At 44.2% G+C, this 71,760-nt stretch overlaps 2 protein-coding genes across 2 annotated transcripts; one reads left to right on the plus strand and one right to left on the minus strand.

The window, feature by feature from the left end:
• The first annotated feature begins 17,441 nt into the window (after window positions 1-17,441).
• Window positions 17,442-27,384, plus strand: MPO (myeloperoxidase). Its single transcript, XM_006833637.1, has 12 exons — window positions 17,442-17,517; window positions 17,646-17,739; window positions 18,042-18,217; window positions 18,417-18,540; window positions 18,622-18,751; window positions 18,831-19,037; window positions 20,096-20,417; window positions 22,600-22,760; window positions 24,188-24,434; window positions 24,909-25,079; window positions 26,267-26,504; window positions 27,177-27,384. Exons 1-12 carry the CDS (start codon window positions 17,442-17,444, stop codon window positions 27,382-27,384), a joined length of 2,154 nt encoding a protein of 717 aa, XP_006833700.1.
• A 3,382-nt stretch (window positions 27,385-30,766) lies between these two features.
• Window positions 30,767-52,019, minus strand: LPO (lactoperoxidase). The gene is made up of 12 exons (XM_006833638.1): window positions 51,944-52,019; window positions 50,990-51,077; window positions 45,066-45,226; window positions 44,257-44,374; window positions 43,417-43,546; window positions 42,516-42,722; window positions 39,911-40,235; window positions 36,124-36,284; window positions 33,636-33,888; window positions 32,241-32,414; window positions 31,324-31,561; window positions 30,767-30,974 (listed from the first exon to the last, which is right to left on the minus strand). Exons 1-12 carry the CDS (start codon window positions 52,017-52,019, stop codon window positions 30,767-30,769), a joined length of 2,139 nt encoding a protein of 712 aa, XP_006833701.1.
• Between the last annotated feature and the right edge of the window lie 19,741 nt (window positions 52,020-71,760).

Genomic DNA, 71,760 nt, shown 5'->3' on the forward strand with positions numbered 1-71,760 from the left:
GGTATTGCTATTTAGTTGGATGATATTTTGAAAGGGATTATCTTTCTCTTAAAAACTTGTTGTTGTTAGGTGCCATTGATTCATTTTCGGCTCACAGCGACCCTATGCACAACAGAATGAAACACTGCCCAGTCCTGTGCCAACCCCACAATTGTTGTTACACTTGAGCCCATTGCTGCTATCACTGTGCCAGTCCATCTTGTTGGGGGTCTTCCTCTTTTTCTCTGACCCTCCACTTTACTAAGCCTGATGTCCTTCCCCAGAGATAGATCTTGAAATGTTCTTTTAGATGATGAATGCGACATCATTCCTGGCATAGTAAACTATATGATTTTCAGATTCACAATGGCCAATACCAGTGCATTTTAGCTCACTAATGTGTAGGATATCAATCTTTATGTGTTTCATTTCTTATTTGACAACTTCATACTTTGTACATTCCATGTTCTGAATATTAATGAATGTTTACAGCTGTTTCTTCTTATTTTGAGTTGTGACCCATCAACCAATGAAGGTCCCAAAAGCTTTACTCCATTCATGTTCATTGAACTATGGTATGTTTAAAGAAAAGTAAAAATATTGTGGTGGTGGTAAAGATAGGCAATCAAAATTTTTACTAGGTTTGTCTTCAAGGTCAAACTTTGTGGTTGATGATGTAGACTCCTGATTGCAAGGACACAAGAAGGCTATGAGGAAGCATGCTCAAAGAATCATTGTAGGGGCCCTGTGGCTGTCACTATTGGAAATTCTGTGTATTTTTGGTGTTCTTAGAATTTTATTTCCAATCAATACTTTGTGGTCATGATGAAGGGAGATGAAAGGACTGGAAGTCTTCTAGAGCAAATACTTTCTTCTGTTCATAACCATAGAGCCAAGATTAAAAGAACAAGAAGGTACTTTGCCCAGGGCATAATTTTGCCTAAATCTGTCCTATCCATCATGTCATGTTTCTTAATTCTTGTTTTTGTTAATGTTAATCTGTTCTAGGAAGGAAAGCTAGATAATCTATAAATCGGTTTCAGGAAAGTTTGGAAAAAATAATTGGATTCAGAAAATATTTAAGAGAATCATAATCTCTGTGAACAATGCCCTACAAATATCCCCAAGTGCAAGAAGCTGAATATTAAATGAATCATTGTTCTATAATGTAGTCAATGTCACCAAATTATACATGTAGTAATTGTTGAATTGGTGTATGCTCTACCATATATATTCACAGCAGCAACAACCAAAAATAACAAAAGTTTTTTAAAAAAAGACAAAACAGAAAGACTACTTTTGACCTGGAAAATAATTTCTTTAAGTTTTAGTTTCAATTCTTCTTAAAAGATAAATGGTTTATTCAGTTCCAGGGATAAAGCTGTGAAGCTACTACTTACCCTGACTGTGTCTCTTTATGCTTGGCTCAATCAAACAGTGGAAATCCAAAAGTAAGTTCCTTCTTCATTTACTTTCAAGACTTGAATTCAGACCCTGAGGGTGCTGAGGTTTTCCTATGTGGGAGAAAATCATATCATGAACACCTCAGACAGTAGAAAGTACAGGAAGTGAGGCTCCCAACAGTAGCTTATATCAATTTCCCTGGGAGTAATCCCATGTTTCCTAGAGTAGAATCATTGAAGATTAAGTTTTGTTGTTGTTTCACATTTACCAATAGTACTTGATGTCCGTCAAATTTTAAAAGGACCCGTGGCTTGGGGAAGCTGTTCAAGTAAATCTGTAACACAAGAACCAAACATAGCAAGAGTTACTCCACTCCTTTCGTATTTTACAGGAGCGCGTCCAAACAAGGAAGAATGTTATTGTTAGGTGCTGTCTTAGTTATCTAGTGCTGCTTTAATAGAAATACCACAAGTAGGTGGCTTGAACAGTCATTTACTCTCTCATAGTTTGGGAGGCTACAAGTCCAAATGCAGAGTGTTGGTGAAAGGTCCTTGTTTCCTTTTAGCTTCTATAGGCCCAGCATTCCTTGGAACTATCTGTGTGTCTTGTCATAAATCTTTCCTTGATCTAGGAGCTTCACACTGCAGCGACCCCAGATCCAAAGGATGCATTCCACTCTTGGCTCTTCTTTCACAGGTCTCTATGAGTTCTGCTTACCACTCTCTCTTTTTATATTTCAAAAGAGATTGACTCAAGTTATAACCTGTTCCTATTGCATCTGGTCTCATTAAGGTATTAGAAATGAAGATTTACAACACATAGGATAATTCGATCAGAGCTGATCCCATCATGGGGGTGATTGCATCATATTTGATGTCTTCATGGAGGTGATAACCACATCTTAATTGCTAAACCACTGAGAATCCTGGCCAAGTCAAGTTGACATAAAGCCTTAACTATTACAAGTGCTATAGAATTGGTTCAATCTCATAGCTACCATATATATATATAACATACAGAAACAAAACCCTGTCCTATACCTGCTCCACAATCATAGTATTACAACCACTGTGCCAGTCTATCTCACTGGGGTCTTTTTCACTGACCCTGTACTTTACCAAGCATGATGTTCTTCTCCAGAGACTGATCCCTCCTGATAGCATGTCCAAAGTATATGAGACAATGTCTTACCATCCTTGTTTCTAAGGCACATTTTAACTACATTTCTTCTAAGACAGATTTATTTGTTTTTTTTTTTTGGCAGTGCATGGTATGTTAAATATTATTTACCAACATCATAATTGAAAGCCATCAGTTCTTATTCAATCTTCCTTATTCATTGCAATAAGAATAAGGAAGACTAGAGACAGTTATGGAGTCCTGATGTGGTGCTGTAGAATGAACACTGGACAGCTAGTCCCAAGAGCTGTGGCTCAAACCCATCAACCACTCCTTAGAAACCCTATGCAGGATCACTATGCATTGGAACCAACTTGAGGACACTCTACAACAACAACGACAATAATGAAGAGACAGTTAATTAGGCTCTCTCCCAGCTCTGAGATGAGTATATTCTTTGAGGGACTTGCTAATGTTGCAAGTTTGCATTCAGAATAAATTCTAAGTGCTCACATAATCTCCCAGTCTTGTCTCAAATTTCTTTGATGTCCAACAACTAAGATCTTTGATTATAAAACAATTTATTTGACTGGGAGAAAATTCTTTGCAGGGCACAAACAGCAAGAGAAAGAAAGTTTTTTTGTTTTTTTTTCTTAAATGTATACTAATTGGAAAGCCCCTGGGGTAAGAATCCTAATCCCAGTCTTTGAGAGGAACCAGCATGCCTGTACAAGCTGCATTTTAGGCCAAGTTTTTAAGAGAAGAAAACCAACAAAGTTTATCTGTATTTATAACTACATATGCACAGTACCACCCACATATTATATACATATATGTTGTTGTTAAGTGTTGTCAAGCCATTTCTGACTCATAGCCATCCTGTATAAGGTTTTCAAGGAGCGGCTGGTGAATTTGAACCGCCCACCTTGCGGTTCAAACCAACTTTGTGGTCTAGTACTTATCCTACAGCATTACGCCAGGACTTTCTCTCTCTCTCTATATATATATACACACACACACACACACACACAAATACACATATGTATATATATATACACACACACAAATATGCAATACACACACACACACACATATATATATATATGGGTGGTGCTCTGGGTTAGGCATGGGTTGCTAATTGCAAGGTTAGCGATTCAAACCTACCAGCTGCTCCATGGTAGAAAACTTAGACTGTCATTTCTGTAAAGATTCACAGTCTTGGAAACTCTATTCTCTCAATGAGTCAGAATTGACTCAATGTCAGTGGGCAAAGAAAGAGAGCAAGATTTATCTCAACGACATGGCTTACACAGTTGTGGAGACTGACATGTCCCAAATTCATGAGTCAGATGTCAGGCTTGAGTGTTATCTGATTCATGTGGTTGAAAGGACTGATGAACCCAAAATTGGCATGTCTGATGATAGGCTTTGGTTCACAAGGTTGCAGAAGCTGGTGAATTCCATAACTGGTAGGTCAACTGATAGACTGCTAGGTCAAATTCCAAGAACCACAAGTTAGATAGTGACAAGCTGGGTGCAAGAGCCAGAGCAAGGGAGAGTCTTGCCAGAGCATCCATATATATGTTGGCAGCAGATCACACCACAAGGAGACTCCCCTTACATTACAGAAAGGGTATAACATGAGGAAAGGTGTGTTTTGACTCATGCCCTTTTGTAAATCTGTGACTGAAGATACAGCTCACACTAATCCAACTTGCTAATGTTGTAAGCTTGCACTCAAATAAACTCTAAGTACTCACATAATCTCTGGGAGTGCAGTAGCTCTATAGGATAAGCACTGGACTGTGAACTACATACTTAATGGTTCAAGTCCACCAGCTGCTGTGCAGGAGAAAGATGAGGTTTTCTGCTTCTGAAAAGACTTAAAGCCTCAGAAACCCATACAGGCTTACTATGAGCTAGAGCAAACTTGATGGCACTTAACAACAATAACAACAAACATGTGATCTACCGGTCTTGTCCAAACTTTCTTAGATGTCCAACAAGTAAGGACAAAGATTTTTGATTATAGAAAAATTGGAATCAGCACTAGACTACTAACCACAAGATTGTCGGTTCAAACATACCAGCCACTCCTTTGAAACTGTATGCAGGGCCACTATGAGTCAGAACTGACTCAGCAATCCATAATAACAACTATGTCTGACTAATAGCAACCCTACGCACAACTGAATGCAACACTGCCAAGTCCTGCGCCATTCTCACAATTGCTGCTACACTTGATTGAGCCTACTGATGCTGTCACTTTGCCCATTCATCTCACTGGGGGTCTTCCTCTGTTTAGCTGACCCTCCACTTTACCAAGCATGATGTCCTTTTCCAGGGACCGGTCCATCCTGATAACATGTCCGAAGCATGAGAAAGTCTCACCATTCTGGCTTCTAAGGAAATTCTGGCTGTACTTCATTCAACACATATTTGTTTGTTCTTCTGGCAGTCAATGGTACCTTTAATATTTCTTCTCCAACACCATAACTCAAATGCATCAATTCTTCTATGATCTTCCTTATTCATTGCCCAACTTTCACATGTATATGAAGCTACTGAAAATACCCTGGCTTGTGTGAGGTGTACTTTAGTCCTCAAACTGATATCTTTGCTCCTGAACACTTTAAAGACGTCTTGTGCAGTAGATTGGCCTAATGCAACACATAGTTTGATTTCTTGACTGCTGTTTCTAAGTGTTAATGGTGGATCCAAGCAAAATGAAGTCTTTGACAACTTGAATCTTTTCTCCATTTATCATTATGTTATTTAGTGGTCCTGTGTTGAGGATTTTTGTTTTCTTTACATTGAGATACAACCCATACTGAATGTTGTGGTTTTTGATCTTCATCAGTAAGTCTTTTAAGTCCACTTCACTTTCAGCAAGTAAGGGTGTATCATTTGCATGTCTCAGGCTGTAAATGAGCGTTCCTCCAATCCCAATGCCACATTCTTCTTCATATAATCCAGCTTCTTTGGTTATTTGCTCATCATACAGGTTGAATAAGTATGGTGAAATAATATAACCCTGGGTTACACCTTTCCTGATATTAAACCAGTCAGTGTCCCCTTTTCCTGTTAAAACAACTGACTATTGGTCTATGTACAGGTTCCTCATGAGCACAGTTAAGTGTTCTGGAATACTCATTCTCTGCAATGTAATCTATAGCTTGTCATAATTCACACAATCAAAAGCCTTTGCATAGTCAATAAAGCACAGGTAAACATGTTTCTGGTATCCTCTGCTCTCAGCCAAGGTCCATCTGACATTAGCAATGATATCCCTCATTCTACGTCCTTGTGTGAATCGGGCTTGAACCTCTGGCAGTATCCTGTCAATGTACATTTACAGCTGCTCTTGAGTTATCTTCAGCAAAATTTTACTTGCATGTGATATTAATGTTAGATGACAATGCTGTTTGGAATGGGCACAAATATAAACCCCTTCCAATCAGTTGGACAAGTAGCTGTCTTCTAAATGTTTTGGCATAAATGAGTGGTGCCTCCAGTGCTGCATAAGTTTGTTGAAAGATTTCAATTGTATTTCATCAATTCCCAGAGCCTTAGTCTTTGCCAGTACCTTCAGTATACCTTAGACTTCTTCCTTCAGTACCACTGGCCCTTGATCGTATGCTACCTCTTGAAATGGTTGAACATCGACCATTTCTTTTTGGTAAAGTGACTGTGTATGACTCCTGAGAAAATGAACATTGGTCCTCTAATGGATTCTCGGTGAGGTGCTGTAGGACAAGCACTGGACTGCTAATACAAGGTACCAGCCACTCTTCGGAAACCTTATGCAGGGTTGATACGTGTTGGAACCGACTGATGGCACACAGCAATGACAACAAGAAATGCAGTCACGTGTGTGCTGTTCATTTCATTTTCACGTTGGTCACATACAAACTTCTGTTTCATCTCCTCAGTTAGACAGGCTCATATTCCTCCAGTACCTAGCACCTAGTCCTGTACCTAGCATTTGGCATACTGTAGACACTTACTAAATAGTTGCTGACTGACAACTTTCATCTCCTCTTCTCCACACTTTCAGTATCAAGTAGAGGTGGTGCAGCCACATTAGGACACCCAGAGGACCCAGCACAACCTCTAGAACCAGAACATTGTCAGCCTAGACTCTATTGCTTTGATGAGAAGATCTGGGACGACAAGCCACCTAGTGTACCGGGATTCTATGGCAGAATAAAATGGCACATGCCCCACATAAAGCAATGCTAAATTATGGCAAGTAATTTTGTTGTTGACTTGCTATAAACTGTGACTCCCAGCTGACTAGGGATCAAAGAGGAAAGAGACCCTAAGGTCGCCTGTAATCTCTTCCTAATGAAAAATGTCTGCCAACATCTTTGTAATCTTCCTGCAATGACCCAAAAAAGTGTGGAGAAAAAAGTCAAATAAAATGTTGTCTGAGATATTCAGTAACAGATTGGCAGCTCTTTGGCAAGTCACTGCTCTCCTGGGTCCATTTCTTCATCTGTAAAATGATCAGATTGGACAAGGTGCTTTTTCTAGCTTGAAATCTGATGATATATTTCACAATAGAGTACCTTGCCCTCGACTCAAGCTGATTTTACCCTACAAATGGAAATGTGAGTAGGACTTAATTCTAATATAGAGTCAAGAGTAAAATGAACAAACTTGGCCACCAGAATTTTAAAGTCAAATAATCAATATGATTCTAAATAGAAGACAAACATATGAGAGCACATGGAACCTGAACCTGAATCATGTAAAAGAGCTGCCCACCCCACCCCACTTTTTTTTTTTTATGACGGACAATTTACAAGATATAAAAAAAGTTAAAAAAAATAAGAATGGGAATTTAAAATAATTTTTTTAGGAAATAGCAAGATTAGTAGGCATAAGATACCTTCAATTTCATTCAAATTATTCTATAGCAAGAGAATTTATAATATATAATTTATAATTATAATAGCAAGAGAATTTCTCAGTGGTCATATTAATGTACAATGTTGTTGTTGTTAAGTGCCATCTAGGTGGTTCTGACTCATAGAGACCCTGTATAGGGTTTCCAAGGAGCAGCTGGTGGGTTTGAATTGCCTACCTTCTGTTTAACGTCTAGTGCTTATCCTACAGTGCCAACCCAGAACACCTAGAATACATGTACAATTGTAGTTAGGTGTCCTGAGTTAGTCCTGACTAATAGCGACCTTATGCACAACAGGCCAAAACACTGCTTGTACCAATCTCACAATTGTTACTACTCTTGAACGCATTTCTGCTGACGCTGTGCCAACCTATCTCATTGGGGGTCTTCCTCTATCTCTGACCCTCCGCTTTACCAAGCATGATGTCCTTCTCTAGGGACTGGGCCCTCCAGATTACATGTTCAAAGTATGAGAGATGAAGTCTGGGCATCCTGGCTTCTAAGGAGCATTCCTGATGTACTTCTTCCAACATAGATTTATTTGTTCTTCTGGCAGTCTGTGGTAAAACACAGGTAAACATCTTTCTGGTATTTTCTGCTTTCAGTCAAGATCCATCTGATTCAGCAATGATACCCCTCATTCTTTATCCTTGTCTGCATTGGGCTTGAACCTCTGGCAATTCCCTGTCAATGTACTGTTGCAGCTGCTTTTGAATTATCTTTAGCAGAATTTTACTTGTATGAGAGATTAATATCATTAAATGATTTCTGAAAACTGTTGTGTATAGGCACAAATATAGATCTCTTCCAATTATTTGGCCAGGTAACGGTCTTTAAAATTTCTTGGTGTAGATTAGTGAGTACCTCCAGTACTGCATCCGTTTGTTGAAAGATTTCAATTTGTATTCCATCAATTTCTGGGGCCTTGTCCTTTCCAGAACTTTCAGTACACCTTAGACTTCTTCCTTCAATATCATTGGCTCTTGATCATATGCTACCACTTGGAATGGTTGAAAATTGACCATTTCTTTTTGGTACAGTGGCTCTGTGTATTCCTTCCATCTTTTAATTTATTTGTGTGTGTGCTTTCTGCATCATTCAATATTGTGCCAGCACCTTGTTCTTTTCCAATGGCTTCAGTGTACCTTAGACTTCTTTCTGCAGTACCATCAGCCCTTGGTCATATGGTACCTTTTGAAATGGTTGAACATCAATCATTTCTTTTTGGTACAGTGACTCTGTATATACATTTTATCTTCTTCTGATACTTTTTGTGTCAATTGATAGTTTGCCCATAGAATCCTTCAATATTGCAAGTCAAAGCTGGAATATTTTCTCAGTTCTTTCAGCTTGAGAAATGCTGAGACTGTTCTTCCCTATTGATTTTCTAACTCCAGGCCTTTGCATATTTCACTATAATACTTGACTTTGTCTTCTCTAGTTGTCCTTTGAAATTCTCTGTTCAGTTCTTTTACCTCCTCATTTCTTCCAATTGCTTTAACAAGTTTCAGAGGATCTTCTGACATCCATTTTGATCTTTTCTTTCTTTCTTATCTTCTTAATTATTTCCTATATGATGCTCTTTATGTCATCCCATAACTTTTCTGGTCTTTAGTCATTAATGTATAATGCATCAAATCTGTTCTTAAGATAATCTCTAAATTCAGTGGGATATGTTCAGGTCTTATTTTGGCTCTTGTGGACTTGTTTTAATTTTTATCAGCTTCAGCCTGAACTTGCATATGAGCATTTGATGGTCTGTTCCACAGTCTTTCCCTCGCCTTGTTTTAGCTGGTGTGGAGCTCTGTCACTCTCTTCCCATGTTTCTTCCCACAGATGTAGTCAGTTTGATTTCTGTGTATTCCATCTGGTGAGGTCCATGTGTATAGTGAACATTTATGTTGTTTAAGATAGATATTTGCAACGAAGATGTCATTGGTCTTGCAAAATTCTGTCTTGCATTCTCTAGCATAATTTCTCTCACCAGTGCCATATTATTCAACTACTAATCCTTCCTCTTAAGGAGTCCTGGTGTGGCACTGTGGGTTAATGCACCAGACTGCGAAGCCGTTTGAACTGCAAAGTTGGTGGTTCAAGCTCACCAGCTGCTCCTTGGAAACCCTATACAGGGTTGCTATAGGTCAGTACCAACTTAATGGCATATAACAACAACAGTCCTTCCTCTTTGTTTCCAACCTTTGCATTCTAATCACCAATAATTATCAATACATTTTGATTGCATGTTTGATCAATTTCGGACAGAAAAAGTTGGTAGAATTCTTCATTTTATCATCATTGGCTTTAGTTGTTGGTGCATAAATTTGAATAATATTATACAGGGTCCCCATGAGTCAGAACCAACTCAATGGCACTTAACAATCATAAATCTTTATGGAAGCAGAAAGACTCAATCTTTCTCTCAAGGTGTGGCTGGTGGGATTGAACTGCTGACCCTGTAGTTAGCAGCCATTGCTTATCTTACAGCACCATCAGAGCTCCTAACCACAAGGTAGGATTTGCAATATATATATTTGGGAGACACAATTCAATCCATAACACACTATCTATAAAAATAAATTCCAGGTGGATTAGAGACTTAAATGTAAAAAAAAAACCCACACACCACAAAACCGTAAGTATTACGTATAAGAAGAATACATAAAATCCATTACCATAGAGTCAATTTAGACTCATAACAACCTTGTTTTTAAGACTGTAAATCTTTATGGGAGCAGGCAACCTCATCTTTCTCTCTGAAGAATATGTAGGAAAATATATTTATTATCTTGAAGGGAAAATCCTTTTAAACAAGTCCCCAAAGCAAAATATATGAAGACTGATTGATCAATTTTGTTAAGTGTTATCGAGTAGGTTCTGACTCATTGCAACTCTGTATAGTGTTTCTGGGGAGCACTGGTAGGTTTGAACTAATGACCTTTCAGTTAACTGTCCAATGCTTATCTTACAGTGCCACACCAGGATCCTAAAATAAAGCTACCATAAAAATTGTAAATGAAAAGTGACAGATTGGTTAGAAAGAATATTTGCAACACCTATAATAGCTGAATAACCTCTTATGCATGCCAAAGCTGGACAGTGAATAAGGAAGACCGTAGAAGAATTGATGCTTTTGAGTTATGGTGTTAGAGGAGAATATTGAAAGTACCATGGGCTCTTAAAAGAACCAATAGATCCGTTTTGGAAGAAGTACAACCAGAGTGCTCCTTGGAGGCCAAACTTTGTCTTTCATACTTCAGACATATTGTCAGGAGAGACCAGTCACTGGAGAAGAATATCTATCATGTTTGGTAGGTGGAGGGTCAGAGAAAAAGAGGAAGGCCCCCAACGAGATGGATTGGCCAAGTGGCAGCATCGATGGACTCAAGGGGCAACAGTAGTGATGTTGGCCCAAACAGTGAGGTGTTTCGTTCTGCTGTGCATAGGTACCAACACGATGGCACCTAACAACAACAAATAATAGCTGAAAGAATACTATTTATTCAGAATATATAAACAAGTATTGTTGCTAAGTGCTGTTGAATCTGTTCTGACTCATAGTGATCCTATACAGGGTTTCCAAGGAGTGCATGTGCGTTTAAACGGCCAACCTTGTGGTCCAAACCCACTTTTTGGTCCAGTGCTTTATCCTACAGTGCCACACCAGGACTCCTAAATAAGCGTTACAAATCAGTTTAAAAAAAGATCCAATAGAAAATGGTCAAAAGCCAAACCCAGGGAATTTACAGAAGAGGTAATACAATAAAAAGATGTTGTACCTCACTCATTTTCTGTCTTTTTTGCATTTTTTAGTATTTTATTTTTAAACTTTTTATTGTGAATTGAGTCATCATTTACAAAGCAGATCATCAGTTTTACATTCAACAAATTGTATTTGTTCATTACAATATTTGTAATGCCCTCAGTGTACCATCAGTTAACAGTATTTATCTCTATTCACTTTTGCATTTCTCCCTAAGTCTCGGCTACCTTCATCTTTCCTCTGACTATCTCTCTCTTGCATATAGCCTGCCTCTTCACCCATATTAACATATGCATACCCTCTAGACTGTGAATAATTCCTCTGTATCTGATGTGGCGCTGTGGGCTAATGTGTCCGACTACAAAGTCATTTGAACTGCAAGGTCGGTGGTTCAAGCTTACCAGCTGCTCCTTGGAAACCCTATATAGGGTTGCTATGGGTTGGAATCGACTCAACGGCAGTTAACAACAACAACCCAGTAACTAGAATCCTGGTGTGGTGCTGTGGGTTAATGCACCAGATTGCAAAGCCAGTTTGAGCTGCAAGGTCAGCGGTTCAAGTTCACCAGCTGCTCCTTGGAAACTCTATACAAGGTCGCTTTGGGTCGGAACCAATTGGATGGCACTTAACAACAACAACACCCAGTAACTATTATAGAATGTTCTTTTAACAAGAATTTTTTTCCTTATCCAACAATGGTCTCATACAATGTTTCTCTTTTTGTGATTGACCAACTTTATTCAGCATAAAGTCCTCCAGGTTCATCCATATTATGAGGTGTTTTGCAGATTCATTGTTATTCTTCAAGGTTGTGTACTATTCCATTGTATATATATGCCAAAGTTTGTTTAACCATTATTCTGTTGACAGGTATTTAGGCTGTCTCCATCTTTTTGAGGTGTCTCTTGTAGACAGCCAATTGAAGGGGTTACTGCTTTCTTATCTATTCTGTTCTGTCTCTTGACTGGTACATTTAATCCATTTACATTCAGTGTAATTATTGATAGATATGAGTGATTCTACCATTCATCTGTCGGTCTGTCATACTGTGGTAGCTTACATGTTGCTGTGATGCTGGAAACTAGGTCACCGGTGTTTTGAATGCTGGCCGAGTCACCCATAGTGGACAGGTTTCAGCAGAACTTCTAAACTAAGACATATTAGGAAGAAGGAGAGGCAGGATACTTGCAGACATTTAGCCACTGAAAACCTTGTGAATAGCAGTGGAAAACTGCCAGATAGCAGTAGAATATTGAGTATTAAAATATCATGAATAGCACCAGAATATTGGCAGATATAATGCCGGAAGATTTTCTTAACTTTTACAATGCTACTCAACACAAATTCGAAAACCATGATTTGAAACTAACAGTTAGTCTATGAAAAACCTACTATATGCAGATGATACAACTTTGCTTATTGAAGGCAAAGAGGACTTAAAATACTTACTGATGAGCTCAAAGACCACAGTCTTCAGTATATATGATGGTCAGATTAAAAATGCCTAGTACAAGTCCTTTCAGCTCATTAATGCCTAGGATATCAATGTTTATGTGTTCCATTTCACTTTGGCAACTTCCAGTTTCCTACATTTATACTTTGTATATTCCATGTTCTGATTATTAAGGGATGTTTGCAGCAGTTTCTTCTTATTTTGAGTTGTGCCCCATCAGCAAATGGAAGTGCTGCAGGCTTTACTCCATTCGCATCATCATGGCAAATTTTACTCTAAGGAGGCAGCCCTTCACCAGTCTTCCATATCATCTTCATATTGCAGGTTGTTAATGAGTCTTCCTCGTTCCTGATGCCATATTCTTCCTCATCTTCCGGCACTCTGAGCATAAGGAAAAAGAAGGAATCACACTTCTCCCATCGCCTATGTGAATCTGCTCTGCCGGACCACCTTTTGTCACCAAAGCTACTTGCAAAAGCTTAAAATGGTGGCACTGTGTCTGGCTGACCATTGCCTTGTCCATGTCCCTCTCTTGCCAACCCTGCTCAGCTTCTCCTCCCAGCAAGCACTCAGTCCCCTTCTCTAACCTTTCCTCTGAAGTTCAGGAATCCAGATTGTCATCTGTGTCTATTTCATTTGGTCTCTCATATCTTTATTGTAGAAGATCTGTGTAGAGCGTCTGCCTCGTCTGCCATCTTTCTGGAAGTCCCCCCTCAGCCTCACTCTTAATCAGAGAAATTAATATTAAACCAACAATGTGACTCTGTTTCTTGCCCATGAGATTTTTATAAAGTTTAGAGGACAGTTCGGCAAAATCTTTTTAAAGTAAAAAAAAAAAAAAAAAAAGCACAAACCCTGTGACCCACTTCATCTTTACATAAGGAGGCATTGCTAGTTCTGTTTTTATATTGTGGCAAATGTATATGAAACAAAATCTTTTCTTTCTTTCTGCATTTTTTTACATGTACAATTCAGTGACATGCTGTTCAGCCATGACCTTCACTCATCTCCAGATCTTTCCCAACACACTTAACAGACGTTCAATATCCCCTAAGCAACAAGTGCCTTCCGGCCTATGCCAGTAACCACTATTAAACTTTGGTTTTCTATACACTTGCTTATTCTAGAGATTCCATTTAAGTGGAGTTATATAATCTTTATCCTTTTGTAATTGACTTCTTTTCCTTTGCATGTTTTGCTGCATTAAAAAAAAAAGTTTTATTGTGAATTATGAGAGAGTTTACATGGGAGAACATTAGTTTCACAGTCATCCTATCGTGTATCATTTACAATCCTCTCCATGCATCATCAAACAACCAAAGGGTATACCCCGCAAGCCTGCCCCTCTGTGGTCAGCACACAACCCCTACTGCTTTGTTTTCAATTGTGGAATTTTGGAGGTGGCCACCTGCTGGAGGGATAGCTCAATGGTTCAACGTAGGAATGCTATATAATATTTAAAAAGACACTGCTAGTCCTCTACAAAGGTCCTTATTGTTTTATTAAGTGTGTCGAGTTGGTTCTGACCCATACCGACCTTATATAGAGTTTCCGATGAGTGGCTAGTGAGTTTGAACTGTTAACCTTGCAGTTCAAACCGACCTTGCAGTCACCTTTTTATCCTATAGCACCATACCAGGACTAGGTCATGCAAATAGTTTGCTCTTGACTACTAATTAAAGGTTGGCAGTTCAAATTACTCATCAGTCCCATGTAACAAAGGTCTGGCAATCTGCTTCCATAAAGACTACAGCCAAGAAAACCCTATGGAGCAGTTCTGCTCTGCAACACATGGGGACACCATGAGTCACAACAGATTCAACGACAATGGATGGGTTAGTGCTCTATTTAGTTCATGAGTAGATTCTCCAAAACACATTATTGTGAAAGAACATTGGAGAACAATATGTGTTGTGTGATATCATTTATGAAAAATAAAGGGAAAAAAAGTATCACATATTTTCTGTGGATTCATATGTATGATTGAATATATAAAGCAAAAGGTTTGGAAAGATGGACACAACAAATGATAACAGGGCTTACGTCTAAGGAATGTTATGTACCGTGGAGTCGGTTCCGACTCATAGTGACCCTGTACAGGGTTTCCAAGGCTGTAAATCTTCACAGGCATAGAAAGCCTCGAGGTTTATATCTAAGGGACTGGAATTGAGGATGGTGCTATACCTTAATTTAAAGGGAGCTTTATTTCATTTGTAATTTTAAAAATGTAACGTAGAATTTATCCAGCTATTGCTTGTATAATTCAAAGTTAGCCTTCGAAATTTTAAGAAGAGAAATAAGGTTTTAGGGCTGGGTGCAATTGGTTTGTGTGAGGCGTCACTGTCCGATCCCCTCCCCAGATTCTATAGGATGCAAGGTCACCTCTCTCCAAGTGCACACGCAGGAAATCTAGCTGTAATCCTAACTGAACTGTGTCCTAAACAGCATTAAGAAAGAACAAGCTGTTTTGCAATCAGTAGCAGAGAGGGCCAGTTATCCCACAGGATATCCACAGTTGGATTTCACCCTGGGGCTAGAGATGTTTCAGTAAGGCAAGTGGGGACAAGGGAGGGTTATGTGTGTGTATGTGTGTGTGTGTGTTTGAGGGTATGTGTGTGGAGTCCTTCAAATGACTATACCAAACCAAACCAAACCCACTGCCATCAAATTGATTCCAACCCATAGATAGCTTTCTCCGAAGAAGCAGCTAGTGGGTTTGAACTGCCGGCCTTTCAGTTAGCAGCCCACTGTCACCCACAGTGTCACTTTGAGATGTTTTAGTACTTGTTTGGTTTTAGCAGTGTCTTCTAGAGACTGCTGCCAGGATGGGGAGTTGGAGGGTAACTTGTGGGACAAGGCTTGCTTGGAGTATCTCATCTGAGAGCCACAGTCCCCTTCTGATTCACAAAAAGTCACTGTCTGTGGTCATGCACAGTAAGCCATTGGCACAGCAAGGCTGGAAGGGTGGTCTCCTCTTTCATGTGGCCCTGGGCTGCACCAGTTGATGAGATCCCTGGACATACTGGGAAGATATGCCAGGTGTTAGACTATGACAGCGTGGCTAGACCACGACAGCAAGTGGGAGTCAAGGTTGGCACATGTCCAGTCTCTTGAGCACCCAGGAAGGTGGACAAACAGTCCTATGTCATAGGGTACTTTCCCATCTGAGAATGAAAGCCCTTCTGACAGCCTTACTCAGGGAGAAGCTTCCCCCTCTTCTATTTCAGAATGCTCCTAAAGTTTAACCCAAATCCTCCCAACCACACTGATCTTGTCCCTGAGAGGCCCTGGCCTCCATCACCCAGCTGGCCACTAAGGACAAACAGCATTGTTCTCTTCCATTTCCTGAAACCCAGGAGCAGATGGCAGACATGTGAGAATCGCTCATAACCCAAAGATAAGAAGGAAAGAAGAGTGAGTGTGTGTTGGGGTACAGGAAGAGAAGTAGAGGAAGTAAACTTGGTCCTGAGCCTCTAGTCCCCAGGATTTTCCTTCCTGTAAGGCCCAACGGTCTCTAGCCAGATTTCCTGACAGTTTAGCCCTTACAGGAGCCTTGGTGTCATAGTAGGTTAAGTGTTGGGCTAATTGTAAGGTCAGCAGTTCAAACCCACCAGCTGCTCCATGGGAGAAAGACAAGACTGTTTGTGCTCATAAAGATTTACAGTCTCAGAAACTCAATGGAATAGTTCTGCTTTGTCCTGTACAGTTGACTTGATGGCAGTGAGTTTGGTTTGCTTTTCAGCCCTTGACAAAACTGGGAGCTGCCCACTGGGGTTGGTTCCAGGGATAGGTTACTATTGGGATGGTCCCCTGAGGTTGATTGGGTCATCATCTCTCTAGATCATCACCCTATTGCCCCCTCTCCCTGCCCCTAGGATTCACTCCATTCTCCATCATTCCTTAGACTGACTTTTTTTTTTGCCTAATATATTACATTGTTTTCTTTCTTTCTTTTCTTTTCCTTTCTCTCACTCTCTCTCCTCTCTCTCTCTCTCTTTCTTTCTTCCAAATGTTTTATTGTGAATTATGTGATAGTTTACATGGGAGAACATTATTTTTACATTCATCCTATCATATATCATTTCATTGCCATGGCTACAATTCCCTCCATGCATCATCAACCAACCAAAGGGTATACACTACAACCCTGCCCCCTGCTCATCAGCACACAGCCCCTCTTCCTCTCTGCGTCTAAAGTCCCCAGCTGCTCCATCTCTCCACGTCTCTGCTTAGGCTGACTTTTGTTCATTCCAAATGTACCCAGAATTTGGAGGAGTTACTTGTCTGTACATCCTGGTTACAGCACTGGTCTAAGCAAACAAATACTGGGTAGCTGAGGAACCCTGGATTGGAGGTGCTGGTAACAACTCTGGTTCCTCCTTTCCTGCCCACATTAGGGGCCCCTCATTGCATACCCTGACCCCAGTTGTTGTGGCTGTTAGGTGCCATTGAGTACATTTTCCACACATAGCAATCCCAACTGACAGTAAAACTGTCCTATAGGGTTTTTGGGAGGAGAAGTCAGCCTCCCAGGGCCAGCCTACCTCTGCCCCACCCCTCCCTCCAACTTGGAGGACATAAAAGCGCAAACTCAGTGTGAGATAGGTGAGCTGTGGAGGTGGGGTCCTTGGGTCTGGGTCTTAGCAGTTGGGTGTGGGCTGTGGTTTCTCACTCAAGGAGGCCTAGACTGGGTGGGATGAGATGGGGCTAGGTATGAAGGTGGGAGGGAGTGGTCCAGGAGAAGAAAGATGGTGGGGCTCCCAAATGCACTGTGGGCTCGGGGGAACTGACTAGGCTGGGGTCTTGTTACAGAGATGAAGCTGATCTTGGCCCTGGTTGGACTCCTGGCCACTCAGGCCATGTTCCCACCCTCTGAGGGCACCATTCCAGGTAACAGCCCATAAAGGAGGGAAAAGAGTGTTGGGGTGGTTTTGACTACTCACCTCCAGTCAGATCTCCCTGGTTCTGGGGACTGGATGGGAGGCTTAGAACCCTGCTGATTTCATGATTCTGGGCAGCTGTCCCAGGGGAGGTGGAAACCGCAATGGTGCTGACCAGCATGGAAGAGGCCAAGCAACTGGTGGACAAGGCTTACAAAGAGCGGCGGGAAAGGTGGGGGAGCCGGTACAGGGTCTTTCAGAACAGGCGCAGGCGGGGAGGAGTTTGGGAGGCTAGGTTTGCTGGGGTGAGGTGAGGCTGAGCTGGATGGTGAGATCCTTTATCAGTCTGTCTGTGTCTGTGAATCCTTGTGTTTCTGGTGGTTGTGTTTCAAAACCACCCCTCCCATGGCCTTGCCTCTGTCTGGATTGACACTCAACTGTAGTCTATGTTGTCTTGTGTGGCCACCCCCTGGGTTAGGCTTGCTGGATGCATGTGTAACCTTCTCCAGCCCCCACTTTCCCTTTTCTGGGCAGCATCAAACAGCGCCTTCGCAGTGGCTCAGCTAGCCCCATGGAACTCCTGTCATACTTCAAGCAGCCCGTGGCAGCGACCAGGACAGCTGTGAGGGCCGCAGACTATCTGCACGTGGCCCTAGGCCTGCTGGAGGAGAAGCTTCGGCCAGTGCGGCAACGGCCCTTCAATGTTACCGGTACCCATTCCCACCCCAGCCCCCGGCTCTGCTAGTAACCCAACCACTTCCCACCAACACCCCCACTCCTCCCTTTGGGAAGTCTTAGGGGCTTACTAGTATCCCCTCCAAGTTCTCAGACTGGACCCAGGGTGTCCTAAGTTCCCAACCTCACTCAGCCTCGTGGCTCAGCTTTCACACCTTCCTCCCTGGCTGGCAGACATGCTAACGCCCTTCCAGCTGAACCTGCTCTCAAAGTCCAGTGGCTGTGCCTACCAGGACGTGGGGGTGACGTGCCCAGACAGAGACAAGTACCGGACCATCACTGGGAAGTGCAACAACAGGTGCGGCTTCTTGGGGAGGAGCCAGGGCCCAGGGTCGGGCCAAGGCGCCACCTGGTGTTCACACCCCTGTCCTTCCCGCAGACGGAGCCCCACATTGGGGGCCTCCAACCGGGCCTTTGCTCGCTGGCTGCCTGCCGAGTATGAAGATGGTTTCTCACTGCCTTACGGCTGGACACCCGGGGTCAAGCGCAACGGTTTCCCTGTGCCCTTGGTGAGCACTAGCGGGCTCGAGGCCAGTCCCCAGGCCATCAGAGGTCCAGGCTGTCGCCAGACTCTCGGTCCCCCTACAGGCTCGCGCAGTCTCCAACGCAATCGTGCGCTTCCCCACCGAGCAGCTGACCCCGGACCAGGAGCGCTCGCTCATGTTCATGCAATGGGGTCAGCTGCTGGACCACGACCTCGACTTCACCCCTGAACCTGCCGCCAGGGTCTCCTTCATCACTGGCCTCAACTGTGAGACCAGCTGCCTGCAGCAGCCACCCTGTTTCCCACTCAAGGTGATGGTTCTTCCCGAGCCTTCAGGGTAGGGAGGAGGGATGATACTCCAGAAGTGCCCAGGTTTCCTTTTCCCAGCCCCTAATGGGTAAGGCTAACCCTGCCCACCCACCCACCCTTCTCGAGTTTAGAGGAGTTCAGAGTAGATAGTGTTCAGCCAGGGGCTCCCATTCTGCTCCTGCCTCGCCCAGGCATGTTTTTAATTGGCTCTTTGTTAGACTGGGAGAAAGTCCTGGGGTGGGGGCCCTTCACAGGATCCTTCAAACCTCGGGAGTGTAGGAGTCCCTTTGTTCGGCCCTGTTTTCCCCTTGGAGGGGTGCCGTCTCCCCCTACCACCCCTTCTCCCCCTTACTCAGAGCAGAGTCCAAGGATGTGCTGGATGGGTGGGAGTAGGGTGGTTGGTCTGAAACATATACTGAGAAGGGGTGGCAGTGGCAGTGGTGATAGTGTGCGGTGGAGTGGGTTCCGACTCATAGTGACCCTGTACAGGGTTTCCGAGGCTGCAAATCTTTACGGGAGCGGAAAGCCTCATCTTTCTCCTGCGGAACAGCTGGTAGCTTCAAACTGCTGACCTTCAGGTTATCAGAGCTCCTTAGAAGGGGTGGTGGTGGCTATGAAACACAGGAGGAAAGGAAGGAGGGAGAGGAAGAAAGAGGGGAGCGACAGGGATGAGACTGGGAGAGACAGGAAGAAGAAGGAAGCAGAGAGACTGAAAAACCAAGAGGAGAAAGGCAAGTGATGAGGCAGAATGAGATTGTGAAGAGATAGGGAAGAGGGAGAGAAGGAGAGAGGGAAAGAAGTTTAGTGTGGAGGAAGGATGCTCAGAGGTACCTTGCTTAGTGATGATGTGGGGACATAGGAGTGACCTTCCAACAGCACGAAGGGGCCAAATAATCTTGGGGGACTCCTGCTTTGGTGTCTGAGTCACCCTCTCCCTTTTTGGACCTCAGGGCTGCTTTCCAGATTGAATTAGGGCCTTCAGGAGGATGGGCAGGGGAAGAACTACCCTTGCCACTGTCCCCGCCCTTGGTGAACAGCTGGGTCTCTCTCTGTGCCACAGATCCCACCCAATGACCCCCGTATCAAGAACCAACGTGACTGCATCCCCTTTTTCCGCTCCTGCCCAGCTTGCACTGGGGGCAACATCACCATCCGCAACCAGATCAATGCGCTCACCTCCTTCGTGGATGCCAGCATGGTGTATGGTAGCGAGGATCCCTTAGCCAGGGACCTCCGAAACCTGACTAACCAGCAGCTGGGGCTGCTGAAGGTCAATGACCGCTTCACGGACAACGGCAGGGCTCTGCTGCCCTTCGACAACCTGCACGATGACCCCTGCCTCCTTACCAACCGCTCTGTGCGCATCCCTTGCTTCCTGGCAGGTCAGTCAGTGGTGGGATGGCTCAGGGGCTGTGCTGTGTTGGAGTTACAACCTGCCTGCTTGTGAGAGTTTGTGCATTTGCATTTAGAGAAATTCCATCCTCACCAACTTCATGCTATTAATCAGTTGCCTTGGTAAATAGTTGGATGGAGCCAGAAAGGCCAAAAATAAAAATAAAATCCGAAGATGGACGCATAGGCATGGTGAGAAGACTCTTCCCATCTGTTCACCCTTTTTCAGTCTTTGTTTTCTTCCCTGGACTCTGGAGGAGAGGAGAGTGGAGTCCCTCAGGGACAGGGAGCTAGAGGGACAGTGAGCAATGTAACACCATTACTCTCTAGAAGTGAGCTATCCAATAGAGTAGCCACTAGCCCCATGTAACTATTTAAATTTCAATTAAGTTCAATTAAGCTAAATTAAACATTCACTTCCTCAGTTGTACCAGTCACATTTCAAGTACTCAATAGCTTCATATGGCTAATCAAAACCAAACCAAAGCCCCTGCTGTTGAGTGGATTCAAACTCATAGTGGTCCTTAGGATAGAGTAGAACTGATCCATAGGGCTTCCAAGACTGTAAACCTTTGCTACATCTTTCTCTCAAGAAGGAGCTGGTGGGGTCAAATGGCATACCTTTTGGATAGCGGCTAAGTACTTTTAACCACTGAGACTTTCATATGGCCAGTGGCTGCCATATTGGGCAGCACAGATGTAGAACATTTTCCTCATTGCAGGAAGTTCTGTTGGATAGCGCTGCTCAGATTGATTAGGAGCTCTGAGGTGCAGTGGGTTAAGTGTTGGGCTTCAGAACCCACAAGCCGCTCATCAGGAGGAAGACATGGAGAAAGGAAGTCTGCTCCTGTTAAGATTTACTGCTTTGGAAACCCTAGGGAGCCGTTCTGCTTTGTGTTATTGGATCGTTATGAGTTGAACTCCGTGTCAGTGGCTTTTGGTTTTGGTCCATATTGAAGAACCTTAATAAGAAAGGATGGAATTTTCAGTTAAAAAACAAAAGCAAGTATCCTCCAGATGAGGTTGGGATGGTACTAGTGGTCACGCCAGAAATTTTCCAATATTTTAAAATGTAAGTTTAGTAGATGCTCTTTGCTCTGGCTACCCTGCCCCTCAGCCAGGTGGAGAGAATCAAGTGCCCATGGGGAGGAATAGCAAGGACAGCACCAGTGTGGGCTTCCTGGGAAGGGACTGGCCTCCTCTGGTCTGCTTTCATCCTGGTGAAGAGCTGAACATCCCAGGCCTGACTCCTTGTGACTTCTGTATGCTCATGGGTGGAGAAGCTGGTCAGGCATGAACCCAGATCTTTTTGAAGTGAGCCTGGCCCTAGGCCTCTGGTCCCTACTCTGGAGGCCTAGAGGGATCAGGGTCTCCTTCAGTTCTCTTGAACAGGACCTTGGGTGTGGACTCCAAAAGTCCTATACCCTAGTTTCCCCACCACCCAAAGCAGGCTGTACAACCAGCATGTAGTTAAGGTAAAGATGGCAACTCGGATCAGATGACCGTGGTTTTCTCGAGTCCTGTATTGAAGTTTATCCAGTTTTAGGAGAAAGTGCTGTGATCCATTAACTCTATCTGACATGGAAATTGGGAGTGCCAACATGCATGCTGTGTTTTGACCTTCACCACAGTCAACCAATGAATCTCCTATTTTGTACCAGGCACTCACTGTGTTGGAGTCCTGGTGTGGCACTGTGGGTTAATGTGCCAGACTGCAAAGTTGTTTGAACTGCAAGGTCGGCGGTTCAAACTCACCAACCGCTCCTCGGAAACCCTATACGGGGTCACTATGGGTCGGAATCGACTCAACAGTGCTTAACAACAACAACAACAACTCACTGTGTTAAGCCCTTCATGTCTATGAGTATGTGTGTGCTGGGAAGGAGTTCAGATACAGAAAGGTAGAAGCCGTGGTCCTTGTCCTCAAGGGTCTCCCAGTCTCATAGATGGGAAGGGGGTAAGTCACGTGTTAGATGTGATGACTACCAAATGAGCATTTCCAACAGCAGTGAGCCTAAGCAGAAGAAGCTATTATGACAGACTGGGACATCAGGGACCACCTCCTATAGAAGCCTGGCGTGGGAAGATGGAGAGAGAAGAGGGGTGGGGGCACTGTAGGCCATGGCCTGGGATGGAGGTCTTAGAAATCATGGTGGCTTTTGTTTTACCAAGGGGACACTCGCTCAAGTGAGATGCCTGAGCTCACCTCCATGCACACCCTCCTTGTGCGGGAGCATAACCGGCTGGCCACACAGCTCAGGCGTCTGAACCCCCGCTGGGATGGAGAGCGGCTTTACCAGGAAGCCCGGAAGATTGTCGGTGCCATGGTCCAGGTAGGCAGTCCTGAGTGTCTGTGATGCTGGAGAGGGGTGGCAAGAGGAGGGAGGACTGGACAAACTTGAAATGCAAACCTGCCTCTGTAGCTTCCTAGCTATGTGACCTTGGGCAAGTTACTTAAACCTCTTAAGCCTCAGTTTCTTCATCCAGGATGGTGTAAGGGATAAAGGACACACAAATGAAAACACCTGGCAGGTATTAGGTATCTAACTAAGGTTACTTTTCTTTCCTCCTCTTCTTCTCAAGGGTTCCTGCCACATAGTAGCTGTTCAGTAAATGCTTCTTCCTTCCTCAATTTCAGAGTCACCCTTGTGTTCCTTCATCCCCTTTCCTCTTTTTGACTTTGCCCTGGCCAGTGAGCGGGAATTGTCTCGTTTATCCTGAAACCGTGCTCCTGGCTGCTTTCTCAGCAACCCTGCTGTCCCCCAGATGCAAACACACACAGACACATGCACACCTATCTAGTACCCCTTGACTCTGAAGGGAGAGTTGCAGGCGCTAAGGGTGAGTTTTTGACTTGTGCTAAGGACTTACGTGCGATTCATTTAAGCTTCACAGAAAATTCTAGAATGCCAGAATCTAGAGTGATGCTGTTTTACAGCTTCCCTTTTCATTGGGGTAGACTGTTTCCCTCCACTTCCACAAACATATATTGAGCCCTATTGTGAACCCTTCAGGAACTTACCTGCTAAGAGGAGAAGTGAGACATCAGTTATTGCAAAGATAAAGCCTTTTGTTATTTAATCCAAGGCGATGGGAACGAGCAATAGTGAAGCACTAACCAAAAAGTCAGTGGTTTGAACTCACCAGTGGCTTTATGGCAGAAAAGACCTAGTGATTTCTCCCTAAAGATTACCAAACACCAAAAATCAAACCCAATGTCACTGACTTGATTCCAGCTCACAACAACCCTATAGGAAAGAGTAGAATTGCCTTGTAGGATTTCTAGGGTGTGACCCTGTAGGATAAGCGCTTGACCATAAGGTTGGTTTGAACTGCAAGGTTGGAAACCCTATAAAGCGTCTCTATGAGTCGAAACTAACGCAATGGTATTTAACAACAGAACAACAATGATCTTTATGGAAGCAGACTGCCTTGTCTTTCTCCCACAGAGCAGCTGGTAGATTCAAACCATTGACCTTTGGGTTAACAGTCAAGCCGTTAACCACCACACCACCAGGGCTCCTTCCTATAAAGATTACAACCTAGGAAGTAGCATACAAAAATAACGACAAGGCAATGGACAATATAATGATCCTTAATTTACATTTGAAGAACTGGGGCTCAGAGAGGTTAATAACTGGCCCTAAGACACACAGCATTTTTCACATAGCAAGCAGTAGAACTCTTTTTTTATATACCACATGGTACCACTCTGTTAGACAAGGTGAATAGAGAGGCCAATCTGAAATCTTTCCTTTAGATCATCACTTACCGGGACTATTTGCCCCTGGTGTTGGGGCCAGAGGCCTTGAGGAAATACCTACCCAAATACCGCAGCTACAATGACTCGGTGGACCCACGCATCGCCAACGTCTTCACCAATGCCTTCCGCTATGGCCACACCCTCATCCAACCCTTCATGTTCCGCCTGGACAATCAGTACCGGCCCATTAGCCGTGTCCCACTTAGTGAAGTCTTTTTTGCCACCTGGAGGGTGGTACTGGAAGGTGAGGCTGGCCTGGGCCTAGAAAATGGACTGGCATCTGAGGGTGGGCAGGGAGAATAGTGGGGAGACATTCTCTTTTCTTAACATTTTCAAGGATCTGATCTGAATCTGACTTTCTAGTCACCATTCACCTGACTTTGCTTTCTAATTAGTGAGGAAGGCCTCTTTGAGAGTGGAGATAGAGATGGCTCTTACAGGGAATTGGTTCCTTCCTATGTATTGCTGTTCTTCATGAGAATAACAGATGTGCTGAGTGTAAACCAACCTTCAGGTCTAAAAGGTCTAGTTTCCTGAGATCTTATTCCCTTGGCTCATGTGAAGGTGAGCTGTGAAGACCTGCCTTCTCAGCACCAGGAGCTACATGTGTCCAGCCCTCTTCTCTTCTCTCACCCCTGTCCTGGGCTTGTCCCTGACTCCAACCTGATCTCGGATACTGAACCAGGTCCTTCCACAACCTCGTTCTTTTTGCCTCCAGGTGGCATAGACCCCATCCTCCGGGGTCTCATGGCCACCCCTGCCAAGTTGAATCGCCAGAACCAAATTGTGGTGGATGAGATTCGGGAGCGGTTGTTCAAGCAGGTCATGAGGATTGGACTGGACCTGCCGGCTCTGAACATGCAACGCAGCCGGGACCATGGTCTCGCAGGTAAGGGGCTGTAGGAGTACCCTCACCCCACCTTTCAGCAGCCAAACAGGAAAAGAGAGAGGTGCTAAAGCTTGCCCACTGGGCTCCCAGATCCACTCTAGGGACCCTGCCCTCCTCAGTGCTCCCAGCTGCTCCAAAGTTTCTTCTTACCCCACTGCCTTGTTCTTAGGAAGTAGTGTGAGGTCAGACCCCAACTTCTCCCTGGATCCATTGGCTCAGCTCCTCCTGGCCTGTACTGAATTGCTGTTACCCTCAAACTTGGAACATCATGACAGTTATCACAACAAGTCCCTTCTCAGTCCAAAAATCTGTCTCCATAATTTTCTTTAGCTTCATTTTATATGAAGTCTAAGAAGATATTATTTTCACCTCCATTTTGCTCATGAGGAAACTGAGATTTGGAAAAATTTCCAACTTATCCAGGTTTTCCCAGTCAATCAGTGGCAGAGCTAGGATTTGAACCCAGATCAGCTTGATTCCCAAACCTGTGCTGCCTTATGGGACAGCCTGTGTGGTGGAGCTTCTAGGCACACTTCATCTCAGATCAGACTGAGTTGCTATTGGGTAGCTCCAGAGGGTAGTGTCTATTCCTGGACCTGGGAAGAATTAGGACAAATCCTGGTGTGGTGTTGTAGGATCAGCATTGGACTGCTAACCAGATCAGCAGTTCAAACCCACCAGTCACTCCTTGGAAGCAAGCTCCCTCTTGTTTACAGGGTCACTATGAGTCGACGGCACTTCGCAATAACAACAAGGGTTTGTCTTATAGTAGGAGGGCAAGAGGGAGACAGATTGGGTCTTGATTTGAGCCAGGGGGTCAGGGTTCCTTAGGAGCATATAGTCAGGGACTAGCCTTTCTGTGTTCTTCTTCCTCATGTACTCCCATAATTGGCCTTGTTGTTAAGTGTCGTGGAGTCGGTTCCAACCCTAGCAACCCTACATAGGGTTTCCAAGGAGCGGCTGGTGGATTTGAACCACTGACCTTGCAGTTCAAACTTACTTTGCAGTCCAATGCACCAACCTGCAGCACCACACCAGGACTCCTATAATTGACCTTAGTGTGTTGGAAAGGTAGACTTTCTGAGTTTATGACATGTATTCCTGTGGATCTCCCAGCTATTCCCAGTGACCTCCCATCTTACAGAAAAGGGACATACCCACAGCCACCTCCCTCATTTCCTACACAGGATACAATGCCTGGAGGCGCTTCTGTGGACTCACACAGCCAAAAACGGTGGGCGAGCTGGGCACTGTGATGAAGAACCTGGCCCTGGCACGGAAGCTGATGGCCCAGTACGGCACACCCAACAACATCGACATCTGGATGGGTGGCGTGGCAGAGCCCCTGCTGCCCAATGGCCGGGTGGGTCCACTCCTTGCCTGCCTAATAGGGACCCAGTTCAGGAAGCTCCGGGATGGTGATAGGTAAGGAAGTGACTCAGGCTTGCTGTGTGTCTGTCTGTGGGCATATTCCTAGACCTCTCAGGAATGCCAGTATCTTCCTCCTGTCAAATGAAGAGGCTGGAAGGAATCTGTCATTTCCCAGTGTATTTCAAGGCCATCCCCAAAGTGCCTTGAGTCTGTTGGGGCTGCAGCAAGGAGGGTCCTGGGTCACTGGAGATGAGGGGAGAGTAACAGAGGTGATGTCACCCTTGACACGGATGTGTCGATTACTACTGAGAAGTCTGATCCTTTCTTTCCCATAACTTGCCCCAGTACCATCTCCCCATGACCTTGACATCTGTCCTGTCCTTCTCACCTAGCCTGTTGTGCCTTGGGAAACTTAGGGAAAGTTTCCCTCTCTAAATGGACCAACTATAACCCCCCCCCCCCAAATTCTCTCCCCTTCCTTCTCCCCACTGGATCCGGCCTCTCACAGGGACATAGGACTTGGTGAGCCAGTATATGCCACCAGTATTACTGGTGCTGAAGACTGCTGGGGTGGGGTCAAGGAGGCAGCTGTGCTTTACTTTGCACTGGGAATGGGGCTCCACTTGCTTGAAGGCCCCTGGCTGACAGGGAGCAGCTCAAGCCAGCTGACGCCCACCAAGCCCCGATTGTATCCTCATGCACAATGCCTGCCGTATTTCTGTGTAGGTTTTGGTGGGAGAACAAGGGTGTGTTTAGCACACAGCAGCGGCGGGCCCTGGCCAAGATCTCCCTACCTCGTATCATCTGCGACAACACAGGCATCACCACTGTGTCCAAGAACAACATCTTCATGTCTAACACGTTCCCCCGGGACTTTGTCAACTGCAGTACGCTCCCTGCATTGGATCTGACCTCCTGGAGGGACAAGGCCTAAGGGCTGGGTCAGGGGATGCAGCATGCAGAGTGAGCATGCTTGGTTGGCCAGCTGGGACCACAGAGCTCTTTCTTCCCCAAGGCAGAGCTCATCCCTGTTCTAGATGTCAGCCAAGAAGAATCTGTGACCAGACATGCGTTCATGTGTGAGTGTGTGTAAAGTACATAAATTGGCATTTCCCATGTGTTGTCTATGAACCTGGTAGATTTTTGTGTACTGTCTATGTGCGTATCATATGTGCTGGCTGTTTATGTGATTATTATGTATATGGAAGGCGCCAGAGTGGATTGGTGAAGGGTGCAAGTTCAGGCACCAGACTGCCTGGGTTCAAATCCTGGCTTTTCAGTTTGCTAGCTGTGTGACCTCTGGCAAATTATTCAACCTCATTAAACCTGGGTTTTCTTTCTTCTAAACTATAACTATTATAGCTCTTTAGGGCTTGTTTGCACCTCTAGTTCTTCACTTAGGAGTTCCTGGGTGGTACAGTTAGTTCATGTGTTTGGTTGCTAACTGAAAGGTTGGTGACTTGAGTCCACCCAGATGAACCTCAGAAGGAAGGCCTGATGAGGATCTGATCCTTAGAAAACAGCCCGTGAAGACCCTATGGAGCAATTCTACTCTGACATACATGGGGTGGCCATGAAGTGGGGTCAACTTCATGGCAACTGGTTAGGATTTGACTTATTGATCCTCTATTATGTGTCAGGCACTGTGCTTAACACAGGACACATAGAGAGGTGAGAATGACATCGTTTTGTGCTCTCCTGGGACTTACACCCTGACCATGTCCTGGCCATGAGAAGTAGCAGATGACTCCTGGGAAATGATCCATTAACATTTGGTCTGATGGTAGTCAACTTAGGGGTCCAGGAGAGCTGGACATAGTCCACAATGTCCCCTTTCTCCCTTACCCTGCTATCTTGCTTATCCACAGGAGCTTGTCTAGAGAGGAACTGGGGCCCAGCAGCAATTCCTTGTTACTTGTTTGGACCTGATGTTTATGACAATAAAGCATTGCTGATGAGGATCTCTTTGTGTCTGTGTTGGGACAGGAACCTCACAGGAGGCTCCCTCTGGACGCTGACCCTGGATCTAGTGTGATTTGGTTCATAGATGGAGGATTGTTGGTTTCTAGACTCCCACGGGCCAGGTCAGGCTGAGGAGACACCCATACCACCCTGGAGAATAGGAACTGTAGTCACTGAGGCCTTAGGTAGGTTCAGTCACTGCTCTGACAAACATTTGCTACATGCTCATTCCATGTCAGGCCTTGTGTCCTGTGCTGAGGAGACAAAATGCTGTCCTGCCTTCAAGACATTCACAGTCTAGTGGGAGAGAAGACAGGTGTGGTGAGCAGGCAGGCCCTCCCCAGGTGACAGGGCATCTCTGGATCCTGTATCCCTTCAACCTGGCACAGTGTCTCAGGGCCTTCAAGGCACCAGACTCCTGCTCACATTGGCTTCTCATGGCTGGGTCCCCAGAACAAGGACAATGATGGCCCAGGAGAGGGACAGGTTAGCACTGAAGGAGGGACAGGAGTGTCATTTTCTAACAGTCTTGCCTGGAGCTTGAGTCTGATTCTTTCCCTCCCTCTTCCATGCTGCCAGGAGCCTGAAGGTGTGCCTAGTAATAGGGTGTAAAGTACCTGCACCTGCCCTAGATACCCTTAGAAACTCACCGTGGTGAGAAGCAGAATAAATGTTATCCACCCATGCTCACAAGGAGCTCTGGTAGCATAATGGTTATGAATTGGGCTGTGAACCTCAAGGTCAGCAGTTCGAAACTACCAGCTGTTCTGCGGGAGAAAGATGAGGCTTTCTGCTCCCATAAAGATTTACAGCCTCGGAAACCCTGTTCAGGGTCGCTATGAGTCGGAACTGACTTGATGGCACTTAACAACAACAACCCATGCTCACAGGTATTAGGGGACTCATTTGAGGCTGTGGAGACATGAGTGCTAGAACAGGGGCTATAACCCAGGTCTGCTGACCCTTTGACACGTCCCACAAGATGACTAATTGTTTTCAACCCATGCCCCCACCAGTCAGGATGTGACGGCCTAAGCCTGGCTGAGCTTATCCAGAGGGTCATTTTACATGTTCATTTTACAATACCTATGAATATGTATTGGACATCAGCATAAGGAATACCATGGAGCTACTCCTTCAGAAAGGAGTCCGGGTGGTGATTAGCTGCTAACTCAAAGGTCAACAGTTTGAACCCACCAGCCAGCCTTTCCATGGAAGAAAGATGTGACAGCTGACTTCAGTAAAGATTGGCGATGGTGGCGGTGTGCTGTCAACTTAGTTCTGATGCATTCAGCCCTGCACGGGGTTTCTGAGGCTGGAAATCTTAACTGGAGCAGAAAACCTCATTTTTTTTTCCTGGGTTGCTGCAGGTGGTTTGGAACTGATGGCCTTGTGGTTTGCAACCAATTCATAATCCCTTGTGCTCCCAGGGCTCCTTCATAAAGGTAACATCCTTAGAAACAATATGGCCAGTTCTACGCTGTCCTTAGTGTCACTGAGTTGCAATCAACTCATTGGCATTGGGTTGGTCTTGATGTTCTTAGTCCCTTCAGAGGCCTTGGAGACCCCAAGGAGTACCCTAGAAGAAAATGGCACTTTCCAAGAAGGAAAATTAATTTTGGCTGTAGTGGAATGCAGGCTAGGTAGGTTTTCCTTTTTATTTTATCTCTTGATACCACCACCTGTATCTGACCCAATGATTACAGCAGCGCTCTCTTGCTACTCCAAGGCCACTACCTCTTTTCTTAGGCTCCCCTTCTTTTGACAACTTTTTGAGATCCCATCAAACCATGGTTTCTTAGGTAAGGCACACCTGGACTGGAAACATCTAGTTACTTATTTGGTGAGGATTCCAAAGCCTGGCTTTGGGAAGGGAGCGCTGTCATTGTCAGCATCTTTATTCAATCAACAAATGTTTACTGAGCGCTTACTATGTGTGTGCTGAGAACCATACTGGGGGACACGGGGGATATTTAGAAGCAGGCAGATGTCCTTGCCTCAAGGAGCTTACAATCTAGTTTGAGAGGCTCAGGGGACAGAAGAGGTCACATCTGGCTAAACTGGAAGGGCATCTCAGAGGTCTAAGTCTTTCCAGAAAGAGGGATTTTCACAGGCAATGAAGATGGGAACGGAAGCAGTGAGAGCAAACTGAACAAAGTAGAATGGCTGAGGCGGCTGCACCTAGGCAGAGAGAGGCCACTTTCTGGTGCAGTAGGGAGCCCCAGCTGAAAAGAAGGGCTGACGCATTCTTAGAATGTGGAACTCAAGGGACCAGGTTATTGAACTTGCCTAAAAAAGCATCAAGGACCAGCTACAGGGGCTTTGCCATGTGGGAGGCTCCAGTGCGCAGGCCCCTACTTTCCCACTGAGGCCCAGGGTGAAAGGTCCAGCTTATCAATGACGGAACAATCCACAAAGCCTTGGGGATAGCTGTTGGCCTGGAATGGGTTCAGGGGGACTTTGGTGATGTGGGTATTGTCACAGACGAGGCGTGAGAAGGATACTTTCCGAAGAGCATCCCTCTGTTCCTTGGTGAAGACCCCAGGGTTCTCCCACCAGAACCTGCAGAGATAGAGCAGAGTTTCTCAAAATGGTCCAGTGGCAGCTCATCCCCGACCTGCCAAAGGGGAGGAAGTGTCCCTCCGAGGGCCTCTGGATGCCCTAGTGCTGATTCTACAGAGGGTGACTTAAATTTCACCCTGGTGATTACCAACCAGTAGAGATCCCTTCACCCCAATCTTGTGAGGGCAGAGGGTAAGGCTCACCAAGGGGATGATGAGGAGACTAGTAAGGAATGAGGTCATGGGGAACAGGAGAAAGCCCCACCTAGGCTGAGGTCTGGAGTTAGCCCTTATGTCGGATAATAATTGGGATGCTCCGTCCAGCCCTCCCTCGCCAAAGTTACATATACCTGTCTCCATCTCGGATCTGTTGGAACTGCTTCCCCAAGAGGCAGGCCAGGAGAGGCCCCACCCGGCCTCCCTCTACCATGGGCTCTGCAATGGCCCCCATCCAGAAGTCGATGTTATCAGGAGTTCCATAGAGATCCAGTAATTTCTTAGCCAGCATCTCATTCTTCAACACAGTGTTCAGCTCCTCCATTGTCTTGGGCTGGGAGAGATCACAGAAGCTTCTCCAGGAGTTGTACGCTACAATGGGGAGGCCAAGGCTGTGTCACCCCACAGGTTTCCTGCCCACATCCTTCTTGGAGACATAACTATTCCAGCTTCATCAGCCCTAGAAAGTCTGGGTTCCCAGCCTTTTGGGATGAAGGAAGCAGTGATCCACTGTTTATACCTTCCTTTGGTATTTTGGTCTCTAGAGGTTAGATTATGTGGGAGCTAACTACGGGTCCAGGCATGAGTCTAAGCCCAGGACAAATATTCTCAATGGAAAAGCAGATATCAAGTAACTTCCCAGGGTTGTATAACTAGTAAATGGCACAGCTGGGCTTTGAACTCAGGCAGTCAGGCCCAATTACTATGTTAAATTGCATTTCTTGGGCACAAAAGAAAGGTCTAACAGTCATTAATTTCTATTCTTTCTCCTTTTACTCATCTTATTTCTGCTTTGAAACTGGTTTTACAAACTAGTTGTCAATTGCTTTTTCTTTTGAGGCATTCCAAGATAGTACCAGGTATGCTCTCTTGTCTGCACTCAAGAGAAAGGAAGATTCTATTTCATAGCTAAGCAAACCAAGTTTTAAAAATGGTCTTCCTGCCCTCTGTTTTAGAATTTAGATCCTCAAGATTACAGCAGACAGAGTCCCCAGAAGCCCCCAAAGTAGCTAAAGGCTCCCCAGGACCAGGGTGGTCCTGGGCTACTCACCAGGCAGGCCATGGTCCCGGCCCCGTTGTATGTTGATGGCGGCCAGGTCATGGCCATGAATTTTTTGAGGTGGCCGGAATAGTTTGTTGCGTAGTTCTCCTGTCATCATTTTATTCTGATCCATCAACTTGGACTTCTTGGCCAATAGGCCCCGTACCAGAGGATCAATTCCACCTGTAAGGTAGCGCCAGAGGTCAATATGTGGGTGGGACATCGTCTGTTGCCCCCTCTTCCCACCAGACATCTTCTCTCAAGTGAAAACAGGGTCAACTGAACTTGTCAGGCTGGTATCTGGAAGAGAAGAGTATATTGTAACCCAATGTGGGCAGACCAACTCTCTGGAAGGGATATTCATGGAATGATGTCATGAATACAAGTTTTGGGATTTTCTTCAAGATGTGGTTCATGGTGTTGGCTCCTTCTTCCATGTGTTCTTCTGAGGAACATTGTCATCTGAGGGAGAGGTGGTATAAATCTTTAGGAATGGCCTTGACTTGTCAGGCCTTAAATAAAGCAGTTCTCAACTCAGTCTTGTTGTTGTTGTTAAGTGCCGTCGAGTCGGTTCCAACCCATAGTGACCCTGAATGGGGTTTCCAAGGCTGTAAGTCTTTACAGGAGCAGAAAGCCTCTTTCGCCCGCGGAGCAGCTGGTAGTTTCGAACTGCTGACCTTGCAGTTCGCAGCCTGATTTGTAACCACTATGCTACCAGAGCTCCTCAGCTCAGGCTAGTTGGAGCAAAAAAAGAATTAGGTCCAACCTCTGACACCTAATGGAGATGGAAGGCCTTAGATGAGACCAGAAAACTATGCTCGTGTTTGCCAACCACATGAATTCTTTTTACAAGGGTTACAGAAATTTAGGGCAGAGAAAGGAGGTAGGGACATCCTAGGCACATTAGAAGCCAGAAAGAGGAAGGAAATAACTAATTTATACTAACTACTTTCTGTGTCAGGAACCTTGTAGGGTGTGCTATACATGTATCTCATTGAATTATTTCAGATATCCTAGTGAGAAAGGAAAGGAGCCCTGGTGGTTCCATGGGCTAAGCAGTGGGCTGCTAACCAAAAGGTTGGTGGTTCAAATTCACCAGCTGCTCTTTGGGACACAGATGAGGTAGTCTGCTTCTGTAAAGATTTATAGCCTTGGAAACTCTATGGGCGGTTGTACTCTGTTCTATAGAATGAGTCAGAATTGACTGGAAGGTTTTTTGGTTTAGTGAGATAGGTACCATTATCATCCCCATTTTATAGATGAGGAAGCTGAGGCTCAGGGATATTAACTCACTTGCCTAAGGGCACACAGAAAATGCTTGGAGTGAGTTCTAAGCCAGGTTTCCTGACAAGCAGGTTGGAGAGTGGGAATGCTGGGTGACAGCACTTATCTGACTGGACTTACCATCTCTGACCATCCTCCAGGTATTGAAGAAGAGGGTATGCAGGGGTAGCTCAGGCTCCAGACCCCAAGGCTGATAGTTCTCATCGAGGCGGGACACAGTGGAGGGAATCTCTAAGTGGCCAAAGCGGAAGGCAAAGGTGAAGACATTGGAGATTCGGGGATCCACAGATTCGCTGTAGCCTCGGTATGGAGAGATCTGCTTCTGCATTTCCTCTCCTAGCACAATGGGCAGGTAGTCCCTAAAGGTGACAATCTGGAGGGAAAGCCATGGGGAAATGGAGTGAGAATTGGTAAAGCTCTGCAGAGGGAAGGTGGTGAGGAACTGTGGTTTACAGGGACCAACAGTCAAAACCAAGGATGGCGAGTAGAGAGCACATGTATCTAATCCCTCTTCATATGGTCAGGTGAGGCAGGCATCGCTAATTGATCATGACATTCTTTCTGCTGATCTCATGATTTGTCTCAACATGGGGGTTATCTGGATTTAGTGGCGGAGATGCACTGCACTGAATCTGCCATCTTTTCTCTTATTTTATGACTTGCATGCCAAAGTGGCAGTCCTTATGTGTCACTTTAACTTACTGATTATCATATTATTACATTTTAGGGTTACTTTTTCGCTACAGTTATCAAACAGGAGAATAGACACATAGATTGATGAAAGAGAATAGATAACCCCAAAGTAGATCCACACCAATATGCCCAATTAAGTTTTGACAGAGGAGCAAAAACAATTCAATGAAGGAGGGATAACCTTTTTAATAGGTGGTACTAAGGCAATTGGGCATTCAGAGACAAAAACAAAACACAAAAACCCCAAAGAACCTAGACCTAAACCTCACACTTTATACAAAGATTAATTTTAAGTATAAACCATAAAATTATCAAACTTCCAGAAAATATTTGGGATCTAGGGCTAAACAAAGAGATCTGAGACTCAATGCCAATAGCAAAATCTTTCCACATGGCCCAGCAACTGCACTCTGAGCAGAGGAATAAAAACTTATTTTCATGAAGAAACGTGTACACAAATGGTCTAGCAGCTTGTTCACAATAGCCCAGACCTGGAAGCCACCTGGTTAAATAAACCACCAACAGAAAGAAATAAACTACTAGTATATGCAATGGCATGGATGAACCTCAAGAAAATGATGCTGAATGAAGAAAAAAATCTCAAAAGATTGCATGCTGCATGCTTTCATTTATTTAGTATTCATAAAATATTTGCAAAAGCAAAGCAGTGCTGCTTTATAATACATGCAGTCACCATGATTTGGAATTGTATCCTGGTTTTAGAGATGGGCAACACGTTACCGGTTGTCAGGGATTAGAGATGAGGAGTGGTGTTGAATGTGATTCAAAGAGCTGCATGAAGGAGCCTTGGGGTGATGGTTTAATTAAGTACCTTTACTGTGGCCATGGTTACATGAAATTTCATGTGATCAAATTGCATAGATCTATACACAGAGTCCTGGTGTGGCGCGGTGGGTTAATGTTCCAGACTGCGAAGCCATTTGAACTGCAAGGTCAGTGGTTCAAGCTCACCTCACCAGCTGCTCCTCGGAAACCTTATATAGGGTCGCTATGGGTCGGAACCGACTCAACAGCACTTAACAACAACAACATACGCATAGAGGCACAAATGATTGTATTTGTAACTGGTCAGATCTGACTAAATTCTATGGTTTGTTTCAATGTTAATTTCCTGGTTTCATCTTATACTATAGGTATGCAAGATGTTATCATTGAGGAAGCCTGGGTTATGGGTACAGAGACCTCCCTATACATTTTTTAAACCTTTTATTGTGATCTGGGTGAAGGTTTACAAGCAGATCATCAGTTTTACATTCAACATTTCATACATTTTTTGTTTCACCTCATAAATTTCAATCTCCTCAGTGTTAGAGCATTTATTCTGCATTTTCCCTGTGTTTCCTGTTTCTATTCCTCCTTCTTTCCTAACCTTTCTGAACTTTGTCCTATACATTTTTTGCACCTTCCTTTGACATTATCAAAGAAAATGCTTTTAAAATATGTATATGGTTAATATTAATAGATGAGCATTTTCAAATCTCTTCTAGTCAACCAGACAATCAACAACATGACATGTGGTTCAGGTGTCAAGAATTATAAAGGATAACAAAGGAAGAGAATTAAGCCAAAATACCCACTATGCCACAGTTTCAGGAGTGATGGATCCCCCCGGTCCCAATGAAGGGACTCGGACAAGCACACCAAGTGACCAACCTGTTAATGCCTATCTGGTGTTCTGAATCCAGGGATTGATTTGTGGAGAGCAAAACTAAAGAAAAGAGAGAAGGTAAGGATGAAAAGAATCAGACAATGGGATGGAAGCAGCCGAGGACAGAAGGGGGAAATGGAGGTGTGGCAAACAGAGGAAGTAATGGATGTGTGACAATGAGCAAAGTGTTGAGTCAGAGAGGAGCCAGCTAGCTGGGCAGAGTGCGAGGCAGTGCTCCATCCTTACCTGCAGGAAGGCTCCCAGGATTTTCCGGGCTTCCTGGTAGAGTATGTCTCCATCCCAATGAGGGTTGAGTCTCTTTAGTTCTCTGGCCAGGCGGTTGTGCTCTCGGAGGAAGAGGGTGTGGGAAGTAGCTAACAGAATCTGTTCTGAGGCTCGGGAATCTCCTAGAAGACAGAAGTCAGGAAGGTGCTCAAAAGTACAAGGAATGATGGTGCCCCAGGGGCCTTCTCCTAACCACCGCCTTCTAGTTAATTTAGAGGAAGTCCTGGGAAGCAGTAGATGGGGTGTACTACCCTTTCTAGCTGTGTGACCTTAAACAAGTTATTTAACAATTATTAGCCGTACTGAGCTAATCTGTAAAAAGGGGGATCATGAAATTTATCTCTCAGGATTGTAGAAACAGTAAAATATTAATAAACACAAATTTACTAACTATAATCCCAACTGCCTTCTGAGAAAAAAACAGAACAAACAAATACTGTAGACCATCAAGTCGATTCTGACTTATTGCAATCCTATAGGACTGAACAGAACCACCCCATAGGGTTTCCTAGGCTGATAGGTTCTTTAATCCTTAATTGTTGCACTCCAAGTCTCCATTAAAAAACAAATAAAGGCTCTTAATTTTGTTGAGCAATTTTGAAGGTTTTGGAAATGCAGGCTTGAGGGCTGGCTCCTAGGTGGGGGTGAATTCCTCTGTAGAACAGAGAGAAAAATTTAGAGCTGGGAAACTATCTCGGAGGGAAGGGGATAGAAGGGGACAGAAGCAAGGATGGCAGAGGGAGACCACTGAAATGTTGGAGGACCATATGTTTCATGGCTACTTCTCCCTGTTTTTCTAATTGGCAGGAAAGTCTAATACCACTAAAGCTTGGACTTAGTGGACATTTTTATGAACAATGGGCAAGGACTCAGTTTGGTGTGAAGCATGTGTGGGCACAAAGTCCAAGACATCTCCTGAGAGATTCTGGACTATGGGCCAACTTTCAGTTACGCCATTTTCTGTCCTTGTTTGTTTTTGATGAGGAAAGGTCTCTGAAACCAAGGACCGAGAAGACATCAGCCCTTGAAATGAACAGAATTGGGAGAACTCTAGTGGTTTACCATATGGAGTGGGGACTTTGTACGTAGTTTATAAAATGCCCTAAAATTTTTTTTGTTGTTAAGTCCCACCGAATTGGTTTCAACTCATAGTGATCCTATGCACAACAGAATGAAACACTGCCTAGTCCTGCACCCTCACTACCATTGCTATGCTTGAGTGCCAATCCATCTCATGGTGGTGGTGGTGGTGGGGAAACCTTCCTCTTTTTCGCTGACCTTCATCTCTACCAAGCATGATGTTTTTCTCCAGGGGCTGGTCCCTCCTGAAATCATGTCTGAAGTATGAGGGATGAAATCTCACCAACATGGCTTCTTAGGAGCTCTCTGCTTGTTCTTCCAACAAAGAGTTGTTTGTTCTTCTGTCAGTCCATGGCACCTCTAACTGTCTTCTCTAACACTGTAACTCAAAGGCATCAATTCTCCTACAGTCGTCCTTATTCACTGTCCAACTTTTACATGCATATGAGGCTACTGAAAATACCATGGCTTGGGTCAGGTGCACCTTAGTCCTCAAACTGGTATCTTTGCTTTTCAACACTATTAAGTGGTCTTGTGTAGCAGATTTACTTAATGCAATATGTTGTTACATATCTTGACTGCTGCTTCCATGAGTGTTGATAGTGGATCCAAGTAAAATGAAATCTTTGACAGCTCCAGTCTTTTCTCTATTTAATATAATGTTAATTATTAGTCTAGTTGTGAAGATTTTTGCTTTCTTTACCTTGAGATGCAACCCATACTGAAGGCTGTATTGTTTGATCTTCATCAGTAAGTGTTTTAAGTCCTCTTTGCTTTCAGCAAGCAAGGTTGTATCATCTGCATATTGCAGGTTATTAATGACTCTACTTCCAGTCCTGATACCATAATTCTTCATATAATCCAGTTTCTCAGAGGATTTGCTCAGCATACAGATTGAATAAATGTGGTGAAAAAAACCCTGTATAACGTTTTTGAGGCTTTAAATTTTCAAGGGAGCAGAAAACCTGATCTTTCTCCTGTGGAATGGCTGGCGGGCTCAAACCACAGACCTTGTGGTTCTCAGACTAGTGCTTATCAAATGGAGCCACCATGCTCCCTTGTACGTGTGTGTCACAGCAACCATTAAAAAACATGTTGTAGAAGAATATTTTATGACATAGGATATGTTAAATCATACTATAAATACTCTATAACACATGCTATAGAGTATTATTTATAGTATGATTTCAATTATGTGAAAAATGGAGAATTAAATGAAGGCGCTTCATAAAGTTTGTCGAAAAATGGAATTAAAAGATAATGGATGGTTGTTTAAATGATTGTATATTCCTAAGTGTTTTTGTGTACATTCAAAAACAAAACAAAAGAAATAGAAGCAAACACTTTTGAACGATGATGCATGGAAGAGATTGTAATCATTACAATGAAATGAAATATGATAGGATGAGTATAAAACCAATGTTCTCCCATGTAAACTCAATTCACAATAAAAAATTTAAAAACAAAACAAACAAACAAAAAAAGATAACGGAATTTCCCCACAAACTTTGTGAAGTTCCCTCGTGTCTACAAAAGAAAAAAAAAATATATTGTTATGGATTGGATTGTGTCCGCCCCCCCCGCCCCAAAATGTGTTGTAAATCCTAACTCCTAAACCTGTGGTTGGAAGCTTGGTAGCTCCACACGATAAACACTGTGCTCTGAACTGCATGCTCAGTGGTTTGAGCCCACTAGTTGCTCCATGGGAGAATGGTGAAGTTTTCTGCTCCTGAAAAGATTGTAAAGCTTCAGAAAGCCTATACAGGTCACTCTGAGTGTGGGTGAACTGGATGGCATTTAACAACAACATACTTGTGGTTGCAATCCCATTTGGGACTAGGATTTTCTTTGTCATGTTAATGAGGCTATATTGGTGCAGGTGGTGGTGGTTACGTGCCGTGGAGTCGGTTCCGACTCATAGCGATCCTGTACAGGGTTTCCGAGGCTGTAAATCTTTACGGGAGCAGAAAGCCTCATCTTTCTCCTGTGGAACAGCTGGTAGTTTCGAACTGCTGACCTTGAGGTTCGCAGCCCGATTCATAACCACTACGCTACCAGGAGTACCTTTTAAGTCATTCACCTTTGAGATTAGGCACAGAGAAGCAAGCAGAGATTGGAGAAGACAGATTACACGCCATGTGAAGATCAACAAGGAACCAAGGAAGAGAAACTGAAAAGAGGCAGGAACCTTCCCCCAGAGCAGACAGAAAGAATCTTTTCCCTAGACTTGGAACCCTGAGTTTGGACTTCTAGTCTCCTGACTTATGAGAAGATAAATTTCTGTTTATTAATACCACCTACTTGTGGTAGATCTGTTATAGCAACACTCAATAACTATGTTATTATCCGTGGGCAGTGGAATTGTCTGTAGTTTTTATTATATATTTTTAGTGCTTTTCTGGACCTCCCCCACCCCCTATCTATTTATTTGTTTTACAGTGAATACAATGTTCTTAAATTCTGTATTCATCTGGGCTCTTCTGCCAATCCTGGACCAGTGCCAGGGGGAGTGGTGACTTGGTGGGCATTTTTCCAGAGAGATGATGAGAAACAGCAATGGCAAAGGCTCCCTGGAAGATGCCTTATGTAGTTTGTGGTCTCACTCTGTTCTCAGTCCCCAGGGAAATCCCCATGTTCCTGGGCCCCTCTGTTCCCAATCAAGACTCACCCGCCAGGAAGCAGGGCACTCTGGCAGTGGTGTTGATGACTTCGCAGGGGGTTGGCTTCTTGCTGTCAAAGGGTAGGTAGGGCAGCCCATGGTCCGAGAACTCCTGGTTGACAGCCAAGAGGCCCAGAGGGCTGCTGAGGTTGAGAAGACGTCTGGCCAGACTCCACTCCGACCCATACACAAAGCTGGCATCCAGGAAGGAGGTGGGAGCATTGATCTGCTCTCGGGTCAGGGACTTGTAGGGTGAAGTGGGGCAGACGAACCCGGCTCGGAAGAATGACATGCACTTCCCTTGAGTCTTCACCTTGGGGTCTTTGGGTGGGAACTGCAGAGATTGGGCAGTGGATGACTTGGCAGAAATGGCACAGCCCAGGCCTGGGGATCTCTCTCCTGCTGAATCTGCACACAGCTGGCAAAGATGCTGATGGCATCTACCTGAGACCCTGGTACTAGACGCTGACACCATATACCTCCTGCTGACACCACACATCTTGTGCCCACAAACCCCTGAAGTTCATGACATCTCACTATATGTAAGAGAGCTAAAGGGGATCATTTGGTGTTTCACAGCTTGGGCTCCAGGTTTAGAGAAGCTGGACAAGAGATGAAAAAGTATTTGCTAATCATTACTACGTGGAGCTATAGGATAAGCATTGGACTGCAAGGTTGGTGCTTCAAACTCACCAGCTGCTCCTTGGAAACACTATACAGGGTTGCTATGAGTCTGAACCAACTCCATGGCACTTAACAGCAACAATAATAAATACCATGTATTTATTTTGAACCTACCATGTCAAACATTATGCAAGAATTACCTCACTTTGGTCATTACAAAACCCTGCAAAGTAGACAACTCAGTCCCATTTTACAGGTGAGAAAACTGAGTCTCAGAAAGGTTGAGTAACTTGCCCAGGGCTTATGAACTGGACAGATAAGATGTAGGATTCAGATCCAGCCAGATTGACCTCACTCTGCACTCAATGTTCTTTCTACCACAGCACATAGCCTTGACTTGTCTGAGTGAATAAATGGCTCTGTAACTGTAAAATCCATGAATAATAAGAAAAGGTGGTTGTTGTTAAGTACTACTGAGTCAGGGTTTCTGAGGCTATAAATCTTTACATGAGCAGAAAGCCTTATCTTTCTCACATGGAGTGACTGGTAGATTTGAACGGCAGATCTTGTGATTAGCAGTCCAGTGCTTATCCTACAAAGGTGCACCATTGCAAATTCCTCTCCCTTCCGGCTAGAAATTCCCCCAAATTCCTGCTGGCTTACTCTAACTCATCCATCACGTTTCAGCTCTTTCTGGGAACAGCCTTCCCAGACTTCAGGATGACTTAGAGCATCTTTTCACAAACTTTATTGTGTGTGACACCAATCATGTAGGTTCTGTTTACAAATGTCTGGGTGAGGCTTGCGATTTTGCATTTTTAATAAGCCCCCAGCTATTGCCAAAGCTACGGAGCCTCACAGACTTAGATAACTCTCCCTAGAGTGACCTGATTTTTGTCATTGGTGGTTTACTTGTTCCTTTCTCACATTGGTCCTTCATCCTGGGGCTGAAACACCTTTGAATTCTCAGTGCTTATACAAGGTCTTATATGAGGTTAACTCACTAGGTGAAGTTGGTTTAGACCTCCTCACGGCCAAGAAAGGAGCTCTGGTAGCGTAGTGATTATGAATCGGGCTGTGAACCTTAAGGTCAGCAGTTCAAAACAACCAGCTGTTCCGTGGGAGAAAGATGAGGCTTTCTGCTCCTGTAAAGATTTACAGCCTCGGAAACCCTGTACAGGGTCGCTGTAAGTCAGAACCGACTCCATGGCACATAACAACAACAACATACAAGGTCTCTAGGAGTCAGACCGGACTCGACAGTACTTACCAAGAACAACAGTGCATTGTTAGCCACAAATAAAAGTAATGTCTTTTTACTGGGGAAAAAAAGGATGAATGAACAAATGGACACCCTAGGCTTGGGAAACTGTCAATCCAGAATTTGAGATCTACTAAGAGATCCCAAGATGTCAGCTTGAGGACTAAGGTACACCTGACACAAGCCATGGTATTTTCAATAACCTCATATGCATGCAAAAGCTGGACAGTGAATAAGGAAGACCATAGAATAATTGATGCTTTTGAGTTATGATGTTGGAGAAGAATATTGAAAGTGCCATGGGCTGTCAAAAGAATCAACAAATGTGTGTTGGAAGAAGTGCGGCCAGAGTGCTCCTTGGAGGCCAGGATGGCCAAACTTCCTCTCATACTTCAGACATATTGTCAGGAGGGACCAGTCGCTGGAAATGGATATCATGTTTGGTAAGGTGGAGGGTCAGAGAAAAAGAGGAAGACCTCCAGCGAGATGGACTGGCAAAGTGGCAGCATCAATGGGCTCAAGCGTGGCAACAGTAGTAAGGTTGGCCCAGGGCCAGGCAGGCAGTGTTTTGTTCTGTTGTGCATAGGGTCGCTATGAGTCAATATCAACTCAATGACACCTGAAAACAACAACAACAAGAGATCCCAGGTGACAGGTGGAGTAAGTCTGCTACATCAGGGTGGGCAAAAGAGGTATGTCCAAGGTACTCACCTAGCCAAGGGGACCTACCATGATAGGGAAACAGTTGTCCTCCTGGATACAGTATTTGTCACACTGGGTTTTGGAGTACTCACTACTCCCCAACTCAGTGTCAGGGGCAAAGTCCAAGTCATGATCCACAATTTGACCCCACTGCATGAAGAGCAGGGATGTGTTTGGGTCCAGAACACCCTCCTCATTCAAATAGCCAAAAATCTGATTGGATACCTCGCGGGCCTATAAATGAAGAGACAAGGGGAGGTTTGGAGGCAAAGGTGCTTTGAGGATTCAAATCCAACTATAGTTTTCGAGTAACGATTATATAGCAGGTACATTTAATCACCATAATAAGCCTGTGAGGTGGGTGATGAAGAATAAGAAGGTGAAGTCAGCTTTTCCCGCTCCTGCTGTTTCGAAGGGACAGAGGTAGGATAGAGCCAATTCTATATAGCTTCCAGGACCAGCTCTCTTTCCACTATCGGGAGGGAAAACAAAGGCAGGCTTCCTTTGAAACAAGCGCCAAAGAGGTACCAGGTGTATGGGGGCTTGAGTTGGGGTTGCCAACTTAAGATGAGGCCAACAGATAGGACCTCCAGGCAAACAACAGCTGATGCACTCCGGGGCCTGGGGCAGTCTAAGCGCAAGCAGGATGGGGCTAGGAGGCCATCTGCCTGGGGGACCTCAGGGTATCCAGCCTGCCAGAAGCTGGGTCGCGACCACCACGTGTCTGGACTCTAGATTCTGGATTCTGCTGCCCTCTGGTGGCATTTGGGGGGAGCAGTGCTAGAGAGCAGGTCCAAATCTCTTTCCAGAAGCTCCATAGACCGTCCGCCTGCCCTCTTTCCGTGTGTATTTGGGGGGTACATTCCCTCCCCTGTGGCTCCCGTCCTTCATCCACATACTAGAGGGCTCACCCACACCCCGCCCTCACCAGTGGGAGAGAGAAACCGTTCCGTGTCTTCCCTGGCGTCCACCCAAAGGGGAGGGAGAGCCCGTCCTCGTACTCGGCCGGCAGCCAGCGCGCCAGCGCCCTGTTTGCGGCTCCCAGCGCGGGATTCCTCCTGAAACCGAGCAAGACCTGTCCTCAGGCTCTGCTGGCCCGCCCAGGGGTTGCTTCTCCGCGGAGCCCCGACCTGCCCTGGGAGGCCCGAGGAATCTCTGTCCCAAGAAAGTGAACATAGAGGAGGTGCCTCTCAAATGTGGACTTTTTGAGTTACCCCCCCACCCATGGGGGAAAGGTGCTGTTTTCTGTGGGATACAGTGGTCTCACGGACTATAGTTGTTGTTGTTTTGTTGTTAAGTGTCATCGAGAAGGTTCCAACTCATAGTGACTCTGTATAAGGTTTCTGAGGCTGTAAATCTTTACGGGAGCAGAAAGCCTCATCTTTCTTTCACGGAGTAGCTAGTGGGCTCAAACCACCAACATTGTGGTTAGCAGCTCACTGTTTATCCTGTAGAACTCCCCAAGAGATACAGTGGAGACGTGGAATCTTTAGATTGTGGGGAAGTTGGGGGAACAAATTCTAAAGGGTCCCAAAATCAGGAGGGCAAGGCAGTAGGGATTCTGCCTGGCATAACCAAGTGGCAAAGCACCTGACTGGACCCCTCAGATGAGGGTGAACAGGTGAGCTAGGCTAGGCCAGGCTGGACAGGTGAGCTGGGCTGGTGCAAGTGGACTGGGATGGGCAGGTGGGCTGGGCCGGTCGGTACATGTGGTGTTGCCGGTGATTCTGGGAAGGTGTACCCCTTCCCTCCACTGCTGCCCACTCACCTGTTATTACAGTCGCCCGTAATGGAACGATAAGGACTGTTCTTGTCACATGTCACCACAGGGAAAGAGACAGCACAGCCCACTTCATGGAAGAGGAAATCCAAGCCTTGGCTGAGGTCTGAAACAGAAGGGTCCCCAAAGGAGCTAAGTTAGTTCTCCGGTCTCTGTTCTGCAGAGGGGACAGGAAATTGAAACCCAGTGCCTTACATTGGTTCAGGCTCATGTTACCCAGAATATGTTGGAAAGTTCATCTCCTGCAACATAATCCTAGTAAATCTCCCTGACAAAAGTGGCTTAAATGTTCCTTCCCCTGTCAGAACTGGTGGCACTGTGGTTTGGGACAGATATCCTGTGTTTATTGCCTTTAGCACTTCTTCTGTGCAGAGCCCTTACATACTACAGTATACAAAGAACACTGATGTCCCCTCATTAGGCATTTGCAAGGTGACCTTGCTGGGTCTGACTTCCTGCCTCTGCAGAAAGAGTGTTGGACCAGATGTGCCTTAAGCTGCTCCTCACATAGTCGAGCTGCAATTCTAAGAAGGTAGAGACAGAGAATGTAGCTTTGGGTGGTCTCTGCTCTCTCCTGCAGGTTCCTGTATTGGCCAAAGCAATTTGTGCTTGTCTACTAACCTAGTTTGGAGGCTTGAACACACCCAGAAGTGATGCAGAAGAAAGGTCTGGTGATCTACTTCCATAAAGTAGAAATCGCTGAAGAGCAATGACTTTTTGTTTGGTTGGCTGTTTTTTGCTCTCTTCCTTGGGGACATGACCCCTTCTTGCCATCAGCGGGTAGTAGGTTTCCTTACCTGTGACATTGGTCAAGGTTGAGTTCTGTCTCAGTCTCTTTAAGGACTCCTCCCATACCTGCCCTTTGCGAATGGCCGAACGAGTCTGGCCTTTGGCATGCTTGAGGTATTCTATGAGCTGTCTGGTGGTGGGACGCTGGGAGCTCATGGAAGTCTTCAGCCTGGAGTGGAGAGCAATGGGAAGGCATGACGGGACCCCCAGGCTCTGATTCAGTAGAAGGGAGCTGGTGTGAAGGAGGGCGTTTATAGGAGGTGCCATGGAGGGGTATGGACAACATGTCGGGGGAAAAAAAGCACTTCTCATGTTCTCTAAGTCTTTCTCCATTTTGGTTTCATACTTCTGGAAAATCTCTTGTGGCTTTCAGCTTGGTTAGACATGGTCCCGAGGGAAGGCAGTGGATGGATGTGAGTGGCTCTTGAGCCTGAATCACAGAGTTGCAGCTGGGCTGGCTGTGTCAGAATCAACTGGGGCAACTTTAAAAACACACAGTTCCCAAGAACTACTGAGTCAGATGTGGGGAATCCCTGGCACAAGCTGCCATCTCCTCATGTCTTCTGGGCTGATATTTAAAGGAGTAAGATGCTTACGAGACTCCTGCCCACGAAACCATCCTAAACTGCCTCTGGGCTGAGAGTCAGTGTGGCATTTGTTTAGATGTGGCACAGATAGGAGCTAGATATGAGATCTAGACCTTTTCTTTCTTTATTTCTCACATATAAAATGAGAAGCTGAAACCCTTCTATTAAGATGTTTGTGACAACACAGAAATGACAGAGGGCAAGGTGCTGTCAGGAAAAGTCCCTCCATGTGAGCTTTCTGCCTCCTCATTGTGTCTGCTTCCTCATGTCTGAGATAAGGGGGTTTATGGGTTAAGTGTTTGGCTTCTAACTGACAGATTGATGGTTCAAGCTAATTAGCTGCTCCGTTGGAGTAAGATGTGGCAGTGGACTTCCATAAAAGATTTAGAGTTTTGGAAAGCCCATGGGTCAGTTCTAGTCTGTTCTATTTGGTCTCTGTGAATTACAATCAACTTACCAGCAGTGGGTTTGGGTATGTAGTACAGTGTTTGTATGCAACTACTAACTGAAACCCAGCTGCACCACAGAAGAAAGTCCTGGTGATCTGCTACTCTACAGATTGTTGTTGTTAAGTGCAGTGGAGTCAGTTCTGACTCTTAGTGACCCCATGTAGAGTTTCTGAGCAGTGGTTAGTGGGTTTGAACTGCTGACCTTGTGGCTAACATTCCAGCACTTATCCTACAGTGCTACACCAGGACTCCTCCATAAGATTACAGCTTTGGAAACCCTTTGGGGGCAGATCTCTGCAACATGTGGGGTGGCCATGGGACAGGATCAATAGGTTTGGTTTTTTATGAGATGATTTCTGAGGTGTTCTATGGTTCTAAGACTGAAATATTGGAAGTGGCTTGAATTTTCACAGAAGACAATCCTGCTTTTTGGGTACAATTCACTGGTTTTAACAACCAACCTGTTACTCCAGGCCAGGTCAAGAATTCTATATTTAAAGGGTGAGGTGTTTCTGCTTCGGGGGCTACGTGGGTGAACAGGGTGGGCACAAGGAGACTCTTAGAGGGTCAGACTCTATTCACAAGCCCACCACCTCCTAGGCCCCACCTCGATGAAAAAGAACCCCCAAGAACAAACCATTTTGCTCTTTTGTTGCTTTAGCAAGAGACAGCATGGTCTAGTAGTTCAGACTGCTTCGCCGTGCAGTATGGTAACCATGAGTCATAGGCGAATGTTTAAATGGAAATTCACTAAAGTGAAATTAAATTTCTGTTTATCTGGAAATGTCCTAATTTCACAGGACATTAAAGCAAAAGAAATTGTAAAAACCAGCTCAACCTTACAAAAACTACTTATGGGAGTTCTTTGGAAGGAGAACCAACAACAGCAGACAACAGCCAGAGATTCAAATACACTACACTATCACCCTAAGTCGGAGTTTAACCAGACATAGAAGTATCCAAAGTAAAACAAGCCTACAAGACTGAACATAGGGAGCCAGAGTTACCAGTTTGCAACAACAACAAAACCACAGAGTACACAGAAGGACTAATGTAGTTATAGAACTTCCAAATGAAGAGGAAATCAAGTAGATGTCAAGAAAAATTAAATATATAAAAATAAAACTAACTGTAACCCTAAAGCTAGATCAAATCCTACTCGTAGCCCTAGCCCACCCTGTGCCCCTAACACTAACCCTTGTCCTTAGCAGAACCCTAACACTACGCAAAACCCTACACCTAGCCTAGACCTAACCATAGTCCTAACCCTAGCTCTTTTCTCCTATCTCCTCACCCTACAAAAAGAAAAAGACATGAGTAATCTGCATTGCTCATTCCAAAAAAAATTTTTTTCCAGACAGGTCAGGTTGAAACTTCGTAGTTAACCTTTTATACTGTAGCGTTGGCAGTCATTTCTAAAGTTGAATTAATTGCCATTATTAATAAATTAGGTTATTTTCTACTGTTCTGTTTCCTAGCTTTTTATTTTGAAAAAATTGTACACATTCAGGAAGGTTGAAAGAGTAAGATAATAAACACCTGCATGCCCTTCACCTAGACTAATTATTAATATTTTGTATATTTTAGATAAAAGAGGGAAAAACTCACCTCTAATCTTGCCATTCTAAACAGTCAATATTAACGCCCTGTGTACAGTTTACATCTTTTTCATTGAACAGGTTTCTTATTTGATTAAAATTATTGTACTTGGGTATAATTTACAATTGAGGGGGAAAAAAACCTGACAGACAAGGGGTGGGAGAAATGCACAGATTGACATGAACAAAAGAAAGTAAGCAAAAAAGAAAAAAAGCCTTTAGAAAAATTCTGCACACTTTTTCACTAACAACGCCATTCCAGAAATTTGTCCCAAGAAAAAATTGCCCTGAAAGATGGCATCAGACACGTGCATGAGTGTGAGACATGCAGAAAATGAAAAATTCAGTTCCTCCATGGCATTGCAAGTGCTTAGTAACTACATGTGGTGCACGGCTACTGTATTGGACAGCTCAGATACCATCAGAGAGAGTTTGGTCCTAGAAACAGGCTCAGTTTTGAACCCTGTATCTACAAGGATTGACTTAATTTATATGACCCTGGGTGACCTGCTTCTCACTTAAGAACTGGAGATCGTAGTATTACTTATATCAGAGACTTAAAGTGTAAACTTGGGAACAGACTGGCTGGGTTTGGCTCCGCCACTTTAAATAAGTTACTCAACCCCAGGTTCCTTATCATTAAATGAGGATAATGAGCGCAATCTTAGATTGCATCATGGCATTTGATCTTTTTTTTTTTTAACACCTAAAAACAAAACAAAACTAAAAACAAAGCTGTTTTGAATGGTTTGATCTCCCACCCACCTCCATGTGACCCCAATCCCTATACCTATGGATGTAATCCTGTTTGGAAATAGGGGATTCTTTTTTATGTTAATGAGGCCACATCAGTGTCAGATGTCCTAAATTTGTTCTCTTCTGAGATATAAAACAGCAAACACTGATTAGACACTGAAATAAGCTCAAATGGGCACTGGAGTGGCTATCAGTGCCATGTCAAGTTCATCCAGGATCTGAGAGGTGTCAGGGCTACAGAAGCTGAGATAGGGGTCTCCCCCGATTCCAGCTGGCAGAGGGAGCGCCTTCTTCTAGAACTGGTACCCTGAATTTAGACGGCTAGCCTCCTGTGAGGACTAAGGTCGCCTGACCCAAGCCATGGTATTTTTAATCATCTCATATACATGTGAAAATTGGACAGTGAATAAGGAAGACTATAGAAGAACTGATGCCTTTGAACTATGGTGCTGGAGAATATTAAAAGTACCATAAACTGCCAGAAGAACAAACCAATCTGTGTTGTTAGAAGTACACCCAGAATGCTCCTTAGAAGCCAGGATGGTGAGACTTTGTCTCTCATACTTTGGGTATGTTATCAGGAGGAACCTGTCCCTAGAGAAGGACATCATGCTTGGTAAAGTGGAGGGTCAGCAAAAAAGATGAAGACCCCCAGTGGGATGGGTTGACACAGTGGCAACAGAAATGAGCTCAGAAGTAACAAAAATTAGGATGGTGCACGGGGTTGCTATGAATTGAAACTAACTCGACAGCACCTAAGAGCAACAGACTGTGAGAAAGGAAGTTTCTGCTTCCCACCGTGGTGTTTCTGTGGCAGCAGCTCTAGAAAGCTAAGACAGACTTCAGAGCATTGATGGAGGGACGGTAGCAGACAGTTCCACACACCCCGAACACAGGAAGGTAGCTGGGTTTCCCCAAAGCTCAGCCTGCAAGATCCCCTGAGGGGATTCTAGCTTCCCTCCTTTCTCTGACTTAGGCTCTTTGGGGTTCCCCACCTGAACACTGACTCACCAGGGACTTACCTTCTTTGTAACAAGGATGGGCTCCGCTGGAGCAAGCAGGTCTCTGAGACATTTTGTCCATCCTCATTGCCTCCACCCTTGTCCAAGCCACCGTCCCCTGACCTGGACCACTGCAGTGACCGCCTACTGAACTCCTTGCCTCCTCTCTGTCTCCCTCCCAGCCATTCTCCACACAAATGTTAGGTGATTATTTTAGAATAAAAATCAAACCATACCATTGCCCCGGATAAAGTTCCTCAAGGACTTACCCTGAGCCTCGGGACAACCTCTGTCCCACAGTCCTCCTCTGTTTCTGAAACACCTCAGTGCTTTCTTGCAGTGGGCCTTTGCCTTTGCAGTTTCAGTGCCTGGAATGAACCTCCTCTCCCCGGTGCTGCCTCCTTCACCTCCACAAGCTTCCCTAACTTCTTATTTTCTTCATTGCCCTTAGCTCCAGTGGCTGGACTATTTGCTTGTGTACTTGTATAACAGAATATTTAAATGTGGCTGCCTATGTAGTCCCTAAGTCTAAGAACTAGACAGTGAGCACAAGTACCCCCACAGTCCATTGCAGGTGCCAATCCTCATCCTTGCAAAGGAGGTAGATGAACATCAATTTTGTGCCTTTTATTCATCCTCCGGTAGCATAGTGGTTACAAATAGGGCTGTGAACCTCAGGGTCAGCAGTTCGAAACTACCAGCTATTCCGTGGGAGAAAGATGAGGCTTTCTGCTCCCGTAAAGATTTACAGCCTCGGAAACCCTGTACAGGGTTGCTATGAGTCAGAACCAACTCCATGGCACATAACAACAACAACAACCACCTTGGGACTAGGAAAGGACTGAAGTGAAGGAGGGAGAGAGGATTTTCACTTGGAGATAATTGCTGAAATCTTGGTTCTTCTCCCCTGGCTCCCCTTGGGTCCCCCCATTCACATTCATGTCAATGAGAACAACCTAGCGTCTTGGAGTCTTTGTTGGAGTTTGAAAACCGAAAAAGCCCATTGCCCTCAAGCTGATTCCTACTCATAGCAACCCTGTAGGACAGGATAGAACTGCACCATAGGTTAGCACTTGGCTGTTAACCAAAAAGTCGGAGCTTCAAACCCACCAGCCGCTCCATGAAAGATATAGCAATCTGTTTCCATAAAGCTTGCAGTTCTCCTCTGTCCTTTAGGGCCACTATGAGGTGGAGCCAACCCCACAGTGGTGAGTTTTATTGACTCTGTGAATAAGGTCACTTGTTGAATGAATGAACACCATCTACTGAGTGGCTTTCTGAGACTCTGGAATGCACCACCCGAGGAAGCATTCAGCCACATGGAAGTTCTTGCAGAATTAGAGATGATATCCTCTTAAGGTAACCAACAGCATTTTAGGAGTTGTGGGTTATCAGTCTTACTTGCCACATATTTGAGGGGGTGTGGAAAGACAAGTTTTATAATTGCTTTAGATCACTGGCCTGTCAGGGCTGGCCTAGCAGTGCTTGAGGTGAGCAGGAAGCCTGTGAGGGAGGGAGGTGTGTGTGTGTATTTCACGTACCTGGTTCGGGAATCCAGGAAGGCCTTGTTGACTTGGACTTTGGCCTGATTCACAGCATCAGAGATGGCAGTGGCAATAGTGGTCTGTGCTTGGAATGGAGAAGCAAGGGGCAGGGTATCAGACCCCACATTTTGAGATGCCCTGTGCCCTGTCTTCCTCTTCCTCCCACCCCTCAAACCTGAGAAGGCAGAAGATCAAGGCTAGGAAACTTCCACAAAAGTTCCAGTACTCTAGAGGAAAAAAGTGCAGAATGGGGAGAATCTTCTCTATTGATAAGATGTCAACATTCCTACTCAGGTTCCCACTCCTGGTGATGGGACTAAGTGTGACCACACAGGTTGGCTCAGCAGCTGAGCTGAAGGGTTTTTGCTAGCTTCTGGTGGGATGGGCTGGTAGATGCATAGGTGAGTCCATCAGAGAGCTTAACTGGTGACCAGAACCCAGAAGTATGTACATAAAGGCATGGTGTCAGAGTAGAGATGGGATAGGTACATGCTCTGAGTAGGAAGAATGTAGTGGATTGAATAGTGTTCTTCAAAACATAATGTTCATCCAGAACCTCAGAATGTAGTTGTATTTGGAAGTAGAGTCTTTGTAGATGTACTTACTGGATGAGGTCATACTGGATTAGGATAGGTCCTAACCCAATGCCTGGTGTCTTCATAAGACGAGGAGAGGACACACAGAAGAGACATACAGAGAAGGCATGTGAAGGCAGAGGCAAGGATTCGAGTGATACAGCTTTAAGCCAAGGAACACCAAGTGTTGCTAGGAGACACCAGAAGCTAGGTCGAGGCAAAGATGGATTCTCCCTTAGAGCCTTCAGAGACAGGACGATCCTGCTGATACCTAAATTTTGGATTCCTGGCCTCCTGAGTCGTGAGAGAATACATTTCTATTGTTTAAAGCCCTCCAGTTTGTGTTCATCTGTTACAGCAGCTAGGAGGTACTTACCACTTGTGGGAGACACTGCAGCCTGGAGCAAAGTCAGAGATGCCAGGAGGGCAGGGAAATGGAGAAGGACCCTCATAGCTGAAATGAGACCAGGGTTGTATTTGTGAGCCTCTCCAAAGCTCCAGTGGAAAGGATTGGATTATAGAACGGGGATAGTAAAGCAGAGAAAGCCCAGGAAATACATTGGGATAGAAAAGGGGCTGTGTTGTATACAGCTCTGGTAATGTAGTGGTTACGAGTTGGGCTGCTAACCTCAAGGTCAGCAGTTCAAAACTACCAACTGTTCCATGGTAGAAAGATGAGGTTTTCTGCTCCAGGAAAGATTTACAGCCTTAGAAACCCTATGCAGGGTCATTATGAGTCAGAGCCAACTCCACAGCACATACCACCAATCACTATGTTATATCCTGGAAGAGATGGAAGCAATAGTGGTTGAAGGGGAGAAACCCAGACTGTGGAGCTAGACAGCACTGCCTTGGAACGCTGCACCTGTCTAACTAGCTCCCTGACCTTGCACACACTACTTAACCTCTCCGGGCCACTCACCTGCTGAGTGAGGGGACTTGGATCAAGTGATCCAGGATTCCTGATTCTACTCTGACAGCCTGTGATTCTTGAAACCCTGTACCTGCTTAGTCATAGTTTTGAGAAATGTTGTCACCAAGCTTGGAACTTGTCTTTGGAATCTCCTCCCTCCTTCCACTCAGGATAATTTTGCTCTCCGAAAGCTAACTTGCTCTGGCCCAGCACCAGGGGCATGTGCTGCTTGAGAAACAGACTTTTGGAAACTTGATGCAGGGTTTCACTTCCCCTCCAAGAACCTATCTGATGGGAGAGCGTGAACTAAAGCTGTGACAAGCTCAGAGTGCCCCTGAGCCCATAGCAGCATCCAGGGCTGCCTGGAGAGATTCCTGCTGTTAGATTAGCCCTTCATTAGTAGTTCATTTGGGCCCAAATCATCCTGACTAAAATTCATGAAGCTTTGTGTTCTGATGAGGGGCTTTGGGAAGCTGGAACTGGTGGAGTAGGCACAAATATATTTTGAGGAGATTCTAAAGTTCCTTCTGCCATCTTTACCCAAAGATCTCCCTGAGAGAAATTATAGTCTTGGAGCTTTGTCTAAGAGACTGTTGGTCAGTCCTTTAGACTCTCTTCAAATAATCTCTCCTTGGGTGGTTGTTGTTAAGTGTTAAGTGCTGTTAAGTCGGTTCAGTCTCATTGGAACCCTGTATAGGGTTCCCAAGGAAAGCTGGTGGGTTTGAAGTACCGGCCATTGGGTTAGCAGTCCAGTGCTTATCCTTTAGCACCACACTAGGACTCACCCCTGGGGTTGTTGTTGTTGTTGTTGTTAAGTGCCATCGAGTCGGGTCCGACCTATAGCGACCCTGTACAGGGTTTCTGAGGATGTAAATCACCCCTGGGGTTAGACCAGACCAAAGATGAGAGGAGCTGACCTGCTCAGCTAACTGAAAGATGGGAGGTTCAAGTCCACCCAGAGATACCTCAAAAGAAAGAGCTGGTGATCTACTTCCAAAACTCAGTTCAGCTACTGAAAGACTGTCAGTCTGCATTTCCCCAGCGGCTCGTGAAAGAAAGACCTGGCAACCTACTCCATAAAATAACAGCCAAGAAAACACATTGAGCACAGTTCTACTGGTACACACATGGAGTTGCCATGAATCAGAACTGACTTGATGGGAATGGGTTTATTTATTTGGGGGGTGGGGGTGGGGGAGGCAAGTTGTCTGGTCTGTGTGGAGGAAGGGCATGGGGAGGAAAGCAGAGCCATGCAAACACGGGCTCATGCCACCGGAAAAGGGTGTTCATAAAAGATCCTGGAGGGATACTGTCTGCAGCACCAGGCAAGCAGGACAGAGAGCAGAGCATGGGGTTTCATGGAGGCCAGTACGAAGCTTCCGCGATGGTTGGACACTTACCTACCTTCTTTTCATAGTCAGTGCAAAAACCATTTCCCAAACACTTGCCCAAACTTGAAGCATGAGCTACTGGAAATTGAGACCCCTGGCTTAGGGAATGCCTAATACCACCACAAGGAGCTCTGGTGGCACAGCGGGTTAAGCGATCAGAATGCTGGTTGTAAGCGATCAGAATGCTGGTTTAACCCCACCAGATGATCCACAGGAGAAAGACGAGGCTGTCTCCTCCCATAAAGATTTAGTCTTGGAAACCCTATGGAATCGTTCTGCTCTGTCTATTAGGCCACTGATGGACAGAGTTGGAATTGACTCTGCAGCGGTGGGCAGGGAACACCACCAAATTTTCACCATAATAGAGAGGTCACAGGACATCACACCACCCTCCAGAACATCACACAAAGCTTGATTGCGTTGCTCTCTTCTTCCCACTTGTGGTGAGGCCTTGGACACATCGTATGTCTTCTCTAGGCCTCAGTTTCCCTAAGAGTCTATAATTCTGTGACTCAGTTTGCAGGCACACACACACATACATACGCACACGTCTTCTTGCCTCACAGTGAATGCAAATATGTTCTCTCACACTCAGCAGGGCTGAGCGTGCAGCCACATCTGGAACCAGAAAATGCTCAATGAAGACCCAGTTCAAACCCAGTTCTAAGATTTCTGAGAAGTCTTTAGGGAATGCTGTCATCAACTTTACAGAAACCAGGAAAGCTAAAGTTATGTCTTACCTGCCTAGTGTCCTGTGGCAGACAGGGGAGTTGTTCTGCCCGGAAGAGCTGGCTTTTTATACCTTCTGGCAAGAAGTTATTTCTGGGAAAGGCCCAAAAGGAAAAATTTGAGGGGCTGGTGTGGCTTGGAGGAGACACTCAGGTTCAGCAGGAAACACCCAGTGACTTCAGGCAGATGCATAAGGACACTATAGGATGACTGTGATTGGTCGATGCCATTTCAGTGAGCTATTCCCTGTCTTCCTGCTTTCCAGATTGAACACACAGTCCTGCCCTCATCAGGGAAGGCAAAACTCCACATTCAGGTTCAGACCATACCTGTCTCTCATACACCTCTGAATGTTGTTGTTGTTAAGTTCCGACTCATAGCCACTCTACACAGGATTTTCGAGGAACAGCTGGTGGGTTTGAACCACCAACTTTGCGGTTAGCAGTCCAGTGCTAATTTCACAAAGCTATACCAGGACTCTGAATAGAACTTAAAATTAGGAGTCCATTCATGGGCTCACTGCCCTCAGATCCCACTTACCTTTCATCCAATCCATTCTGGAATCCTATGGATTCATCTTTTGAACTGAAAGTGATTCGAAAATATTTATTTTCCTCATCAAATTTCAAAGTCCTGACTTTGTGTGTATGTGTGTGTAGGGGGGTGCCACCAGAAAGATGGGAAGGGCCCTGGATTTGGCAGCAGACTGGTTCTAGTCTTGCCTCCGTCACTAACTTCAGCCACTAAGGGCATGCCCCTGAGCAAGTCACCTCACCTTCTTCAGATACCAACATTTTTTCTGGTTGTAAAATCAATTGTTGGTTTAGAAGATTAGTGTGATTCTATGACCTCATACCTTCCATAGGTGGCCCATGAGAAACACAAAACAAAACAGTATTCTGATAATTATTGACTAAAAGCTCAAGTATAATTTTGCATACTATTCCTAACTCAGAGATTTTGAAAACTTCAAGTTCATTAGACCTATAAAGTCAGGATGTTTCAGAGAAAACAAAAGTTTATGAAAATGTGTTTTACAGACAGTTCAAAATTAAGTCTCTTTAGGAAATTACAGTTTGAGTTGGAAATGTTCTGGGGGACTTTCAGAAAGACACCAACCAAAACCCCAACCCTTTAGTTTACCTTAGACAAAGAGCTGTTCCTTTTCATAGCCGACGGCGTAGAACTAAAAACTGCTTCTCTTTTAATAAGCCAGGCAACTGAGCTAGGTCTGTTAAAAGAAGGTAGCTAGCTGTTCAGGAACCGTGAGTGAGGTACTTAGGCTCCTCTCATTTTCCTTGAAATACATTTCAGCTCCATAGCCAAGCATTGTTTTTCTTTGTCTGATGTTTCCCTGAACTTTGGAGCATGATTTTCACGGTTTTTGCCTCAGGATTTTAAGCTTTATGAATGCATAAAGATTTATCATTAGATGGATCTTGGCCTAGTTTGTTCCAAATGATTTTAAGATGGAACTTCCTTTGAGAAGACCCTATGTGTTAACACTGTCTTCATATGTGTGGTAACCCGTGAAATCCTGGAATCAGGGTAACAGCAAAATGCAGGGTTTCCTCCTGGGTCTTCGTCATACTCTGACAGGAAGTGGTAGGTCCTGGGTCTGACCTTTTTATGAAACTCAGCTCCGGCCTGGCATGGTTGTTCCTTTGATCATGGCATGAAACGTACCTGGAGGTAGCCACTTTAGAGATCATTGTCTGATGGCTAATTTGTATTTTTAGGGCTTTGCTGACATCTTTTCAAGGGGATTCCTGGTGCGACACTGTAGGATAAGCACTACATTGTTAACTACAAAGTTGGTGGTTCAAACCTACCAGCAACTCCTGGAAACTCTATACAGGGTTGTTGAATTGGAACCGACTGAATGGCACTTAAGGACAACAACATCTCAGTCCAGGCAATTCTGCTTAGCACAGTTAGATGTCTTCTCACTGTTGTTGTTGTTAAATACCATCGAGTCAGTTCCAACTCATAGCAACCCTGTATTGGATTTCTGAGGAGTGGTCTGTGAGCTTGAACCACCGGCCTTGCGGTTCAAACCTACCTTGTAGTCCAGTGCATTAACTCACAGCGCCACACAAGAACTCCATCTCCCCATTGTTGTTGTTGTTGTTAAGTGCCGTCGAGTCGATGTTAACCCATAGTGACCTTGTATAGGGTCTCCAAGGAGTAGCTGGTGAGCTTGAACCACCAACCTTGGAGTTCAAACGACTTTGCAGTTTGACGCATTGGCCAACAGGACTCTGCCTCCCCATTAGGGAATGGCAAATTGACTTAGGAAATGGAGACTGTAAGACAGAAAGTCCAATGGGAAGTTAAAGAGGACAACAGCTTCTCATATGTCATTGCAGTTTCCAAGATACTTTATCAACAGAAGCAGCAGCAGGGAGTACATGACAAAGAGAAGATTCTTTGCTTGCTCATAGGCACATGTGCATACACACACACACTCCAGGAATTCACAGTTTATCAATGATTATGACTTGGGACATAGTCGGCCCTCCTCCATTTCCTTCCAGAAGTAGAATGTTGCATGCTGCATATGGCTGGCTGATCATGGCCAGTGACAGAGTGACCACTGAGTATGAAGTGATTGGGTCTCTCACAGTGGACCATGGTCACCCAGACATCCTTACCTTTTCAGGTGCCATCCTCCTGGGAAGCTAGCCATCCTTTCCTTAGCTATCTATGTTCACCCACCTCCCTCTGCCTTGGCTGCCACCCACAATGGGTAGGTTATGACTTTCTTTTCCTGGCTGAAAATCAGTTCCTCTAGTTGGGTGCCCAGAATCCACACAAACAGACTTCTCATTCAGAGGATGGCTCCATATGCCAGTGTTTACCTTCTTTGGGACTAACCCACTTTTTCTACTGCAGAGGAGGGAGGAACCAGGGTGCTCTGGGTTAAGTCACCCCTGCCCTCTGGAGGGGCGTAAAGAGGACAAACTTCTCTGAATGGCGTCCTGGAGCAGCACAGACCCTGGGAAGGGATGGGGATATTCTGAGATTTGTAGAATAAATACATAAATGTTTTGGATGGTCTGTATGTTTCCTTCAGCAGATAGGAGGAACTTTCATTGTGTTCTCCAAGTATTTTTTAGTGGAAGCATTTATTAGGTGCTTGGGAGCTTCTGAGATGGAAATAGCATAAAGATTCTGAGTGGAGTTCCTAGGTGGTGTGAATGGTTAATGTGCTGGAAGGTTAAGAGATTCGAGTCCAGCCTTGGAAGGAAGTCCTGGTAATTTACTTTCCAAAAATCCGCCATTGAAAACCCTATGGGTCCTCTCGGACACACCTGGCATTGGTTTGGCCTTATTTTTTGTCTGAGCGGCAAACTGGCTGTCAATGAGTTTTCTCTAATTGGTGAAAGCAGGTTGGACTGATGGACCAACCGGATCTTGTTCAGGGCCTCCTAGGGAATCCTTCTGTGGTGGGCAGAGTGCATCCCTCCTTCTCATTAAATGAAAATCCCTTTCTTGGGTCATTTCCCATCATGGTCCCTCCCTTTTTCCTTCCCCTTTCTTTCTCCTCCTCACTCATTGAACACCTTGTGTTATACTTGCTGCTTTTTCCCCTTTCTTACTCCCTATCGTCTCTCATCCGAATTAGTTTGCCAATAATGAGTTTTGATACATTTGCTTCAAACAAACAAAAAAATATCAGATCTGCTTCTTGCCTTGGTAGAGCAAGATAGGGGTAAAGATGGAAAAAATTGACAGGTCTTAGAGTTCAGTAAAGACAATTTGTCCTGAAATAACCAGCAGTAGAAATGAGGAGGTGATCTAACTATCATGTAAGTTACAAATTACCAGGATTTTAAGCAAAACATACAATTTTGTGTGATTATTATGTGAGAAGTGCTGAAGAAGTATGTGCTGTAGTAAATCCATAGATAAGATTATCATTCCAAGAAAATGTCCATGTTCCTCAACCAAGCAGACGTGTGCACATGTGCTCTCACAGATAGACCATTAAGCAGCAATTGGAAATATAAGGAGCACTGGATTGAAATTCAGCAAGCCAGGTTCTAATCCCCTTGCTACTTACTAGCTGTGTGATCTTGAGAAAGTCTTTATTGTTTTTAGGTCTCAGATTTTTGTTGTTGTTGTTGTTGTTGTATCTGTAAAGAGAAGTGGGCTGTTTAGGATTCTGTTATGAATCATCAGATCTAGTAGGTTCTGGTACTGTTTCATTTGACAGTCTTGTACCAACTTTGTGTCTCTGGTTCTCTTTACACAAAAAGGGCACCAGAGTCCTATGTTATTACTGTTAGGACCGGGTGGGATAGTGTAGGGTGAGAGAGCTACCCCAAAGGCCATTTTTCTTAGTTCCCAGAGACAGCCAGAAACAAAACAATGAGAGGCATCTTGTTGAGAAAGGGGAAGCAGAAATCTTCTGGAGATGTGATCATTCTCTTTGTGACTCAAGATGGAAACTAGGGAGTCATTCTGGGTGATTTTCCTCAGTGACATTTCCTCCATTTGTCTCTCATAAAACTCATACATCTGGTTCTGCCCTGAATCACCTCAGTTCCGCTCTAACCCCATACCTTTCTCACAAGTCTCCCTGGTATTTCCCAAATTTCTCATTATGGGGTTCCCCTACCAACAGAATAAAGTGTCAGCCAGGGCCCTACTGTCTGTCCTTATCCCACATCCCTTGTCTACTCAAAGTCTTCATGCCAACCAAATTCACCTGCTCAATTTTTCCAACATGCCATGAGCATTTCTGCTTCTATGCCTGATTCTTCCTGCTTCCTTATCAGGCCAATGTCTGGCTCATCTCAATGACGTCTTCCCTGTCTACCAAGCTCCAGAAAGCATTTTACACACTGGTTCTCTCTTTCTCCCTCTTGCTTTTTCGATGATTTATTTATGCCTGTTTCTTGTTGCTCAAATTAGACCATAAATGCCTCAAGAACTGTAGATGATATTGAGTGATACGTTGAGTGATCAGTAACCTTTGTTTGGATGATAAAGTTGATGATACTGGTGTACAGATTACCTTGGCTTAACTCAATCTTTCAAGTCCAAATTACTTTATTTATTTATTTTTAAATTTTTTAAATTGTGAATTGAGTTAAAGTTTACAGGGCAGATCAACAGTTTTACATTCAACAAATCATATACTTTGTTTCATTACAATGATTATAATCCCCTCTATGTATCATCAGTTAACAGTATTTCTCTCTATTCATTTTAGCTCTTTTTGTTTTTTTTAAACACTCAGACATAAAAATTTACACCACCAAAGGGCACATTCTGCAAGTCTGCCTCCTGGACACCAGCTCTCAGTCTCTCTCTTCCCATGAATCTAGAGTCCTCAGCTGCTCCCTCTCTCCATGTTCCCGTCTCTGCCTCCATCTCTGGTGTCGTTGCTTCTCCAGACAGGGTCCTGTATTCCACTTGTGCTCATCCTGTTTAATGGTCCTAGGGTCCTCTGTCTCTGGACTGCAAGGTTAACTACTCCCCCATTCTGCCACAGAACCTCTACCCTTATAACTGCGACAGTCACAATTGGTCATGATAACAATTATTCACTATTGAATCCTAAGAATCCTATCCCCATCTTTTTTTTTTTTAAAGTTTTTATTGTGAATTGTGTGATAGTTTACATGGGAGAACATCAGCTTTACACTCATCCTATTGTCACCTCCATGCATCATCATTCAATAGCATTTGCTTCCATTCCCTCTGGAGTTTTTTTTTTTTTTTTTTAAAGTGTGGGGAGAGGGAGGTACACCAAAGCACTCAGGAATATATAACCATTCAAACAACCAAAGGATACACCCCACAAGCCTGTCCCCTGGCCGTTAGCACACAGTCTCTTTCCCTCTGAGCTCTGTTTTTATCAGACCCATATAGACAAGATGAAAAGTTAATTTAGTTTTGAACCTTCTAATATGCTCCAGTCAAGAAACCAAATGATGTATTGCATTAGGCAAATCTGCTGCACAAGAACTTTTTTTAAAGTGTTGAAGAGCAAAGATGTCAGCTTGAGAACTAAGGTGTGCCTGACCCAAGCCATGGTATTTTCAATAACCTCCTATGCATGTGAAAGTTAGACAGTGAATAAGGAAGACCGTAGAATTGATGCTTTTGAGTTATGGTATTGGAGAAGAATATTGAAAGCTCCATGGGCTGCCAAAGGAACCAACAGATCTGTGTTGGAAGAAGTGCAGCCAGAGTGCTCCTTGGAGGCCAGGATGGCCAAACTTTGTCTCTCATACTTCAGACATATTGTCAGGAGGGACCAGTTGTTTAGTAACGTGCAGTTGTTTAGTAACGTGCAGGGTCAGAGAAAAAGAGGAAGACCCCCAGTGAGATGGAGTGGCATGGCAACAATTGTGAGGTTGGCCCAGGATCGGGAAGTGTTTCATTTTGTTGTGCAGAGGGTCGCTATGGGTCGGTACTGACTCGATGGCACCTAACAACAACAACAACAACAATGTGCTCCAGCCAGAGCTGTCTTTATACTTGATTACCATGATGCTTACAATCATTAAAAGCATGTGCTGTTTTCCTGACTGCCAATGTTGGTAGCTGCTGATTTTGTCAAACGTTGTGTTGTTTTAGCTACAATCTTGTGACAACTAGTATTTGTGAACCTAGCTCAGTAACTTCTTTGAGAATGAAGTAGTAATTAAGGGAAAAAAGGGAGAATAATCAAAAACAGTTTCTGCTAAGTTACTAATGATGTTATAACTAATAATGTCATTCAATGTAGAAAGATTTTTAAAAACAATTTAGTATTCATATCATCCAAGAAATATTAAATTTAAGCAACTTACAGCTATATTTATCACATACTGTTCTATGATTAGAGTCATGGTGTGGCACTGTGGGTTAATGTGCCAGACTGCAAAGCCGTTTGAACTGCAAGGTCAGTGGTTCAAGCTCATGAGCCACTCCTCAGAAACCCCATATAGGGTCGCTATGGGTTGGAACCTACTCGATGGCACTTAACAACAACAACAACATTCTATGATTGGACAAACATTGGACTTCTAACCACATGGTTGTGGTTCAAGTTCACCAGCAGCTCCTGGGAAATCCTACAGAGTTGCTCTAAATCGGAACCAACTTGACGGTACTCACCACCACCCACATTCTATGATTGGAGAGCACAGTAGTTTTGTAGGATAAACACTGGACTACGAACCACAAGCTGAAGGTTCAAGCCTACCAGCTGCTCCTCGGGAACCCTCACAGAGGTGTTATAAGTCTGATCCAACTGGACAGCACTTAACAATAACAACATTCTGTGATTGAGGAGCACGGTGGCTCTGTAGGACAAACACTGGACACCTAACCACAAGGTCAGCGGTTTTAATCCACCAGCCACTCCGTGGGAGAAAGAGGAGGCTTTCTGCTCCCACAATGATTTACAACCTCAGAAACCCCATACCAGTTGCTCTGAGCTGGAGTCAACTTGATGGCGCCTAGCATCAACATTCTAAGATCAGAATTAATAATAAACATTACTAAAAAGGAGGAAAGGTAATTTATGAAAATCAATACCTGTCTTTATCTGGAGACTAAAAAGTGGGACACATGCTAGGGATAGTCAATGTGCACGGGGTGATTTTTATACTTCAGCCAGTTTCAAAATGAGAAAGTTGGAGCTAGAGAATGCCCCGGATATGACCATTCCTATGACCTCTTGGCAGGGTGTTGTAATATGGGGCCAGCCTTTTCACACCTGGAGGATTTCCTGAGGAAGATTAAATTCTCCCTGCCTCCATCTGATGAATATTACCTACCTGGTTCCCTACAGCTCCTGCAGGCTCCTCTAATCTCCTCTCCTCCTCATTCCTAGAACTCAGGGCAGGTCCCATCCAATGCAAGGCTGTCCAGGATTTGAGCATCAGTCTGCTCTCTGAGACCCAGAGCTTTTGAATTTTCTCTTTAACTGATTGTATAAAAAGCTTTTCAATTTAAAAACATGCACAATCTGTGCATACAGCAACATTCATCGCAGCGCTGTCCACGATTCCACAAAGGTGGAAACAGTCCAAGTTTTCATTCATCAACAGATGAATGGACAAATAAAGTGTGGTACATATGTACAATCAAATATTGTTGTTGTTGTTGTTAAATGCCATCAAGTTGGTTCCAACTCATAGAGATCCTGTATTGGGTTTCCCAGGAGCGGTTGGTGGCTTTGAACCACTGATCTTGCAGTTCAAACTGACCCTACAGTCCAGTGCACAGTCCTGCAGCACCACACCAGGAATCCTACAATGGAATATTACTCAGCCATAAAGAGAAACCAAGTCCTGGCCCATGCTACAACATGGATGAAACTTGAAAGCATTATGCAGAGTGAGATGAGCTCTGCAGGATAAGCACTGGACTGCTAACTGGCAGGTCGACAGTTCAAATCCACCAGCCACTCCTCAGAAACCCCAAACAGAGTTACTATGAGTCAGAACCCACTCAATGGCATCAAACAACAAAAAGGATTCTGTGTGGTCTGATTCTGTGGAGGTCCATGGTGAGGGGACAGAGGTGACATCAATCCTATTGAGCAGTTGGACAGATCTTTCTTCCAAGGTACTTCTGGGTGGATTCAAGTTACCAAGCTTTTGTTTAGTAGTCTATGCTTAACCATATATATGTCTTAGAGGGTGAGGTAAAAGGGGAGAACTGGATAAATGGATCCTAACTTAATTTTTTTTTAAATTTGATATTTTGTTCATCGTGGATTTGGGTATTGATTGTGTCAAGTCCAAATTCTTGATGGTCAATTCCTGAAACAATTTTCCAGCTTGACTGAAATAGGGAGTCATTTAAAGTGTAGCTCGTGTTCCCACCATTGCTGAATAGATTCCAACTCATGGCGACTCTATGGAACAGAGAATTGGCCTATAGGTCATTGATAAGAATGTTGTTTATTGGTCCAGTGGTGAGGATTTTTGTTTTCTTTACATTGAGATGTAATCCATACCAAAGGCTGTGCTCTTGGATCTTCATCACTAAATGTTTTAAGGCCTCTTCACTTTCAGCAAGCAAGGTTGTATCATCTGCATATCACAGGTTGTTAATGAGTCTTCCTCCAATCCTGATGACATGTTTTTCTTCATATAATCCAGCTTCCCAGATTATTTGCTCAGCATACAGGTTGAATAAGTATGGTGAAAGAATACAACCCTGTCACACACCTGTCTTAATTTGAAACCATTCAGTGTTCCCATGTTCTGTTTGAACAGCTGCCTCTTGTTCATGTACATATTTCTCATAAGCACAATTAAGTGTTCCGGAATACTCATACTTCACAATGTTTTCCATAGCTTGTCATGACTCACACATTCAAAAACATTTGCATAGTCAATAAAGCACAGGTAAACATCTTTCTGATATTCTCTGCTTTCAGCCAAGATCCATCGGACATCAGCAATGATATCCCTCGTTCCATAGCCTCTTCTGAATCTGGCTTGAACCTCTGGAAGTTCTCTGTCAATGCATGTTTGCAGCCATTTCTTTGTTACCTTTAGTAAAACTTTACTCACTTGGAATATCAAAGATATTTTTCCGATGATTTCTATATTCTGTTCAGTCACCTCTCTTTGGAATGGGCACAAATACAGATCTCTTCCAATTAGTCAGCCAGATAGTTGTCTTCCAAATTTCTTGGCAGAGATGAATGAGTGCCTCCTGTGCTGCCTCCCTTTCTTGAAAGATTTCAATTTTTATTCCATCAATTCCTGGTGCCTTGTTCTTTCCCAATTCCTTCAATGCACCTTGGACTTCTTCCTTCAGAATCATTGGCTCTTGATCATATGCTACCTCTTGAAATGGTTGAACATCAACTATTTCCTTTTGGTACAGTGACTGTGTATTCTTTTGATGAATACACATCTTCTTTTGATGCTTTCTGCATCATTCAATAGTTTGCCCAGAGAATCCTTCAATAATGAAAGTCGAGCCTTGTATTTTTTCTTCAGTTCCCCCAGTGTGAGAAATGCTTAGCGTGTTCTTCCCTTTTGGTTCTCTGACTCCAGATCTTTGCACAATTTGTTGTAATATTAGACTTTGTCTTCTCAAGCTGACCTTTGAAAATTTCTGTTCAGTTCTTGTACCTCCTCATTTTTTCCATTTGCTTTAGTATCTCTATGCTGGAGAGCAAGTTTCAGTGTCTCTTCTGACATGCATTTTGACCTTTTCCTTCTTTCTTGCCTTCTTAATGACTTTTTTTTTCTTCATGTATCATGTTCTTGATGTCATCCCACAACTCTTCTGGTCTTCTGCCTTTAGTGTTTAATGCATCAAATCTGTTCTTCAGATGATCTCTAAATTCAGGTGGGATATATTCAAGGTCATATTTTGGCTCTCATGGCTTTGTTTTCATTCTCTTAAGCTTCAGTTTGAACTTGCATATAAGCAATTGATGCTGTTCCACAATCTGCCCCTGGCCTTGTTTTGATTGATGATGTAGGGCTTTTCCGTTGTCTCTTTCTGCAGATGTAGTCAATTTGATTTCTGTGTATTCCATCTGGTGAGGTCCATGTGTATAACTCTCTCTTATGCTGTCCAAAGAAGGTATTTGAAATGAACAAATAGTTGATTTTGCAGAATTCCATCATGTGATCTCCAGCATCATTTCTATCACCAAGGCCATATTTTCCAACTACTGATCCTTCCTCTTTGTTCCCAACCTTTGCATTCCAATCACCAGTAATGATCAATACATCTTGATTGCATGTTTGATCACTTTCAGATTGAAGAAGTTGGTAGAATTCTTCTATTTTGTCCTCAATGGCTTTAGTGGTTGGTGCATAAATTTGAATAATCGTGGTGTTAACTAATCTTCCCTGTAGGAGCATGGCTATCATCCTATCACAGACAGTGTTGTACCTCATGACTGATCTGGATATGTTCTTTTTGAGAATGAATGCAACACAATTCCTCTTCAATTTATCATTCCTGGCATAGTAAACCATGTGGTTGTCAGATTCCAAATGGCCAATACCAGTCCATTTCAACTCACTAATGCCTAAGATATCGATGTTTATGCATTCCACTTCATTTTTGACAATTTCCAATTTTCCTAGATTCATACTTCGTACATTCCATGTTCCGATTTTCAATGGATGTTTACTGCTGTTTCTCTTCATTTTGAGTTGTGCCCCATCAGCAAATGAAGGTCCCATGGGCTTTACTCCCACAGGCTTTATTCCATTTGCGTCATCATGGTCAACTTTGCTTTGAGGAGGCAGCTCTTCCCAGTCACATTTTGAGTGCCTTCCAACCTGAGGGGCTCATTTTCTGGCACTATATCTGGCAGTGTTTCTCTGCTATTTGTAAGGTTTTCAGTGACTAAATATTTGGAAGTAGTCTGTCTCTCCTTCTTCTTAGTCTGTCTTCATCTGGAAGCTCCTCTGAAACCTGTCCACCATGGGTGACCCTGCTGGTATTTAAAGTACTGGTGGCATAGCTTTCAGAATCACAGCAACTCACAAGCCACCACTGTATGACAAACTGACAGACGAGTGGTGGAAAATGTAACTAGAAGGCATCATTTCTGGATTTTTCTTTTCTCTCTTCCATTTCCTCCAACTTAGAGCCCCACTATTCATCACAAGCTATACAGAAACAGAATCTGGAGATTATGAGGAACATTGCAATCTTGCTCCATTTACTGTTGGGAGAAGACAGCAGCTTGAACCCACCTTTTTTAAACCTCAAGGTGGAACTGCAGCATCTTTTTTCTAGAAGGCTAAAGAAACTTTATGATGCAGCCAAACATACTATGCACCCAGTCTTGCCAAACTGTAAGACTGAGGCTGGAGTTGTAAGTGGTAACCCTGGGAGGCAGCACCCCTGCTGACTAACCCATGTCCTTGTCCACTGTTGCTGTTACAAGGGTATGTGCTCTTTGGGACTTACTGTAAATGACTGAGGTCTAACAACTTCTCTCCTAGGGCTCCACCCAGATGATATGGGGGTGTACACAGCACGCAGATGTTCTGAAAGATTGTGGTGGAAACTGGAATGGGGTGAGGTGCTCAAGCCAACTCTGTGATAGAATCCCTCCCACCCTGGCGAGGACCTGTTGTTGTTGTTAAGTGCTGTCGAGTCGATTCCTACCCGACTCATAGCGACCCTGTAGAGGGTTTCCAAGGAGCATCTGGTGAGCTTGAACCACCAGCCTTGCAATTCAAACAACTGCATTCTTATGCATTAGCCTACAGCGCCACACCAGGATTCCATACGGGTAAATAGTCATTTGCCTTTCACTCTTTTCATGGTGCTAAGAAGAAGACAGAGACCAGAGGATGGAGTTTTAAAAAATCTTTGCCATTCTGCTCTCTTGTTCTTTGTAAAAAAATAAACACTGGCTCTTCAAGATGCTGTACATATGTGTTGTAGACCATCCTGCTCTGAGAGTTGCAGGGTGTGGGCTGTGTTTTTTAAACACATTGTCTCTGAGATTCCTCCAACTTAAGGGGAGAGTGATCCTAGAGGAACCTGAAATTCTAAAATCACGTTGCTATTTCATAACCTCATCTGAGACCCCAGTTACAATCCTGAAGAGGGTCAGAAGCTGAAACCAAGAAAGAAAGAAGACTTTATAAACAGGGCAAAAAGACATGGAAAGTCTCCTTTTTAGACTTTTGCTGTTGGACCCATCAGAAGACTTTCTGTCTGTCCTGGTGGCCAAGTGGATTCTTTTTGGAATGCTTGGGGAGAAGTAAAGAGAGTGATGGGGACTAACTCATTTTCCCAAAGAGCCAGCTCTGGCTTTTCTTTTTTATGGGGGTATAATGTGAAGTTTGCTCTGTCTAGTCTGAGGCAGCAGTTGGCCATTGCAGGATTTCTGCTCTTGAACTTAGAGTGGGCCACTGTACAAGTGATGATGTCCATTTTCCTGAAGAGAACCTAGCCAGAATTCTGAATCTTGCCTGTTTAACAAACCTGCGCTGCTTACAGTCACCCACACTTCCTCTTTTCCTTCTTGCTGTAGACTTTAGGAGGGGCATCTCACCTGTACCCAGGCCCACCCTGTCCAAATCTTACATTCCAGCCCAGTGCCTATGGCACTGCTAGCCCTGATCATTTAATTCAGTTCTGAGTTATTAAGAATGAATACTTATTGAGTAACTATTTGGGTTACCTGCGGATACAAAGATAAACTAAGCCTGGCTCTTCCTTTTAGGAATCTCATTGGTTAGGGGGACAGAGAGACATACAAAATAATTATTCATTTATTGAACATGTGTCTATAACATGCCCTGCACTTAGGTTCTTGGGATCAAGATAGACCTAATTCCTGTCTCATGAAGCTGAGAGTGCACAGTAATAAAAATAAAACCACACACATTTTAGAGTTATCCACTGAAATAAACTAGGAAACACGGGTGCAATACTGGTATGAAGGCATATACTAGCACTGGTTACAGTAAGTCAAATCTGATTCAAGGTGAGACCATGTTCCTTAGTGTTTTCAGTGACTGGATTTTTGGAAATAGATCACTTTTGAGGCACTTCTGGGTGGAGCCCATCCTTCAATCTTTTGGCGATTATTTGAGTGTATTAATCACTTGTACCATGCAGGGACTTCAGCCTCAGACGAGAGATCTGCTCACAGCTTCTTCTGAAACAAGAGACTACACCTCTAACAAACTCAGTTTGGAAGATCCTAGTTTACGGGGTATTTTCAATATGTCATACAAGGTTAGATTTTCTTGCAATTTTTGTCTTTTGAAAAATTCCTTAGTGTGGAAATTTCTCATTTTAGCATAATTATGTTGTGTCACTATGAGTTGGTGGAGCTTAAGAAATCATTCATAGGACTATCTTAAGAACACAATATAAACTGACTCTACAAAAGAGATAGAAAACCCTAGATCCCAGTGAAGGGAGTAAGTGTAGATCTAGGATTCATAAGGAGGTATTTTCACACATGCTATTCAACATGTAAACGTTGCGGGGAGACTCTTAAGCAGGCAGAGGCTCCTGCAGAAGAGGAAGACTAGCTTTCCCAGAAGCCTTGGCAATCTTTTCTCACATTTCACTGGTCTGAATTGGGTCAGATGCCTGTGCCTTAATTGGCAAAATGATTTTAAACCTCATTGGCTTACTGAAAGATCACTTTGACTTCAGTGTGGAAAGAGTTGATGATAACAAGACTGGAGACAAGGAGGAATCAGTTGCAGTCAGCTAGGCAATACGTAATGATAGCCTAGAGCAGGTAGCAGCAGGGAATCCCAAAGAAGGAGAGACAGGAAAGGATTCCCGAGTGGTTTATGCGACATGTTAACCTGTTTGAAATTCTTAACTCTATGTATTTTCTATTATTGAAAGAGCAGAAGTACTCCTCCTCTCCAAGAAAGCAATCAAACCTTTGTGACCTAACCAAACCCATTGTCCTGTAGCCTATTTTGCTCATAGCGACCCTAGAAGACAGAGTAGAACTGCCCCCTAGGGTGTCTAAAGCTGCCTCATCTTTCTTATGCTGAGAGACGGGTGAGTTTGAACAGCCAATCTTTTAGTTCGGAGCCAAGTGCTTTAACTACTGTGCCAATTTCGTTTACCTCATGAAAAATTAATAAGACTAAGCAAATAAGCAATAAATCACTATTAGCAATACCAAGGAGCCCTGGTAGCGTAGTGGTTACGAATTGGGCTGTGAACTGCAAGGTCAGCAGTTCAAAACTACCAGCTGTTCCACGGGAGAAAGATGAGGCTTTCTGCTCCCGTAAAAATTTACAGCCTCAGAAGCCCTGTACAGGGTCACTATGAGTCAGAACCGACTCCACGGCACACAGCCACTAGCAATAGCAATAACATAAACACAAGTGACAATCTGAGCTGTACGTGTGAAGATTGTAGAAGTGACAGATGTTTTGTGGTGGTTGGTTGTGTGCCGGGGAGTCGCTTCTGACTCAGAGACCCTACATAGGGTTTCTGAGGCTGTAAATCTTTGCGGGAGCAGAAAGCCTCATCTTTCTCCCATAGGACCATTGGTGGTGGTTTCGAACTGCTGCCCTTGACTCGTAACCACTATGCTGTCCACTGACATGGAGTTGATTTCAGCTCATAGAGACCCTGTATACAGGGTCTGAGGGTGTAGATTCTTGTGGGAGCAGAAAGCCTCATATCTCACAGAGTGACTAGTGGGTTTGAATTGCTGACTTTGTGGTTACCAGGACTCCTTTACCTATATACAAGGGGACTTCAAAAAGTATGCAGAAAAATGGAATGAAAAGATAAAAATATAAACTTTATTTCTCAAAATAAGTTCTATTAAGGGTTAGACACTTTTGTAGTGATACCAGCAATTTTGTTGTTATTGTTTGTTGTATGCCTTCCAGTCGGTTCTGACACCCAGCAACCCTGTATATGGTTTCTGAGGCTTTAAAAATCTTTGCGCAAGCAGAAAGCCTCATCTTTCTTTCAGGGAGTGGCTGGTGGCCTCTAAATGCTGACCTTGTGGTCCACAGTCCTGGGCTTACTCTACAGAGCCACTGAGCTATTTAGTCCATCCTTAAACAACTGAGGACCTGGGAATTTGACCATGTCAAGACAGTCTTTTTTTTACATTATTTACTGAAAAATGTGTGCTCTTTGAAGATTTTTAAAAAATTAGGAACCAAAAAGAAGTCAGATGGGGCCACTTCAGGAACATAAGGTGGACATTTAGTAATTTCCCATCAAAACTCTCACAAAATTGCCCTTGTTTGATGAGAGGAATGAGATGGAGAATTGCGGTGAAAAAGGGTTCTCTGGTGAAAGTTTATTGGATATTTTTCTGTTAAAATTTTGTCTAAGTTTCTTAGAACTCTCTCATAATAAGCGGATGGTATTGTTATTTGGTCCTCTAGAAAGTCAACAAGCAAAATGCCTTTGAGCATCCCAGAAAACTGTGATCATGACCTTTGCCCTTGACTGATCCAGTTTTGCTTTGCCCACTTCCACCCCTTGGTAGTTAATGCTTTGTCTTCAGGATCAGGATGGTAAAGCCATGTTTCATTTCTTGTTATAATTCTTTGAAGAGATGTTTACCCCATTTGTTAAAATTTTTCATTGAAAACTCTGCTCCTGTCTGTAGCTGATCTAGGTGCAACAGTGTTGGCTCTCATTGAACAGAGCTTGTTTAATTTTAATTTTTCAGGCAAATTAAAAATTGAGATGTCTATGATGTAGGCTTTGTAGGATAAGCACAGGACTGTGAACCACAAGGTCAGCAGTTCTAGTCCACCAGCCATTCCAAGGGAGAAAGATGAAGCTATCTGCTCCTGCAAAGATTTACAGCCTTGGAAACCCTGCACAGGGTGGCTATAAGTCAGAACAGACTCCATGCACTTCACAACAACAACAACATGGAGTTGATGACTGCTTCTGCAGTTATTCATTGGTCCTCTTCAATTGCTGTTGTTGTTAAGTACCTTGGAGTTGGTTCTCATAGCAACCCTGTATAGGGTTTCCAAGGAGTGGCTGGTGAGCTTGAACCACCAACCTTGCTGTTCATATGGACCTTGCAGTTCAGCACATTCACCCACAGTGCCACACCAGGACTCACCAATTAGGGCACAGAAAAGATTGTTTGCTTACAAATTGACATGGATGGCCTGTCATAGAAGACTTCACCTTCAACATTCTCTCATTTTTTCTTAAAGTGTGTTATCCCTTTATAAACTGCTGATTTCTTTGGAGCATTGTCTCCATAACTTTTCATAAAGTTATGATCTCACCATCATTCCACCCAAATTTCGCCATAAGTTTGTTGTTTGCTCTTGCTTCAATTTTACAGAATTCATGTTGCTCTGACAGGGGCTCTTTTCAAATTAAAGCCTTATACTTCTTAGGGCCTCAAACTAGATCTTGTTCAGACATGTTATAACAAGTTAGTACAAGTTTGTGCAAAAAAGAAAATCCATGCCTAAGTTTTCCATACTATGCATTTTCTACGAACTTTTTGAAAATGCCTCAAATTTCTACAATAGTATATTTTCTAAACCTACAGTTACAAATGAACCTTGATCATGGTAAGCAATTGAAAAGTTGGAGGCACCTAGGAAGAAAGGCCTGGTGATCTGCTTCTGAATGCTCACAGCCTTGAAAACTCCATGGGATGCAGTTTTACTAGATCTGCTCACATGGGATCACCATGAATTAGAACGGACTAACAGTAACAAA

Source organism: Chrysochloris asiatica, unplaced genomic scaffold (genome assembly GCF_000296735.1).
Source record: "Chrysochloris asiatica unplaced genomic scaffold, ChrAsi1.0 scaffold00007, whole genome shotgun sequence".
Lineage (NCBI taxonomy): Eukaryota > Metazoa > Chordata > Mammalia > Afrosoricida > Chrysochloridae > Chrysochloris > Chrysochloris asiatica.

Coding starts and splice junctions, on each gene's coding strand:
- MPO (XM_006833637.1), top strand. CDS start 17,442: ATGAAGCTGATCTTGGCCCTGGTTGGACTCCTGGCCACTCAGGCCATG. Junction 17,518..17,645: donor CTCTGAGGGCACCATTCCAG/GTAACAGCCCAT, acceptor GATTCTGGGCAG/CTGTCCCAGGGGAGGTGGAA. Junction 17,740..18,041: donor TACAAAGAGCGGCGGGAAAG/GTGGGGGAGCCG, acceptor TTTTCTGGGCAG/CATCAAACAGCGCCTTCGCA.
- LPO (XM_006833638.1), bottom strand. CDS start 52,019: ATGAGGGTCCTTCTCCATTTCCCTGCCCTCCTGGCATCTCTGACTTTG. Junction 44,375..45,065: donor AACCTTGACCAATGTCACAG/GTAAGGAAACCT, acceptor CTTCTGTTTCAG/ACCTCAGCCAAGGCTTGGAT. Junction 42,723..43,416: donor ACGGTTTCTCTCTCCCACTG/GTGAGGGCGGGG, acceptor CTTCATTTATAG/GCCCGCGAGGTATCCAATCA.